Genomic DNA, 72,089 nt, shown 5'->3' with positions numbered 1-72,089 from the left:
ACGACCTTAGAGATTGTTTCATTTAAATCTGGATTTGTAAAGTACTTGGCAAACATGATAAGAATGCAGGTTTGTCTCTTCTAGTGTGCCAGTATCTATGGTGCTGAAAAATAAAATAAGGGTGGAGGGGTGTACGTGTCTCCCAGAATTAGCTCCACTCAGAGCCACAGTGCAGAGACACTACCCTGAGCCCTGAGCACACACCCGGTGAACGCCCTGCCATGAACGCTGCCCACAGTGTTAGCGTGACTGCAGTCAGAGTTCAGAAGTTGAGCAGCTGTGGCAGCGCTTTAATGAGAGCGTGAGTCAGTGCTGCAGGAGGACAGAGGCTGGGCGCAGGACAACCTCACCACTCCACAGCCATTAATCCAGCTGTGGAGATCATACATGACATGCGGCTCCTTCACCAGATCCACATCTGACCACATAATGATCGTTCAACATGTATTATGAAACAGCTAAATGAGCTGTTTGTTCTGGCCTTTCATGGGGGAAACAAACTGTAGTGAAGACACAAAGAGACTCCTCACAGCTCATGTGATTACAAATTATTATGCAAATTGTATTTAAGTGTCATAAAGATAACATTTTTTTGTTTTTCAATTAAACTCATAGATGGTATTGTGTCTCAGGGCTCTTTGGATCACTGAAATCAGTCTCAGACACCTGTGATAATTAGTTTGCCAGGTGAGCCCAATTAAAGCAAAAACTACTGAAGAAGGATGTTCCACATTATTAAGCAGACCAACATTTTCAAGCAATATGGGAAAGAAAAAGGATCTCTCTGCTGCTGAAAAGTGTGAAATAGTTGAATGCCTTGGACAAGGTATGAAAACCTTGGATATTTCATGAAAACTTAAGCGTGATCATCGTACTGTTACGAGATTTGTGGCTGATTCAGAGCACACACGGGTTTGTGCAGATAAAGGCACAATGGGGAAGGTTTCTGCCAGACAAATACATCCGCTTAAGAGAGCAACTGCTAAAATGCCATAACAAAGCAGCAAACAGGTATTTGAAGCTGCTGGTGCCTCTGGAGTCCCGCGAACATCAAGGTGTTGGATCCTCCAGAGGCTTGCAGTTATGCATAAAGCTTCTATTCGGCCACCCCTAAACAATGCTCACAAGCAGAAACGGCTGCACTGGGCCCAGAAATACATGAAGACTCATTTTCAAACAGTCTTGTTCACTGATGAGTGCCGTGCAACCCTGGATGGTCCAGATGGATGGAGTAGTGGATGGTTGGTGGATGGCCACCATGTCCCAACAAGGCCGAGATGTCAGCAAGGAGGTGGCAGAGTCATGTTTTGGGCCGGAATCATGGGGAGAGAGTTAGTCGGCCCCTTTAGGGTCCCTGAAGGTGTGAAAATGACCTCTGAAAAGGGTGGAGTTTCTGACTGACCACTTTATTCCATGGTACAAAAAGAAGAAGCATGCTTTCTGTAACAAAATCATCTTCATGCATGACAATGCACCATCTCATGCTGCAAGGAATACCTCTGCATCACTGGCTGCTATGGGCATAAAAGGAGAGATACTCATGGTGTGGCCCCCATCCTCCCCTGACCTCAACCCTATTGAGAACCTTTGGAGCATCCTCAAGCAAAATATCTATGAGGGTGGGAGGCAGTTCACATCCAAACAGCAGCTCTGGGAGGCTATTCTGACATCCTGCAAAGAAATTCAAGCAGAAACTCTCAAAAAACTCACAAGTTCAATGGATGCAAGGGGTCCTATGTTAAAATGTAACTTGACCTGTTAAGATGTTTTTGATTGAAATAGCTTTTGATTTCAGTAAATATGACCTCCTAATGCTACAAATTCAACAAATGACCATTTTCAGTTCTTTACAATCTATAAAATGTTTTGAAACACTGTTGTGCGTAATAATTTGGAACAGTGCATTTTAAGTTTTTTATTTTTGAAATAAATACTGTTATTATTGGGAGGTTTGTTCAATAACATTCCACTTATACTCTAACGGTTAATGACTTTAAAATTATGCTGACTGTAATTTGCATCGACTATTTAGAAAAATTTAGAAATTTAGAAAAATATCATTTGCATAATAATTTGGAACACGGTGTATATCTGGCATTAACACAACCACTTTTTAGACAAGACTGCCCTGCTGTAAAAAAACGACTAAGCAGCTTTTTAAGTCCCGTTGTTTGATTGTTGAGCAACTTCTAGTGGCCGTGTGAGACAGTGTCAGTTTAATATTTCCGAAATAATATGTTTACATTTAAGAGACAAAGCCCTCTAGTGGCCAGAGTAATAATGGCGGCAGCAAAGGAGGACGTCAGGTGATATTCCGACAAAAGTCTGTGTAGGGGGAAGGTCGGGGTGGATGGATAAGTCAGTAAAACACTGGACTTTAAAACAAGAGACAGCTGTTTGTTTCCTGTTTCAAACTGAAAGTCAGTGTTATTTCTTTAAACCATGACCAAGACTGTTCTGTGACCTGAAACGCAACCAAATTCTTCTAACCTCAACAAAGTACTCGTGTTAACCCAAACCATGATCTTTCTCCAAACCTAACCAAGTAGTCTTTGTTCCTAAACCAAACCCAAACCTTTATCAAGCATAGCAGCGTTGTCAAAGTGATTGGTAACAGTTTATCTGTAACTTATTTTCTGCCGCGCTAATTCAGAGAATGCTCCAGTGACGTTTAGATTAGAAGGACTTACAGACATATATCATCAGTGGTATTTTACGGCTGGAGGCATTAAAAAAACAACACATTCTTGGTGTTTGGAAGCGTTAGCTGTGACCGTCACACATCTCTGCAATCTGTTTAGAGAGAAACTATTTCAACTATTTTCAACAGATAAAACCAGGCACTGTTTCTATCTGATATATATCAGGACATATCTGATCCACAGGTCCACCTCAGTGAAGTGCATAAGTGTTGGATGAACATCAAATAGTTTTAGCTCTGCCAACAAGGTCTCATGCTATGTTTAGTCCTGTTTGCTGTTCAGCAGAATAGCTCACAAACTACTTGATGGATTCAGTTTTAGTGAAATATAAGTAAAGTGCAGACCACAGCCAAAGGCCATGTTTTCCATTTTGGAATAAAATTCTCATTAACTGCTGCACAGTGATTATCTGTCAATATGTCTGTTTCTCTTTTAACAGTAACAGATTTGTGAAGCCTCGGAGCAGAGAGTTAAGTAGAAAAAGGGACTAGTGGGCACCAGAAACTTAAGTCCTTTCACCTCCATTTTATTGGGGCGGATGTAGAAACTTGGTCAAAGAAGACCAAAACTCTTTGCCCGAATGGAGACCGACTAAAGTAAGTGACCCCACAGCACATCACCACTGAAATACACACACTTACACACGTACACACACTCAAAAAAAGAAAAAGAAAAAGAAGAGAAAAGGTCAAAATACTTTGAGGGGAAATATTTTCTTAATAAAAAAAAGTTTCTTAATAATCTCAAGGGACTGAAGTTTCTTGTGAAAGAAACTGAACTGTGCAGCTTTAAAAAACATTTCCATGCTGCATTAGGTTGGGTTTGCATTCATTTCGACAAAGGGCACACTATTAACATTTCCTTATTGAGTTTACATATTTAATAGATGTCCCTATGGTTGGCCTGGGAAAGGTTGTGCAAAATAAGCATGAATATTTCTCCAGTCACATTAATTTGGTTGTTTTCATATGACCAATATTGTTGGATAATAAATGCTTATTGTAATGGAAGTAGATTTTATTTTGATTTGTGTTAAACCTGTAGAACGGCTGTCATACCTCAACCTCAGTCATGTTTAGTCGAACCAGGCGATTTTATTCATCAAATTCCTCAAATAGCCATGCAGCACAGCAATCCTCTGAAAAGCATGAGAGTAATTTACAACTGACCTTTTCCTCGGATGACCGCAAATCTTTGAAACTGTTCAATTCTTCATGATATAAGCTGATGTGTCAGAACACAGAAATATGCCGCAGCAGCAAATATCTGTCATAATGAAATGGGTTTCAAAAGTCAATTGGTAATTTTACATATGTAAATTACACACTACATTCATATATTGTAGCCAGAGTTATAATGTATGGTCACTGCTGCTCCTGTAGCAGAAGAGATCCTTTTTATTCAACAGTGACATTTACATTAATACAGAATGTTCAGACTGACGTCAGTCCTTTTCTCAAAAGTAACAAGCTGCTGTTCTGTCCCTCTGAGGCTCCTGTAACTAAGTGCAGTCAGTGGCTTCCATAGAAAAATTATAAACAGAAAACTCAATTTGACAGATTAATTTTGATGGAATGGAAATCATTTGTTTTGAAGGAGCAGGTTACTAGAATGGTTGCATCACATTTGCATTTTTGGCTTTGTTTAATTACATCATTCTTTGAGAATGTGTTCTTTATTTTCCTTTTTTTTATGAAGAAATTAAAAGAGAAAACAATGGAACAAAATATTATGTGGTACATGCCAATAAGACACAGCTCATGGACACCCAACTGCTGCAGTGCGCAATAAAAATCCTCCTCCTTCTCAGTTTTAGCTCAGTGTAAGTAACACATCTGTGGGATCTCATAATCTCTGATGTACATTGCAAATAAACTTCCCATAATGTGCCTCTAAATCACAGAAAAAAGATGCACCTTATAACTCATGAACCTGCCTGAGAATCACCAGGGGTTTAAGTTTGCTTCTGTTTTGTTTGTTTTGTTTTGCCAGGGCTGTCTGCACACACATGAGCAGACTCACAACTTATCAAAAATGTATCAAAACTATAACAAAATACAGCTACACACACACACGTGATGAAGCAGTCTCAGCCTCCACCACCGGCCAGGTGCAGACACGTGCACACACACGCAGCCAAAGAACACATCAATATTAGATCGACCGGCCATCACATACAAACATAGAAACACACACACACACACACACACAGGAGCCCTAAGGTGATAGAACTGAATGGACACTAAGTCTAACACCATTAATATAACAGTTATCAATATCATCTCCTGGGGCAAATACTAGGTTTCTGTGTGTGTGTGTGTGTGTGTGTGTGTGTGTGTGTGTGTGTGTGTGTGTGTGTGTGTGTGTGTGTGAGAGAGAGAGAGAGAGAGCAATGAGGTCGGGATCACACCAATCAAGCCTTTAATGATCCAGTGTGGTAATTAATACTCTAACTGCTAACAGCTAACTGCCCAGCAGGAACACACACACACACACACACACACACACACACACACACACACACACACACACACACACACACACACACACACACACACACTGTTAACTACTGTATTACAGTAGTGGCTGGAGACAAAAACCTGTGATAATGCAAAATAAGATGAAAAGAAAATAACAGCACAGGTGCATGAAGATAAGCACATTTGTACAAAGTATATTTACTTAACTGCTGTAATCAAACTAATAGTTAAACATTTTTTCATTGTGCTTATTGGACATCCATAGATGGATGTCAATCTCATGTCCTGAGCTGGAACTTGGAAGTGAGAGAAACAGCTGACCTGGCTCTGTCCAAAGGGAAAAAATCACCAAGTGTAACAGTGACTAATAATAAGGATACAGGTTCACATTAAAGTCAGGGTTTCCTCAGGCAGAAAAGAAAAACAACAACAACAAAAAGATAAAACAGCTTATTGTGTTTCCATAATGATGCTGTGTTAATGATCCAATTAATCAAATTTACTTCCACTGTTTTTCCAGAAAAGAGCATCACAGGCGTTTATTTTATTTGTGAATACTGCATTCAGAAACCATCACTAATTTAATGGTCAGGGCAGTTTGTCTGTGAGGCAAAGCCCAGGGCAAAACAAAAAACAAAACAAAACAGAGCTTGTTGCACGACTGTAACACTGCAGTTCAAGGTGGCATCATGAGTAAATCAAACTGAAACTGTAAAAAGAAGTGGGGGCGATAAGAGGTTTGAGACGGACGAGGACATGTCCCCCAGTCTGAGCAGCTCCAGCTGTGATGTGGATCTGTCTGAGGCAACACCCTCTAAAACCACGGTGTGCCAGGTTTAAAGAACTCCACCAGGTCTCTGCCACCCATTCATCTTTGCTCTAATAAAATTAGAGGACTGGTGCCGTGTGTCTGTCAGGAACACTCTGCCTGTGACTGTTTATCTTCAAGTGAGAGAGAGACAGAGAGAGGTTAATTGGACCATAATTTACTGCCAGTGAAGTAGATGTGGAGGAAAAGCAGTGGTGAGGAAGAGGAGACAGGCACGAGGTAAGTGATGGGGTGAAGGTGGAAGGTTCAGCTTCTTGATGTAAAGAAAACATCCATGAATGAATTTAGATGAAGATGAGGAACACTATGTGTACAAAGGCCACGTTCTCCGAATTTCTTTTCAGAAAGCTCCTTGTTTGTGGACAGTTTAAGTAAACACATCCAAAGTGAAAAAAGGAAGTGGTTTGTCAGAGCATTCATGAAAGACATATGTGGAGTAGGTACAGACAGAGGGAAGGAGGGACAGGAGAAAGACAGGGTGTGGCTTCAGGGGCTTGAGTAATGCGATGTAGCATCAACCCCTGAGTCTCCTGGGTCGAGGAGTGAGAGATTAGCTGTCGAGTCAAACACAGAACTCCTCTGCCCCCCCGCCCACCACCACTCCAACCCCGCTCCACCACCATCTGAACCTTCCTTCATCCTGACTCCATCTGTCAGACGCCACAGAGACATGTCCAGCAGCCTAACAGCAGGATGTCCACATACACCTGCATCCACACACACATACACCTGCATCTAAACAAACACACTAACATGTACAGCTGTATCTGTGAGGACTTTGTGACCCTAAACCTCCTCACACCACGATCCTTTATTCAAACAAAGAGACCACATTTGTTTGATACGGCCGCAAATAGTTGTTCCCCATTAATTATCAGGTGTCTCTACTAAACAATGTCTTCAATCATAGTTCTGGTCAACAGTTTAACAGCTGCTCACAATCAGAAAGCACTATATATTAAACTGCTGGTAACCATAGCAATGGACCTGGTGTTTCAGTCTCCACTGGCAACTAACTGACTGGTGAAAATAAGCACGGCTTCAAGTGTCTATAAACTCACTTTAAAACACAGTGAAGGATTTATATACAACCCGTCTTTGTTCTTTGTGGACGTGGTGTGAGAGACAGAATGGACTCCCAGGTGTGTTTTTAAATGAACACTCCACTTTATGCTTTAAGATATGCGTTGTAAATGACTGGATAAGAGAATAAGAGATCCAGTGGATCCAAGCGATGTTTCCCCACAGGAACAGTAAAGTATCTCACATACTGTATCACCCTGCCTATTATTTCATGATATTTTTGTTGATATACAGGAGTAACTAAGAGTCTAATAATCATCAGGGATCAGGGCTGATGAAGAACACTGATTAAGCTGTTAACAGGAACTATGTCCGAGGTTTCCTAATATATGTTTTCAACTGACACCTGCAAACCAACCAGCCTGCATGTTTGTGTATAGATTGTGTTTTCATCACACTGTGGGGACTCACCTCATCTCTCTAAATACAAAAACAAATGAGGTCCTCACAGGGTTTATCACAGGTTTTGGAGGTTAGACTTCGTATTTTAGCCCAGTGACATGATGTGTATCAAAGTTTTTGGTGTTTTAACAGAGACTTTTTGAAGCAGCAGTGGCCACAGGTGGTACTGCGGCTGAAGGCACTTCAACTTGGCTGCTTCAATCTAACACACAAACACACACACACACATCCTAAATTAAAACAAGGTCACGACCCTTCCCATCCCTCAAGCCAAGGTCAAGGCTCAATCATTTTCAACTCAACACACCAATTTCGTTTTTCTCCCTCACAGGAGACTTTCATTTCTCTTCTATACCTCCTCCTTTATTTCTCTCCGAGCCCTCCTTTTCTATTACCTCTTGTTCACAACACCCACACCCCAGCCCCCTTCTATGACACGCATGTTGAAAACAGACATCACAGCCTGATTTTCTATATCACCTATTTTTTTACCTCAGGCGAGCATCTGAATGATCAGGGTGTTCTCCTGTCAGGGAATCAACACTAATGAGCCATTGTTGGTTTACAGTAGTTTTGATTTCACTGAGAGTGGATTCACCTGCACACAGGAACACACATATACACACACACACACACACACACACACAGAGACCCGGAGCACAGCAGCGTACAGCATGTCGGGCTGTCAGTCAGAAGCCAATAATGATGAGAGTGCTTTGAGAATATGATTTGATGAAATTGCTGAGCAAATAGTCTGTGGCCCAGCCATTACTGGGTCTTCTTCTGCATATCTGCTGCTGTGTGCAATATCTGATGATGGATGCTGAGAGCTGAGGTTTGAGCTAAAGCCACATTTCAGAGGAACACGGGAGCAGGGTATTGTTTTTATTAAAGTGGTGAGTTCCCTGTCACCTGAGTTTTTAATCCCTGTAACTGATCAGGATCCCACCACACATCACAGCATCTGTCCATGGTCTTTATCCTGTAGAAGACCTGAAAGAATTCGACCTTGGACGTCTGCATTTCAGCTACACTGAGAAATAGCTGCTTTAGTACAAAACTTCACTGTTCAGACAAAAAGAAGGAATCAGGATACAGATCATGTTTGATTTGATGTTTGCCTTCATTACTTGGCCCCTACACACACACAGCTTTGTTGTACAAAGTGGGTCGGTAGCCATTGGCTGATCAAATCATGTGACAAATGCACAGTTGAACAAAGAGCAGAGAGATTGGCGCTAAAAGCAAACAGAGAGGTGTTATGACTTCATTTAGATTCTGAAAACCATATCTGGAAAGATAAACACAGATGCAAACACAAATCCATACAGACACACACACCCTCGCCCAATCAGATCTGTTCCTCTCAGCTAGACCGTGGTTAAAACTGCACGTTTGTTTGAGGCGAGGAAGACAAAGAATTGAAATAAAACCTTGCCCAAGGGCATCACTGCATTAAAACATGTATATATATATATATATATATATATATATATATATATATATATATATATATATATACATATACACACACACACACACACACACACAGAGTGAGACACATATAGCAGGGAAGGGGCTCTGCCACAATGTACAATCCATACTGCAGCTGTGGCCTGAGGCGAGGCCGTTAAGGAGACAAATGGAGGGAAATAGAGTCTCAACAGCCACTGCTCTGCCTTCACTCTTACACTCACACTCTTAATCACACACACACACACACACACACACACACACACACACACACACACACACACAGCTGTCTTCCACACATTAGCTGGCTCCAGTGGTCCCATGTGTTAGCCTCACCTCCGCTCTCCCCACAGCGTCCAGCAGCCTTTGCTCGACCTGCAGAGCCATCACAATCCGGTTCACGAGAAGCGCCACAAATTAACCAGTCGACTCTTAACCTTTCCAGTGCAGGAAATACATCACAGCCACCCCCACCTCCTCTGCTCCTCGTCCCTCCTGTAGCCCCCTTTCAAACTGGCTACTGGGCTTGAATGCTGATAACAGCACAGCAAAACTATGCAAGAAGATGTGTTTGTGTGGTTGTGCTGCACACAGGACATGCAAAGAAAACCAAATATAAAATAATTTTATTCTCTGAGCCTAAAGACATAAAAAAACAACACACCTTCCTATTGTGTCAGTCACTGTGAGAGACGGGGACTGTAGAACCACATTAATCCACAGTCCTTGTTTTATGAGTTTTCAGCAGCCTTGAGTTACACAAATCACATGGATCTCTTCTTTTTAGTAGTTGTCTAACTCAGACTGCTGAAGCCTTTCAGGAGCTCCGTAATACATTTTCAAACAGAGCAGGAATTGAGGGTTTTGACCTCCATCTTTAACAGTAAGAGAACGGTTTAAATGTGGAGAGCAGTTTAAATGTATATATGTCCAGATTTATATTCACATACACTTGAAAAAAATCTGAATGCATGCTATAAGTGCAGCACTTAAAGCACGAGGAAATATACTGATGCTATTTACATTTTTCTCCACCACAATCCACACTCACACACAGCCTGGTCTCCATCATCATTTCAAGCCTTTAGTGCTATCTTTTTATTCTCCTCCTCCATCCTCTACTCTTCATATTCTTTGCACATTGTTTCCCTTCTCCGCAGAGTGCAGCTAAAGGGGGACACAGAGAGACACAGAAGGTGTGAGGGGTTTGGGGGTGGCAGAGATGTTTCTATAATTCTTCTTCATGCATTTGGGATCCCTTCTAGGCATGTGTATGATGGGGGGATTGAAAGCAAATTAGGCTCTTTTTAGGCTCCATCAGGCACAAGCCTGTGTACTCCAAGGTCACATCTAATTTGATACGGAAGTGGTTTTAAATATTCATCCATGACCCCAGGTGCTCCCCTATGTACAGGCAGCAAGTGTGCGAGGCAGCGGCTTGTTAGCTGCTGTCACTGAAAACACAGTGTTCCCAACACTCGCTCCAGGCAGGGAAGAGGAGGAATAAACGTAACGTTTGACTTGAATTGCGTTGGGGAAAAATCCCTGCTGCATCCGAACAGGTGACATTTCTCATCCCACTGAACATTTTTTTTATTCCACCAAAGTAGTCATTTGCATGTAAATTTGGAGAGTTGCTTCACAGCCAATTAAAAACTCGCCCAGGGAGTGTGTTCTTTTATTAATAGTTTCACTGTGGGCAGGAGGGTTTTACAAGTTCTAGCGGGCACTTAGCACATGCATAAACATCAGCCAACATTGATCTTAAAACTGAAAGTATCTCACTATAAATCCTGATTCAATATTCAAATTGATTCCTCATTACGTGGAGCATTTTCTATCTGTCTGCCTGTCTTTGCTGGTGGAAAATGTGGTTTTGGCTCTGCAGGAGCAGATTGTGTGTTAACAGCTTTTGTTCTTGTACAGATTCATAAGCACAATCATTTTACATTTTTTGGGATTAAAGAAGTCATTCTGTCTTTTGTCTGGGTTTGATTTTTGTCCCCCATTAGTGGCAATGTTGGTTAGTTGTGTCTGACCAAAAAGAACAAGATGTCTCAGAAACTACAAAAAAGATTTTCATGCTTTCAGTTTGCTTTGAGATTTTGACGTTCATGCTTTCATATGGGCTGGAGCACATTATTACCAAGTCAAATGTAGTTTATTTCCAAATAATGTCTCAGTGGGTTTAACAACAACAGAAGCAGACCAGCTGAGGGTCTCTAAGAAGTCAGGGAAAAATGCACTTATCCATTTCAACGTGGTGGGAAAGACACAAGAAACCAGGACAGAAACTTCAAACAGAGATTCCCTATCCTCAAATCACTGAGGGCGACAGTGTAACTGTGAGAGGAACATAACTAGGCAGATTCTATAGTACACTGTAACAGTTAGTACAAACACGAAATACAACAAAACAATTCTCAATCCACTACAAGTTCAGTACATTCTCCAAATGAGCTCATTTCTTAAAGGTGAGGAGAGTTTATGCAGATCAAAAAGTTTTGATGCTCATTTTTGGATGAAACTACATTTTCACTTCCACCTAATCAGACAACCTTTTATCACAAACACACTTTCTGTGGCTTCAGCTGGCTGAGGTACGCTGAACATGACAAAGCAGTCTTCATGTATGTTGAGTTTTAATCTACTGCAGATTGAGAAGTCAATCAAAACACAGCTTCCACTGTGATTAAAGCAGAGTCAGTAACATCATAATGGCTTCGACCAATGCTGGAGCACAATCCAGCCATGTAAGATTTTGCAGAGAATGTCAGAATGTAAAATGTTGGATTCCTTCTTTTCAGTTAGTTATTTCCACGTGAACTGTAGGAAAAGTCTCTGAACAGAAAGGCTATAAGTAAAGTGCAAGAACCTGAAAGCTATATTTGAGTAAATGTCAGGAATCCTGCAGTCAAAGAGGCGTCTCGAGAGATGGGACAGTGAGAGCAGGGACCCGTAAAGAAACACTTGCATGAGCTCGGTGGCAAACAAACGCACATGTCAATAAACTCATTCACACATTTACACACACATACAGCACTCAGCGTGGTTGCGTGACAGCCCCAGAAGGGAGTTTTGACAGATCTCTTTGATATGTGTTGGTGAGACCACACAAATATTTAACAGCTACAGCTAAATCACCAGCAGCCACCGCTGCTTTATATTAAATGTATTATTCAAAATGAGAAGCATAAATATGCACACATACATGCATACATACATACATACAGCAGCACACAGCACACACATGTGAGCATACATTTACACATACATTTCAAAGAGTTTGCACTGATGCATATCTTCATCATGTGCTGTGTTATCTTCTTATGCATTTGACAACAGAACTAAGGTTGATTTGTTAGCTTCATAAAGCTATCACACACACACACACACACACACACACACACACACACACACACACACACACACACACACAAAGCATGTTCTAGTTTTTGAACCTCCATGTCAGCCATAATTATCACTTATAGTGGAATTTATTCACCCATCAGTAACAGAATGCAAATAGCACAATGGGCTGTATGTAGTTTACATAAAGGAAACATGAGGAGGGAGCGACATGTAGACTGACTGATATGAGACAATAACTTTGCATTTTCAGATAACCAGAGAGCTTTATAGGCAATCGATCATCAGCCACACAGGCTGCAAGGGAAGTGAATGCGAGAATATGCAGAACAGATTCTTGTGCAACTGCACCTTCAGCAGTTTCACGCTGTGGCACAAAGGCAGGATTTTCATAAAGCAGGATGAACCTGTGTCCACACATAAAAGTCTAAGCTCACCGAGACAAAAACTACTGAATTGTTAAATTGTCAAAACTGAAGTCAAACGTTCTGCTGAATCATGAAAGTTTTATTAACTAAAACACATGATGGACAACTGACATAGATGGTTAGTACAAGTAAATCTCTAGTGCATGCTGCCAACTAAGGCATTGAGGTAGGTCGGTGCCTTGCTCAAGGGCACCACAGTCGTTGTGCTTGGTCAAGAGATCGAACCGTCGACCATCTGATCTCAGGCCACGACCACCCCCAAACTTATGAGAGTAGTTGAGTTTATGTCTAAATAATTTAGATCTGTACGTGACTTCACATTCAGGTTCATGTGATTTATTTACCAACTGAACTCCTGGAACTGACAACACAGTCACGTGATATTTTATAACATCACACAATAAACTGGCACTGAGTATTTTCACTCAGGGACGTTCTGTTGTTTCACAACACTGCAGCTCTTTTTAACAATGAACCGAGCTGAAAACACTGCAGTTAGTCCTGCTCCCACACACACACACACACACACACACACATACACACACACACACACACACACACACACACACACACACACACACACACATACACACACAGGCACAGAGTTACACAGCTGCAGCACAAAGCAGAGCACAACAATGACAGACACAACATTTTCCATCATGGTAAAAACATCCCTCTTCACATTCTTTAAATTAGTTTTCTTACGTTACATAACATGCATCCGTTCGTATGTTTAATGAACAAAGCACCATCTTCATGTATTTCCTTTTGTATTTTAATTTCTTCTCATTTTCAAGGTAAAAGGTGCTCTTGAGCTGTTCCTACCTACAGTATGTCTCTGCATTCTTCTCCAACATATCCTGATATATCTGTGCATTTTAGCTCAAACAGCACATGAATACTTTTCCAAGAGAGGTGGAAATACTTTCAGATGGGATGTACACACTTATTACCCACTCTAAAGGGGAACCTCTTCTCAGCCTGTGGGCAAAGAGGAGAGAGAGCGCAATGAAGAAATTAAAAGGCTTATTTATTTTTCTAGTCATTGTGCTTTTTCCCATACATTCAGCACAGGGACAAGGCTGGCCTTTCTTCTGACAATCCTTGCAAACTGTCCTCAAACTGCTCACGACATTAAACACTGAAGTTTGTCTCGAACTCTCCAGAGAATGTTTTTCAACAAAGACACGTAATGTGCTGTGAAGCAGAGAGAGTTTGAATGCCTCTGCTTTTCTTTTGTTCTCTCTCTGCATCCTATAGGTTCCTATAGGTTCTACTACACTTCTCTGAGCTCCTCATCCTTTGTGCTCTTCAGAAAAATGTCCTACAGTGTCCCCTAGCGGTGCTTTGGAGAAATACGCCCCCATTCAAGCTGTGAACCAGTTTCTTTGTTCCAGCTGTTGCACTGAAATGAAGCTTTCTGTTCAGCACAGGATGAGAAATCCAAACTGTTTCCAGCATAACAAGGACAACAGAAGCAACAGAGGGAGAAACATCTGAGGGAGGAAGGGATTCACATCGTTCTCTTCCCTCCTACAGGTACCTGCATTATTCCAAATGTCTCTGCATGAAACACAAGCATCATGAACAAAGACATACCAGTCCACACAAAACCTCCATCTGTCATCTATTCAGTGTTTTTCTCTCTCCACGTCCCAGGTTTTAATTCAGTTTCTATAATAAAAAAACACACACACACACCTCCCTGAAGCTCCAGATCCCCGAACGAAACTGTGCAGAAGATGAAAAACACCCAAACAATCAGATTCTGATGTGAAATCATTAGACGTGTTTGTTTAAGAGTTGATTCACTGGGAGTTGGCAATTTTACAGTCAGTGAGCATGCAAATAGGCAGGTTGTGTTTCTGTGATGGGACAGAGAGACAGGAGGGGGGGGGTCTCTGTTGGTATGTATTAACACTGACACACACACACACACACACACACGCACACACACATATGCATGAACACACACAGCAGTACAACTGGCACATCCTCTTGATAGGTCAACGATCCAGAACCAAATCACACAAACACACACACGCACACCTTGGGGCTCCTCACGTCTCACAATCACTTTCAAATTGTTTATTCTCGCAATCTATCCATGTTAATGACTCTGCAGTGCAACATACTGATTATTTCACCAGCACTGAGATGAGAAGAGGCAGCATGTGTGTGTGTGTGTGTGTGTGTGTGTCGGTGTGTGTCTTTGTCAAGACAAAACTGAGAGTCAGATCCTGAGAGTGACAACATTTTGGGAAAGAGAGGACGTTTTTGAAGAGTGATGATGACATGAAAATCACCAAAAATACTGTCCCTATGTCGACACATGGAGTGAACCACAAGACTTGATGTCAGTGGATCTTTAGTTTCTTTGTGTTGTTATATGTCAGTAGCATTTTGAGATTTCCTTTCTTCTTGAGCAGAACCCAGATGTTCCAGCTTTACTTTGGCTCTTTATAAGAACATTTCAAGATCTGACTTCAAAATCTAGATACTAAAGTGGCAAATTAGCATTAATGAGGTTTGGAGAAAGCATCTTCGTTTCAGTACCTGCAAATTTCAGTTTGTGCACACACACGTGAACATGTGAGATTTCTATGAGAGTCACTCTGGTGCCGTTAACATCCTGTGGAGGTGTGGATGCAGAGCAATGTGATGTATGTATTGCATCTGTATGGTCCATTTAGTCACGTTTACATGGATATTGGGCGGAATAAAGAAGAATGTGAAGGTTGACACTCATTATACATGTCATCCTGACACACACACACACACACACACACACACACACACACACACACACACACACACACACACACACACACACACACACAGAGGCAGGATCAACACTGTCAGGGAATCTCTGTCCCTGGAGACAAACCAGGATCCACCTGCCTAACAGATGCTGTCTTTCTTCCTCCCTCTGCTCTTTTCATTTCTCTGCTCCCGATTCTCTCCTCCACCACTCTAGTGGCCTTTTCCATACCCTCTGATGTTTCCTCATTGAATCAAACCCCATCTTATCCAGCTCTGCAGAATCCACTGGGGATACACACACCAACACCAAGCAGTAAAACTTGGTTCCCTTCGTGGGCCTATGACAGAAAACTCAACTAACAGCCCTCCAGGGTCCATGTCTTGGTGGAGGGAGGGGACCACAGTTGCTGCAGCTTTATGACCAAAACAAGCAAAGATAATTTGTGAGTCAACACATTCAACTTTGCATCTGTGCATTTGTGAACACTGGAGCCTCAAGGCAGAGATAAGAAAGCTGTGAATCCTGCTGCAGAGCAGTCAGCTGGGAGAAGGTGGAGGAGTTTAATATCTGCCTGTGTGCGCACATTCAGGCAGAGCAGGCAACATAACTTTATCTCATATTATTCCTAAGATTTGATATAAGACAGAATAATAAATCCCACAGGGTCACGGTTACACAGGTGCAATTTCAGCACCAAGTATCAGTGTTACCAACTGTTTGTGGGCTGCAAATGGCTGCTTTGATTATTGATTCTGAGTATTGATTATTCACTCGGGTCTATGGGAAGCAGTGTCAGTCTGTCAGATTCAGAATGAATCATATTGACTTCAGTGATTCCCCTACATTTCCTTTAGTCTTTCACCTCCAGAGCCATGTTTCTTTGGTTCTTATTGAATAATTTATTGAACTTTAAATTCAGTATTTAAATTTAAGCATGATGAACTTTCTATGTTTAGCATCTGTGTGAGTCTACGTGTCTGTCTGTATGTGTGTGTTTAGTGCTCATCCTTGTGTCTCCGCAGGCCTTTGTCTCTGTTGCAGTGATTCATCCCTGTCAGCTGACTGAGCTCAGTGCTTATTGTACCAGCAACTTATGTAATATGAGCTCTTTAAAGCATCAGTATTGTTTTTTTATTTCCCAAGTGGATGTCTTTATCTATACAACACACACACACACACACTGTACCACTTGTCTGCCTGGGGTCAGATAAAGCAATGTATGAAAGACAAATTTTATTCCTGATACAATAATAACAAACATTAATAGACGCTGGTCATGCAGCTTTTAATTTAATCAGAAGCAGAATGAAACGTGAGTCTCCCTTAGAGCCGACCATTGATTTTCTCAGAGAGTATAATAATAAAGATATCATAGTTGTTTGTAGGACCTTTGGGATACTTCATTTGGGTGTCACCGCACTTTTGTATGCATTGTATGTCTGTATTTCAAATGTGACTGACAGATTTATTATAGTAATCCTGTTTTGTTTGCTTCAGGAATAAATAAACACCATAAACATCAGTAAATCATTAAAAAGTGATGGAAAAAAGTTATTAAACTTCACAATTAAGTAAAAATGGCTGAAAGTGTAGAAAGCTGTAGAATATGATGTTATTATGGAACGGGGGTTATTTTGCCCAAACCAATCAGTGGTGAGTAACATATCTATGCATTAAAACATGTGTAGAAGCTGCCGTCACTGTTGCTTGGAGCAGTTGATTGAAAAAAACGTGCTGATTTCAGATACGTCTGTAACAGATTGGTCGTTCATACTCATTACCATCTTTGTTGTCTTAAGTCTGATTTATAGTCTGTGAGCAGGTTTCATTGGTTACAGCTTACAGTGCCGCTTTAGATCTTTCAGCAGTGGATATGCATGGGTTGTATATGATCATGCTGTAGTTATGTTCACCATAGAAACTGTGTTTACACGATTCCATTTACTTTCATCCTCATTAATGTTCTCTTCACTCCCAAAAGCACAGTTCAGCATCGTATCACTGTCTCCACTGTTGCCCTGATGTGTATTTATATTTCTGAGGTGATGCATGTCTGCTGCTGTGAAACCTACATGTAGCCTACGCATACAGTCGCCATAGGCACAGCAACTCCTCAGTGCATTAGTATAAATCCAGCTTCGATCCTGTCTACACAGCTCTGATTGGCCTCAGTTGGATAAAACACAACACAATACTTATCTGAGTCACTGGTGAGATCTGAGATGTGGAGCACATCTTCAGAGCCAGTGTCAGAATCACTGATCTGGAATCAGTAAAGTATCACATACATTCTTTTTTGAGAGAAATGAGTGAAAGAGAAAACCCATGGAGTAAAAGAAAGAGGCTGGTGAAACAGGAGGTAGCTTTGGGGGCAGTGGGGGTTGGGGGTTTGGGGGTGGGGGGGCTTCAGCTCTCCATTGGATCCATATAACTCCTGAACAAAGAAAGCGACCCCTGCCACCTTGATTCCATTTCCCCTTGTTTAATAAAATCAGGGATGACCCCAGCTAGTCCGTTGTTAATGGTTATCATCTCCACTCCTCCTTCTCCATCCCTCCATCCCCACTCCAAGGCTCAGCACACACGACCCCCCCGCCACCATCCTCATATACAGCAGCCCAGAGGGACCGGCCCTGATATTTACACAAAGACAAGAAGACGCTGCTCGCCTGCTGCGCCAGCTGCGCTCTCAGGAAAAAAAAAGTGCATCAGTGGCGAGACTTTAAAGACGGATGAAAGGTTACTGCACTCCCATATTTAGAGCAGGTTATGGGACACAGAGGAAGGCTTAGGGAAAATGACTGTCTCCCTGCACAACATCCTCTGTCTTAGATTTGAGCAAATCACCCCCGAGTGTGCAATATTCAGGCTTTACTGAAAACAAAATGATGTCCTCTTTTCAGAAGGACTTTGATCAAAGGATAACAACACAAAAGATAAAAGCTTGAGTGTGTGATGGTTTAACCAAAATCAGTCTGAGCTGTTTCAGTACAGATTCAGCGCCTCATAAACTTAGAGTCGACCTTTAAAATAGATTTAAATCTGTTTGATCCTATTAATCTGAGCACTGTAAATGATGAAAACAGATGTACCGATGTTAAAAGTAAAAAGTAACTCAAACAATTCAACGTTAAACACTAATTTAAATATAACATTCATTAATTCTGAGCCACTGATACTGTAGATGACTTGGTAAGTTGCCATGTTGTGAGACCCATACATGTTCTTTATAAAGAAGTAAAAAGAATAATTTGTGCTGCAACGCCTCCAGCGTTGGTTCAGGTCTGGCCTCAAAAGAAAGTGGCCAAGTGAAACTCTTTTGTTTGTTTTATTGTAAATAATCAAATAAACTAAAAACAAAACAGATTTTAAAACACTGTCACACCATCTGCTGGACACTCTCACAACTGAAAGAAAACCATCCAGGCCGACTACGAAGAAAAATAAATATCTTTCGAGATACCTCAGAAAAGCTCCATCAGCTTTTCTACACCTCCTAGTGGGGATCCTGTCAACCTGTTGAGCCGGGGATCGAACCCTGCGATTGGTGGATGACCTGCTCTGCCTGCTGATCAACTTTATGCAGTGTAATAATTTTTCTGTCTGTGTAGGCGAAGAAACAACAACATCCAAAATTTTTAATTTCACCAAACATGCATTATAATCTCAGATCTTAACCATCCCTAAATGCTGAAATTGAAGCAGCTGGTTCTACAGTTTCAGCCTGTTTAATAAAGCCTACATGGCAATGTTGGATCCTTTTTCGTTTCTCTCCTCTCAGAGTGGTTAAAGACCTCTGAGACTCTCAAGCTCTTTCTCTCATTTCAGCAGCTCAGTAGATGTGCTATGTTCAGCAGACAAACCAATTCTGTGGACACGAGGAGACTAATCGGTTTCCCTAGTTCAGGCTGAAACCTGCAGAGCCGAGGGCAGCTCGATCCTCGCAAAACAATCTGTTCAGATTAAAGATGGGAGCATTGTGTGTGACACAGTCTCTTTCTTGGAGACAAGTTATTCTCGACGCTGAAGCGTTCATAATGAGGCATATGTTGTGCATGCGTTCAGACAAACACACAATTTTTCTACATTTACAGACTGGACAGGCAGGTTGGCAGGTGCATCGGCTTCTTGTGGAGAACACACAGCACTGATTGGCTGACTCAGCACAACCCTCTGACAGATATATGGGTATCTGTCAGCCAGCCATTATGTACGTACAAACAAAGAGACACACAAATGTAGGAAGACAAACGCGTGTACGGCAAAAACAGTGCTTGCTCCTACAAGGAATAAAGTCACATTTTTTGCGTATAGAACGATGATGCACATACACAGAGTGTAAATGTATAGAAGCACATACACACACGCATGCACACACAGGCAGTGAAGGAGCACTCATTCCTCAAAGCTCTATCAAAGGTCAGGAAGGAGTAATGAAGTAAAAAGTTCAAGGAGAAAGACATCGAGAGGCAGAAAATAGGCAGCGAGAGAGATGTATTGTTATGTGAAGAGCTGAGAGAGAAGCTTGTTACCAGAGATGGACAGATACGCTGGAAAAAAGCAGGAAAGAGTCAGAGGTGCAGGGGATGAGATGTGAAGGATTTCAAGGGTAAATGACAGGAGAAGGGGGGAAACAGAAGAACAAAGAGGAGGACAAAGACAAGATATCTGAGGACAGATGGAGAGTATGAGCCCATCAAGGTCAGCTGACGTGATATAACACGTCAGAAAGGAATTGTCTCTCTTCTGTCCTTCAATCATCTGTCCATCCCTCCATCCTTCCTGGCACCGCCATGCTTTAATACCATGGTTTTGGCACTCACACACATATTTGGGGCGTGATGAGAGCCATTCATTAAGGGGCGAGAGCTTTCGTATGCAGCGACGCTACCTTGCCATCACCTCAGCGGCATCCCAATTACCTCTGGTCTAATTGATGTTAGATTTATTAAAGTTAATGAGCCAACTGGCCATCTGTTGAGCAGCCGAGGCAGCACAGGGGACGATCGGCAGCGAGGGCAGAAGACGCACGACAAAAAAGCCTGCAAGGGCAGTTCCTGCTCACATGGGAGGGGGAAAAAAAAAGGTGAGAGGAGAGACAAAGAGATTCACTGCTAACTCCTCTCCTCCTCTCCCTCCCTCTTTTCCTCCCTCCCTGCAATCAAAGACAAGCTCTCACATCACTCTGTGTTTTTTCCATTCTCCCATACGTCTTGCATCCTTTTTATGGCGTTCATATTTCAACTATATGGCTCTATATATGGCGGGTATATATATGGCATATGATTAACGGCCCTCAACCGGCTCTGTATATCCAATAAATCATAAATATATATATATATATTACAGACTTATATACTTCTTGGAGCAGGAGATGAAATTTTAATTTGAGATAGCGGTTCTGCTGCTGGCCAGTGTATTTTATTTTTTCTCTCAGGCCCAGTGGCGGACTGTTGGGGCTCCTCTTAACTCCCTTTGTTGTGGCTTCATCCTCTAGTGGCTTTTCAAAGGCTTCAGAGGCTCTGGAGGGCACAAATCAAACCGTATGTGTGTGTGTGTCTATATATTTCTTTGTAAGTGTATATTTGTCACATGCATGTGTTTCAATAAACTGAGCCTTCGCTCTAGGAGTAAGAAGTTTTGTGTATGTATTTCTGTGTGCCTGCAGGAGCTGCTACACTATCTAGATACTGTTATTAATCCCTGTCAGGTGCAAGGATATGAACATCTGTATGACAAGTGTGTGTTGCTACCGATTATCCACTTTGTCACATTTATCTTCCAGCCAAATATTGCTACCTCTTCACCTACCTGCTCTCTGTCCAACACCATCCCACCAGCCCAACTCAAAAAAAAAAAAAAAGAAAACATCTGGACTGAGAACTGGCTGTAGTTATAAATTATTGCCTACAGCACATGGATCCAATCTTCTGCAACTCCCAAGGTCAAAAATGTGAAGGATTTGGAGTAGTAATGTAAAATTTGGTGTGACAACTCAAGCTATTTTATCATTTCAAGCTCCCTGCTGTGTAATTATAACTACAGCAGACTGTATTTGGCTCCACAGTGAGTTTGGACTCTGTGAATTTACTAAATAAATTCCCAAAGGGAAAATGTGACGTGATAATGACCACACTCACAAAGGACAGGCGTTTGTGCACATATAGAACTGATACCAGAGTCAAATTCCTCGTTGGTGTGCACAAACTTTTGTTTCTGATTCTGAAAAAACATATTCTGATATTGATTATCAGCTCTACAGGTCTGACAATCAATCAATCAGCAATTTTTCTTCCATCAGCTCTTCCTCTGCTCTACTTCCTGTAGGGTTGGAAATAAAATGGCCATGTTGTTATTGTGGCTGTATTTTCAGCCTTGAATGTTGTGCATAAAGTAACAAAACAAAAATATTTCTAATACGTCTAGGGTTTATTACTTTGAGTTTATTATTACAAAAAAAAAAAAAAAAAAAAAAACGAAAAAAAACTATGATTCTGCATTCATAAAGTCATCCATAATGGGAAGTGGACTGTGCCAAGTGAGCCAATAGTGAGATGTCAGGCTATAATGAATGACTGTGCTATTCTACATCCAAGTAGCTGATGAATGAAACATGAAGGAAGCACCCACTGCCAATCAGCTAGTTCATGCATAACTTCCCTGCTGTATTTAAGAGAACACCAGGCACCATTTGGAAAATGTCTTGACAGAACTGACTGTTGAGGGAATGAGTCAGATCAGATTAAACAGAGGAAGTTTCACTTTGTACATTTCTATAATCCTGCTCTGCTGGAGCATGAACTGCTCTACACGAGAGGCTTGGAGTCAGTCATGAGACAAACTCTGAAACTGTGTCCACTTATTGTCCAGTTAATGACCAACCTGACCAGCTTACAAACTGCCAGCATGTGTGGCAGGTCGTTGTGGCTGGCTGCTGCCAGCACGATTCATTTACCTCTTAGTTCTCAAGCTCACCAACTAGCTGTGCAAACAATCGCTATCTCACCTATCTTTCTCTATCAAGTTTAAATCACCTCTTAATCCAAGAGTATGTGTGGTGTATAAGTTAAAACAGAATCTATTTGAGCCTGTTTTATTTTTATTTAGGTAGATCAAGAGCATGGATCACTGTGTTTCTCTTCTGTTGTCACAAAACACTGTGGATAGATTGTGGTTCCACTGTGCGTTCACATGCTGCTCATGTGTGTTGACACGTGTGTTCACTGGAGCTGAGATGTGTTGCAGTGTGCTACACCTCTGAACTGATACTGTAGTGAGCAGCAGTACTGTGGGTGGGTGATTATCTGCCCTGAGGCCATTTGTACAAAGAGGCGCCCATGTGACAGCCAGCTCCACAGCAAAAACATGGGGATATACTATAACTGTAATATCCATCTGTACCAGTTCACAACTGGGTCCTAAAACTGCAAAACATGTGAAAAATGTGTGTCACTCGTTTGCATCTTTTTTATTAAACAAAATTTTATTTTGAAATTCAATTTATTTCAGATCAAAATTGGGTTTTGACACAGAGCCACGAGACGGGGGCTGGCTAAAATACCTGACCAGAACAATGTTGCACTTTAGTAGTGCATGTCAGTGAACCAGAAACTTTTAGAGCCCTGGGGGCCAGGGAGTCTGGGTTTTGGGCCCTGGGGCAGTTGCCCGTTTTGCCCATTTTACCCAGATGGTAATTCAGCCCTGGGAGGAAGCTGCATGCTTGTTAGTATTCATTTATTATTGGTTTTAATTCTTTCAGGGGATTTGTTTATAAAAAAAATAATTCATGAGCATTTAATTCTGTAGTAGTTGCTTCAAGGAATAATCCAACAAAACATATGTTTCAAGTATCACACACCCCCTGAAGGCTGGGAAGGTTTAATTGTTCCTTCATGGAGGACAGTAGCTTTAATGAGCCTGGATTCAGTTAAAATAACTGTAACAGAGAATGAAGCTGTATATTTAGCCATATTTGGAAAAAATAAGAGCAGTGAGGGGCAAGTTATTGAGTTTATGTTATTACAAAGGATTTTTCAGATCCAGGCACAAGCAAAAATAATCATGATCCTTTATGGAAAAATGACAGCAATGGACATTTGATCAAACACTAAAAACAAGCTGAAAAGAGCTATGTTTTCTTTTATTTTCCTCACATTCAGCCTGTTATGGAATGTAAACTCCGGTCTGCATTAAAGTCAGACGAGCTACACACAGTTTTGTAACTTTCACTTGACAACAAGAGCAAAGGATATGATAAATGTGTTTTGTAGTTTAAGCTGAGGGACTTGTAATAATCATGTTTGAAAACAAAGCCAGTACAACTTCACTCCAGTTCACCCCATACAGTGAGGGGAAACAGAAAAATGCTCCAGCCCACTGAGTCACCCAGACGCCAGCCTTTATTGCTCACAGAGCTGAGGGGTCATTGCTTTACGGAGGGCGACATGGGGATGCTGTCTGCTCCAGCTGAGCCAAATGATAACCATGTGAGCACATGCAAGTCATTCCATTCTTCTGAGACAAGCCAAAGTGACTCCCCACTGTAGTCCCAGCTGTAAATTGTGGTCAAAGGTATAAAGACTGAGGGAGTTATTTCTCTGAGATCCTCCCTTAATGTGGGACAAAGCCATAGAGGATGCCACAGGGACGAGATTTCAGTCTCATCACCTCTGAACTTGTTTCGGTATCAAAATGGAAAAATGAAGATAAAGTGAGTTGCGAAGGTGAAGGTGGATAGAGAAAATGAACTCCAAAGACAGAAAGAAGGAAAATTAAAAAGACTGAGGGAAGTGACAGGGGATGTTGCAGATTAAAGAGGTGGAGGAGAGAAGAAGAGAAGGGAGGAGGCCGATCAAATTTTATGGTTGAGTTATCCCTTTCACAGCCCCTTGAAATATCCAAACAATTTACAATCATCCAAAGCATTAACCTTTCACAAGCCAGAGGGACTCATTGTCCATGATGCCGCAATGAGACATTTTGCATGCCTGATGAAACAACACAGGGAAATAACTCATTCAGCAGGCAACACAAAGAAATGAGAGGAGGAGAAGGAGTAGGAAAGGGAGACAAAAGAAAGGAGAGGTAGATTATCAGAGGAGGAGAAGGAGAAGGAGCTGGAGTGTGTTCGAGGGAGGACAAGGAGTGATGTGTTGGAAAACCTATTGTTAGGGAAGGCAGATTGGCTCGTGTATCAGGGTGAGAGATGGCAGGGAGGCTTCATGGCTTCATGGTGGCTTCGCTGCCCTCCACAGTACTTATTTAATGTTTTTTTTTTCAGGTAAAGAGGAAGAGGAGGGAGGAAAAGGAGAGTTACAGTGAAAGAGGGGAGAGGCTGAGAGGAGAGGGGAAGCGTTAAGAGCACAAGAAGCAGGCTTGATTCCCATCTCGTGGCGAGGAGCTAATGTCCATGCTATTTACTGCATGACAGCCTCCCATATCTCCATCAATCCCCTACACAAGCTGGAAAACAGAAAGGGGGGCTGAAGGGCCAGGAGGGGCAGAGTGTGTGTGTTGGTGTATGTAAGTGAGGAAAAAGGAAAGGAGGAAGGAAATGAAGGTGGAAAGGTGGGAAAGCAAACAAAGAAGTAGGAGAAAGAGAGAAAGATAGAACATTGGAAAAAGAAGAAAAGAGTTTCCAACCTGAAATAGTTCAAAAGTACCCAGGGCCCCCCTCTGGATACATGCAATAATTAATAAAGAAAAAAAAAAGACCAAAATTGACCCGAGGACAGGGAGACACTATCCAAAACTGATCCCAGGATAATTAGATCTGATCCAAAATGCAAATTTTTCCGAACAGACACAAACATAGAGAGAGAACAGCAACGACGTGATGCTCCACCTTAATGAGCAACCATGGTCAAAAGAACAGCCATTTTTCAATCATTCCAGCGGGAAGGTGGATGAGGTGCAAGACAGACATAAAAAGACCAAAACTGCCCAATCAGAGACAGGTTCACATCCAGAATCATATCTGTGGTTTAGGCAACAAAAGCTCTTTTGTTAAGGTTTGAGAAAGATGGTGGTTTAGGTTAAATGTAAATGAACTTGTTGAGTCTGAAGTCTGAACTTTTTCTTATTAAACCAGAGCAAAATCTTCCTCTTATTCTATAGATGTTCAAGTGGAAACAAATTCCTATAAGACAGGGTTGTTCCAGGAAATATCCACAATTTAATCAGTAGAAAAAGAAAGAGAAAAGAAAAATGAACCACATGTTTTGTTAATTCCTCTAATATGGAAACTAGAGAGAAATTTAACAGATTAGGAGGAGCTAATGCACTTGCAGAGGCAGCGAAGAGGAGGAAATTAAAGTTTCTGAACTCTAATCTGTTAGAGCTAACAGCCAACTTATTAGACTTGAGTTACGCTAATTATTAGACCAGATACAATTACAGTCGCGGAGACAAATTGAGATAAGGACGAGGGGGAAATGGATTGATAACCGAGAGAGAGAAAGAGACAGAGACCAAGAGAGAGGCAAAGAAAGAGCATGAGGGCGGGAGATAAAGAGACAGAGAAGCTGCATACAAATGACCCCTTTTAGCTAATTAGCAGCTCTGCTAAGAGCCCTGTGAGGATTGGCCCTTATATGCTGCTGCTGCTGCTGCTCCTGCTGCTGCACATTGGTCCTATAGGTGGTGAGATCGAGCCTGTGGCCACAGGGGCTCATAAGCAATGCGTGTCATCGGCGAGCACCATCACTCATAGAACAAAGGAGGCACACAGGTCAAAGGCAGTGATACACTGCTGCACACTGCTGCTGCTCCTCTTCTCTTCCTCCTCTTTTTCCTGTCCTTCACTTCCTCTCCCATTAACCCCTTCCTCCTCATCCCATCTTCTTCATCTCCTCTTTCCCTCCTCCTCCAACCTCTTCCCATCTTCTTCATAGCCGTCCTGCTCCTTTGTGTGTGAGTCAATTAGCTGGCCCTTTAGTTTTGATTTATAGACCACGGACCTCCTATGGCCTAATGGATCGCTGTGAATTAATATGCAATGCTTATGTGTGTGTGTGTGTGTGTGTGTGTGTGTGTGTGTGTGTATGTGTGTGAGAGAGAGAGAGAGATAAATTAAAGAGCAGGAGACACAATAGAGGTCACAGAGGTACCACTTTCTATACTGACAGTGTTTAAATTGGCGCTGCTGCAGCTCCAGATTTTCATCCCTCGCTTGAAAGAAATGATCAATTTGTAATCTCGACATAATGGATTATGAACAATAATAGAGTGACTGGTGTGCTCTTTTAGATGAAGTCTCTCAATATCATCCGCCATGTGGAAATAATTAGGCAGTTCATAAAGACTCGAGACCAGCGATTGTTATTGTGTGAACAAAAGGCGTTATTGGATGTCAGAGTGACTCATTCAGAGGCGATACATCGGGTCGAATTTTTCTTCCCTTTGTTGACCGAGAACAACACGGAGATTAGAGACACATCCTGCCCCAGGGGCTGCAGAGAGGAGAGGTCAGGATAGGTGCAAGTATACATCACCATCATCACCCTCATCACCATCACCATCATCATCATCTGACTTTTGTCACACACACACACACTCTGACCAGAGGCTATTTACGCCAAACCAAAGTCAAGAGACCTAGTGTTGGTGGTTTATAGTTCACAGGGTCATGAACTCTGTGGTCCACATCAGGATATGTCTGACAGAGGGCCTGTTGGCGCCCTGCTACACACACACAAACACACACACACCAGCAGTGTATCATCGCTGTCAGGTGAAAACCTTTCATCTCCACATTGTCAACTTTTCAGGAACTAACTAAGAAAAACAACCATGTTTTTTTTTTTCCTTTCAGCACATAACAGGGATGTGAGAGGGTCTCTTCACAGCTCAGGGGGAAATCTTTGACGAATTGCACCATCAGATTAGTAATTTCTGCCCTCAAAGAAAATCATTCCTCCAAATTATGAACCTGACCTCTAAATACTTTTATTCCTTTTGCTAAATTTTATCATTTCAACACTCTAATTTGCTCCCTTCAGTTCCACAAGAGAATCAATTAAGATAACCCTGTCTACTAAACATTACATTCATATATGACTGATCTGCCATAGCAAAAATATTTTGAATTATTAACTACAATGCCAATGGTTGTGTTTTCTTATCTGTATAATGAGGAAATATTTTGAATGCACTTATCTATCTATCTAAGTCATTTTTCGTATGGTTTTTCGGCTCATAACAAATTGAAAAAAACATGATCGCTGTTTCTCTCGCTATGCTGAGGCAACTCAAAGAACTTGGTTAAGTCAGGGAAAGATCATCATGTTGGTTAATCTGACACAGCCTCTCACTGCAGCCCCTCATGATGGGTTGAATATAAAGTGTCATCAGTTTAATTGAAAACTAAAAGTAATGTTGTGTATCAGAACTTTTCTACTAGAGGAATCATCTTGTGATCCCTTGGTTGAAAACCACTGGACATAAACCTAAACTGACACGGTGCTCAGGGCACAAAAGCAGGAGACAGGAGTTACATAATGTGGACAAGTCATCGGTGCACCAGACACAACATGCTGTCAGTTTAAAGAGCTGCCTAAGTGCAGATCTGTAGAGCGGTGTATTATGATGAGCTAACACACATCATGCTGATGCTTGGGCTTACACAGACAAAAAAAAGAGGGAGAGTATTTTGATACACATTATACAGAACCAGTGTGAGATGGCCTTTAAAAGTTTAAAAGTACAGGGCACACTGGTAGCTAAGGAATGTAAAGCACCAACCATGAACTGCAGTGTCCCCAGTTCAGGTCCATCATGAGACATTTGTTCCCGGATCTCTTACCTGTCATTTCCTGTTCTCTCTCTGTACAGTCTAAAAAGCCATAATAAATGACCTGAAAAGAATAATGAAAAGGAAATTCAAAGGCACTCATTTTAAAGGATGAAATTAAAAGATATTTACTGATTACAGAGTTTAGTAATTTGAGAGTACCATTTCTACTTTGGCCTCCCATGGGCCCACCACCCATCGGAGGTGCCGTAGGACTTCGGTGGATTGTGGACTGGGCCCCCCGTGACCTGGGCCCGGACCCAGATAAGTGGTAGATGATGACATGACATGACATGACATTTCTACTTTGAGTGTGTAAAAAACTAAGTTAAATACCTTGCTTCTCAAAAAATGTTCTGACATTTACAAAAGCTCCAGTGTCAAAGAAAGTTTTCAAACAAATGAGTGAACAAAAAAAAAGAAAAAAATTAATGTGAAATGATTCCTCATTTCCAAACTGATCACTGTGAATCACAGAAGCTCTGCCAAGAATTCAGAGAGCTTTTAATGAGCAGTAAGACCATTAAACCTGCTGAGCGCATACTGAATGAAATTATATCAAACTTAAAATCAAGTTAAAAGATGAATCAATGCTCACATGGGATTTACAAGGTATACATGTAATGGCAACCGCCCAGCAGCAGTAGATGTATAACTGCCCTGGAGGGCCACTGATAATACTCAATCTAACCGACCTCATTAGGGGACCGTGTTTTTTACCTTCTCCATCTCACCCGAGATCTCCGCAGCCCGTCACTGCTTTCATCAGAGGTGATGAAAAAGCACTCGTCTAATCATTTCTTTTTTCTGGCTGCAGAGTGTGTGTGTGTGTGTGTGTGTGTGTGTGTGTACGCAAGCAGAGATTATTAAGGGTTTAATGGCTAACGAAGCCTGACAGGTGCTCCTCTCGCTGAGATTAAGGACCAGTGGGTTAATGACGGTGTGGGTGAGATTGTCATAACTCACAATAAGGCCATTAAAGTAATATTACTGAGAAAGACTTCAGCTGATATGGGCTCAACTCTCCAACAAGGTGGCATTGAGCGGGGGGCTTCTGCCATTTCTCAAAGAGTTTTTTTTTCTTCTCTCGCCTGCAGCTCAGAGAAAATGGGCTTCGACTCAAGAAGAATCTCAGGGTGAAACAAGTAATGAAACAAGATTTTGCTGCTGCATTCAGCCGTAAAACATTGGTGTAAGGACGCAGGAAAACTGTCAATGATTTATTGACAAATATTTGGAAAATGTACTGCTGACTGGCTTTGAAATGTGACTTAAATTTACCACATACTTAAGGGCATTGTGATGTAGTAATTACAAATAAACATAAGGAAAAGAGCAGCTTTTTTTTTGCTTTTTACTTCTTTTCTTTTCCTTCTTCCAGGACAAAGAAAAGCACCTTCCTCCACTCAGAGAAACAAGAATCAGCAGGTGAAGTTGCAGGACTACAATGAAGACGAGAGGCTCTGACAGCCTCCTCTGAAGTTCACTACTCCCCTCTAGTGATCAGCATGCGCCACTGCAGCATTTAGGAGCCACAAGAACAAAGGAAGGAGAGATGAACAATAGAGTTGAAAGCAGCAGCAACAGCAACAAGCCGAGACTTAACGCAAACAGGGTGAACAGTCCAACAGTTCTGTTGCATTTTTTTCCTGTGGATAGCTTTTATGAGCATAAATGAGATTTATAATAATATAGGCAGGATTTTATGTTTTATTTTCCAAAGCTGAGGTCACTAACCCAGACCACAATCTTCTCCTCAACTTCTTCTCCTAAACCTAACCAAGCAGTTTTTCTAACTAAACATAGCTAAACTGTGACCCTTCCATAAGCTCAACTGCATTTTTATTGTAACCATAACAACGAATGTCCAGTACGCCTGCATGTTGTTATACAAACCTATGCACAAAGGGATGGAAATGAATGAATGTTACTGTTCAGTTGGTAGCCACACAGCTGTGAGTAAGTCAGTGTTTCTTTAACCACTCACAGTCCCTGTATCATTTTCTAATTTTCTAAATGAGAAGAAAGTGTAATATTTGTATATATATATATATATATATATATATATATATATATATATATATATTTTTTTTTTTTTTTTTTATCGCAATATTATATAATTCACTTATATTTACCAACACAATGACTGTATTATGTTTTTAAAATATGAAGATTACAGTGGGACATGACAGGTTGTACACAACTTTGAGAAATCACCATATCCATGTCTAGTAAAGCTCATTACATACCAATTAGCATAATCACACACTCAAAGTCCACACACAGCACAGCATGTTAACAACAGCACTTTATCATCTAAAGATGTTCACATACCCATGTTCATGCAGATATGAAAACCATTCTGCCTTTTATGAAAAACAAACCAGCAGAAGTCATTTTGTTGTGTTCATGTTGAGCTGTGTACAGGTGCAGCCAATTTTATATGAACTGCCAAAACTCATGACTGCAATGTGTTATTGGAAATGCATGTGGATCACATGTTCACCTGCCAGCTCTGTCTGAAAATGGTCAGTCTCAGGGGTCTTGATGGCTATGTATTGTGCTAAAAACTGACAGTAAAACTACATGTCCAAGGCGAAAAGTTAACAGGTGAACTATCTTGATAACCTCTATCGAAGAACAAGGGTGGGGCCAGAGAGGTGGCCATGGGCGGCACAGGCCCCCGTAGGAATCTCACTGGGACCCCTGTTGCCCATGTCCCAGAATCTGAAGGAGATGGATAGTTGGCTTTTTAATATTAAAACCTCCGTATGAAGTGACCGACTGACTACAACAAGAAATGTTAACAAACAACAACTAAGAGACATAAAGTCGCCACAAAGAAATGCAGAACAATGACATAGAGACACAAAATGGTTGCACCCCAGTGACCGAATGGTTTGACACCTGTCCCGGAGGACACCTGTTGGAGGTTGCACCCCACCCCCACCATAGCTCTTGTCCATCTCTGCAGTGACTGTCCAAATAAAGACAAAATGCCAGAAAAATCTAAAGACTCTTTAACACACAAAGTAAATACAAATGACGCCCTGTCAGTCTGGGGGATTTGGTCCCATGTAGGATGGGTGGGGGATCTTTTACATGTCTGTCTACATGTGTCCAGGAGTCCATTGTCTCATTATCTGTCCACGGTGGTTTGTGATTTGGAGTAACCCCCCCCCCTTTTTTTAAATTTCTAAACCCACCCCTGCCTGACAGGTTATGGCTACATAAACCAATACAGTGCAACATATTACTTCACCTCTGACTCTTCACATGACTCTCCCATCTCAAGTTCTAACCCAGCCTGACAGGCGTTGCAGAGACAGAGACACTGTAGATTTTTTAGAACCTCAGATCCCTAAAAAGGTGATCCTGTGCTGTGAATCTGTGTCACTGCATACCTGCAGGGGTCAGAGCTGCCACTCTATCCACCCTATCCACCTGTACCCTTACACCATTCACCTGCTGTCACCAGTATCCTCCAGAACCACACCCAGTCCTCCGCCTGCCTGAGGAAAAGCACTCATCAGATTTCCAATCCCCCACCACAGGCTTTCACCTTCATGGACATCATCGCTACATTTAGACAGCATTACCACTGCGATTACATTGGCTCACCTGGAAACACCTGAGTCAGAGGCACAGAAGCCTCCTGCATCAATTTTTTTATTTATTTATTTTTGCATTTTCAAGTGTTTTGTCAGCTTTTTTAGGTTAGTTTCGCTCTTGGAGGACACTGGCTGTTGAAGTGGTATACAGCTGCATTACACTGGATATAAAGAAATATTAATACAGGTGCGAGTAAGATTTGTATTTTATGAGCCTTAATATCTCTGCTACGTGTAAACACTTCACTTGGTTGGCTTGGCTTCCTTTTCTCCTACAGATCTCCCATTAACAGATATCTTTATTGTTTCTCCCAGCTGTGTGTGTTATCATTAAGACTCATTGTCAGTAATGTAATTTTCACAGTAATTTCGCAGGGATGTGGGCTGGATGTAATAGTACAGCATGCATGTGAAGATTGCCACGTTGACTTTGCATCCTGTGTGTGTCTATGTGTGTGTGCGAATGAGAGATAGAAGCTCTCGGCTGATGAAAGAAGAAATGCTATAATTTATCTTCTTCTTTTATTACAGATTAAAATGGGCTGCTTCACATTCGTCAAATTGATGATGGTCTTGTTCAACTTGCTTATCTTTGTGAGTATGTTTTCGCTTTGATTGCATGCTCATATACGTTGGGCAGGTGGGGGAGTGTGTGTGTGTGTGTGTGTGTGTGTGTGTGTGTGTGTGTGTGTGTGTGTGTGTGTGTGTGTGTGTGTTGGGCGGGCATTTGCTCTGTGAAATCTTTACATGAAAAGTAGTGTGTGATGTTAAAAGCAAAAAACTATCTCAGTACGATGCACAGAAAATCATTTCATCCCACCCTTCAATGCAAATAGAGGCGTTACATAAACATTTCAGATCACTGAGCTAGAAGACCTAACTGATGCTCCTTTCTCCTCTGCTTTCACCCCAGTGTGGCAATTTTCATCTCATTAACTTCAAAGGCTCTAATTTCACCACCTACATCTTTGTCTTAATGTCGATAACTAATGTGGTTTGTGAAATGGAGAGAAACTTTGGCAAGGGTAAGCTGAACTCGCCTTCCGAGTCAGGTCCACCTGGTCTCCCACTGTCACAGATGAAGCTCTCGGCACAAGTCATCGTTTTCCTCACATTTCCCATTTCTGCCTGAGTGCAGCTGCTTGATAAATCTGGTGCGGCAGCTCTAAAAGTCACAGCGGCGCACTGATTATGATGTCCCTTTGAAATGTTAGCCAGCAGAGCAGAATGATGAAATGATTCTCTTCAGCTCATAAAGACGAGGCTTTAATGATACCAAATACTTAGGTCATTTCAAGTTCGGTGCTGCAACTTCATCATCTCCTCCACATCAGAGGAGACATTTCCAGTTGAGATCTGCATTTAAAGAATTTATCTTTTGACGAATTGACCCCCGTTGTCTATGGGGTGAGAGAAAAATGCATTTAACTACAAATCAATGTTCTTCTGTGAATCTGGGTCAAATTCTAAAACTTGTGCATTAATAATGTTGCAGTTTCTCTTTGCTAAAAAGCAATCACATGTGCAGTCATGTCTTCTAACTGTGAGGCTATGGAGCAGGAAACAGCACAGTCATCAGTGAACTTTAGTGTTCAGTGGTCCAAATTCATTAACAGGTTTCCTGTTGTTGCATCAGGTTTTTTCCCCAACAATTTGTGTTTTTCCGAACCTGAACCTGAACCTAAGCTTAGCCTAAAAGATTTTTTTCAGGTCTATCCGATACAACAGTGTTTTAGGAATTGAAAAATATTCTAACACAGGCTTTCACATCTTTGTAACACCTAAGGAAATTAGATAGCTTGAGAGTGAAGTTCAAACCCTGCTCACTGCCCAGTTCTGACATCAGAAAGGTGCCAGGGGTTTCGGAAGCCGCTTAACCATCCAACAAGGAATTCTGATGGTGTAACCCGGCTCCTCAGCCCTCAACCACAGTTGACAGGGCTGTTGGGAAAAACTACTTGACAGAAAAACAGAACGGAGGATGGTCTTGACATGGCTCATTCAATATTTCATTTACTTTTGTCAAGAGTTCAGTGTGTCACAAACTAGCTCCAGGATACACAAATGAGACTGAATTTAATATCGTGACTGAAACTCATTTTTCAAACTGGCATCTCATGCTAGCCTAATTTTCCTGATGACACCCAGGTCCAGGCTCTCTCTCTCTCTCTCTCTCTCTCTCTCTCTCTCTCTCTCTCTCTCTCTCACATACACACCTGTATACAGGGTTGTTACAACTCCAACAAAGACTTGCAGTGTACACAGAGTCAGTGTCTGATTGAAGTAATGACAAACAAATCAAAAAACAATGTCTGGGAGTACCTGAAAAAGTTTTGGGAAATATGTTCATTTGAAACATGCAGTGGTATTATTAGAAGAGAAATGAATTTAAAGGGGTAATCAAGATCAACATAGAGGGCCACTGGGACCCGTAGTTATCAGTACGATCAAGAGAAAAAAAAATATCTGAAAACAAACCTTAACTAAACAAAACCATAGCTTGTGGCTTTAGCGCTAAGTGTACAATTCTCCTCTGCCATGAGACTTTGACTTGACGTTGCCCTGGAACCGCTCTAAATGCATTGGAAATTAGAAGTGTCTCCATGTATGCTCTGTGTGCAGATCCATGGTCGAGTGTTGGGACTTAATCAGATTGTCTGCTCACAGTAATATGACCCATGAAGATGGGTTTTATACTCAACTGACGTCTTTCTCATTCCAGGCCTTTCAAAGGGAACCAATTCCATTTCAATTGGGGTGGGACGGGCCCGTTCTCTTTTCTGCTCCCTCGATATCTTTCTATCTCTTCTCTCCGTTCACCTCCCCCTCTCTGGAGGCTGTGGCCTCCCATTCTGCAGCCTGTTATTCATTCCCTCTCATCTGACCCTAATAGGCTATATTTCCCATCTCCATAGATAGTACGCTGCTTCTTCTGCCCCCCCCCCTCCCTCCCCTTTAAAAACCTGATTTACTTCCAGTCCTTTTTCCATGTGGGTGTTCAACTGACAGAGCATCTACCTGCATATGGCACACCATCAAAGGAATTAGCCATCTTCAAGAAAAAAAAAAGACAGCATGCCAGCTATAATTATACCTGGTGAGGGATGATGGTGGCAGACATGGAGTTACGGGGGGAATATGCTTGTCGTATCACATTTAGCTAGGGGTGCAATGATGGCACTGAACAGGTTCAAGAGACAAGAAGAGAAACCCCAGAGTGAAAGGAAGGCAGAGGCAGAAAGAGCAAGGGAGAGGGTAAAAATAGATAGGAAGAGGAGGAAAGAGACAAAGAAATGAAGGGAGAGATGATTCCCATGTGGGAGACGTCAGACACTGACAGGAGGTGCAGAGTGTCAGGGCCTGATGGAGAGTAAAGGGGGCCCTGTGACTGCAGCAACTCTGATGGAGCCTGACAGACAATATCAGGTTTCAAACGTGGTTTCTGCAGAGAAGGAGGAAAGAAGAAGAAATCACTCAGTGTGAGAGGCGCAGGGTGAAATACACAGAGGGGAGGAAGGCAGAAACAAAGGTTGGATAAAAAGAGGAAGAGAAGGTCAGAGTTGGAGACGTGAGGAGGGAGAGGGAGGCAGAGAAGGTAAAGAGATAATGAAAGCGAGATCAGGTTGTTTCCAGTCGGTAACCAGAAACGTGACACAGTTCTGAGTTTGTTTGTTATGAGCAGGTTTTACCAGTTTTACTCACATATCAGTGAATGTAATTCAGCATCCCTTTATGAAATGACTGCCTGCTCACTTTTTTATTGTACATGGTCAGAGGCCAATAAAAGACGAGATAAAGCAAGTTCAATTACCATAAATAATCATTTTTAATATATTAATATTATAATAATAAAAACATTTTAAGCTGTTTTTATCGGCTCCTGAAGTTGTTGCAAAGTAGAGGTGATTATTAATGAATTTAGAATAGTGCAGTGAAAGTCTGCCCTGCCACAGCCACTGGACATAGTGTGAAATAGAAAATAACTGCCAATTAGATCCAATTCAGATATATTTAGACAATGTGAGGTGGTACTGAATAAAGAACTACTGTATCCGTCTCTCAGACACTCAATCCTAACATTTACACCCAAATGCTAACAAGGCTTGTTTCCTATTGCATCCTGGGGTAAGACTAAAAGCAGGGGCACATATTTCAACTGACTGGCGTGATTTACTTCAACTGATCAGAATGAGCTGCACCAATTCCATTATAGTCTGGGTAAGTTGGTGCTGACTGGGGGGGACACTCAGTTTATCTCAGCCTGGGTAGACTATGCGCATTAATGCCAATTTTAAATAGGTCCTCTCTGAATAATATTAGAAACTGAATTTCGGACAGACTGGTGATCATATGATGTTCAGTTCCATGGGGGGGTCATGAAGCCTGACTGCTGACCGACCGATTAACAGTGCAACTGTTGGACAACCTGAGGGTTTCCAAATTTCATTTGGCTGTCTTGAATTTGAGCAGATCCAGAATTCATGGAATATCATGATTCACAAGGATGTGACTCTATTAGTCAGTGTACCAGTGGAAATACTGGTCACATGCAGGTAGTCTAGTACTTGTTGTCATTGGGATTCCTACTTAAACTTACCAAATTTAGTCGCAAGTGGACAGTAAGGTTCTGTCTTCTTCACTGTCCATGCTATAATCCTTTAGCCTACGTCTGTACACTCCAAGATGACCACTAAATGGATTTCTGTCCATTATACCTGTGTGACATGAGTTTGGAGATAAAGGTGCTCATAGAAATGGGCAGTCATTTCATTCAGACAGGTAAAAAGAGGCCAAGTTGTTGCTTGGCTCTGCTACATAATGGGAAGCCTGAGGCAGCACCTTTCTCAGTCTCACAAAAGAAATCCTCTTCTCTGAATGAAGGATATTGAAGTGTCATGGTGTCACTAAGAGGTAATAGTAAGAGAGAGTTAGTGATGTAAGATGGCCCCTCATTTCAAAAACCTATTACCTGAGGAGCTGTTGACCCCGTCTGAGTGACTTCAAGGCAAACAAATGATTGACATTTTATCGCCATTGTTAAGTGTGGATTACATTCTCTGGAAAGCTAAGTTGTCAGTGTCTCACTTCCAGACATGACAGGTATTTGCGTGCATTTTGCACCAATCTGTGCTGATTGCGTTTTCTCGGGATCTTCTTGCAGCTGGGGGGCCTGACCCTACTGGCGATGGGGATCTGGGTGAGCGTGGATGGGGGCTCCTTCCTGCAACTGTTGGGGCCGTTTTCGACCCAAGCCATGCAGTTTGTCAACGTGGGCTTTTTCTGCATTGCCATTGGGGTCTTGCTGGTGTTGCTGGGACTCCTGGGCTGCTGCGGGGCCCACAAGGAGAGCAAGTGTCTGCTGCTCACGGTAGGTGTATCAGACCTACTTTACATTATTTCCATATTTCTGCTGGATGTTTAAGTATTTTAATGATTTTTCAAGGTGTCACCCAGTAAGACTCAAGACTAAAAAATGTATGACACGTAAAAACTGAATAGCAAGAAGGAAAGTCAGTAATGAGATGCTTCAGTCGTTTAAATGGTAAACGGGCTGCACTTATATCGCACTTTTCAAGTGTAATCGACCACTCAAAGAGCTTTACACGACATACCATTCACACTCACACTCACTGACACTCTCACACACTGATGGTGCAACCATCAGGGGCAATTTGGGGTTCACCATGTGGACTGGAGGAGCCAGGGAACGACCTTTGTCTGCAGTGATACTCATGTATTGTGTATCATTGCCCTTAAACCGAGTCAGACCACTGACACTATTATGTAAAACATCACAAATGATTCCTCATGGGTTCATGAGATGCTTTCACACCCAGTTGCTCCACATTCAGCGTCTCACCCATCCTTGCATTTACACCCGGCTCATCAACAGCCCAGTTAATATCCACATCCGCCCCTCCTGCCTCATCCATATCAGCACAGTGAACATTATAATGCTCGTTAACAATAGGTCTAACTACCTCTTAGTCCACTGCAGTGAGTCTAATGAGGAGCACAGGCAGTGTATTTCCCCCTGCAGAGCCCCTATCATGTCCACATCCCCCATTGAGTTGAATGATGATGGTGCAGCAGATCCTGCGATGGACAGCGCAGGATGCGGCGCACATCAGATTCACATGAGAAACATCTGTAATGGACTGAACAAAAAATAAAATAGATGAGTTGATTTCAACAGATTGTGGTTTATCCTATTCTATCTTAACTTGTGTCACGTGTTACTTAAATCCTAGGGCTGAAACTACTGATATTTTTGTTGGATTAATGATTATTTTTCCCATTATTTTATTATTTTAAAGATTTTTTAAATTATTTTTAAACCAGTGGATTAGTGGGAATAGTTTAGTCTGTTAGAATATCAGAAAACTGAAAAATCCCAGTGTTCATTTACTAAAGCCTAAGGAGATATCTTCATATTCCCTATTTTGTCCAACAAAGAGTTCAAGAACTAGTAATATTCAACTTACAATGGTTTGAAACAGAGGAAATTAGCAAATATTTACATGTCAAAATTATTTTAAAAGCTGTAGCCATTATTTTACAAATGCTGAGGTAATGAGACCAAATCCTCAAAGTCCCTCTGACAAATTTTACCAAACAACAAAATTAAAAAGTCACATTTTTTTTCTTCTTAAAAAAAAAAAAAAGATTTTATTTACTGTTGTTCAGTTATAGTGCAGGTGAGTTTTACTACCACACATGAAAGTGTAAATGACAGAATAATACTATATGATTGTAGAATGTGGAATGGCATCCGCCATTCATCATTTTATAGACAAATCAAATAATTAAAATAAATTTTAGTTGTAGCTCTAATGTCATCATATCTGAGAAGTGGTGACCAAAAGTAAGAAAGCTGCAATACATTTTTTTGAAAAGATCTCTGCAAAAAAAAAAAAAGGGTTATTAAAAGCTCTGTGTCTCCTCCTCTTTCCTCCATGCAGTTTTTCTCCATCATCCTCATCATATTCATTGCTGAGGTGGCAGCAGGAGTCGTGGCTCTGGCCTACTCTTCATTTGTAAGTTCCCCACTTCACCCCTTCCTCTTTTTGTCATTCATGGCCTCACTCCCTTTCCTTTGTCTCTTAATTCTTCTCGTCCCTCTCTGTTGTTATCTTTCACCCTCTCACCTCCTCGTCCCACTCTCTGGATTTTATCTGCATGTAAATTCTCCATCATAGCTTCGGCCATCATTGAATTACGGGCTTTATGTCCGCCTCACTACATTCACCTACTTAATGACTCCAGGATAGCCCGGGGCTGTGCGTGCTGTCTCTCACTTTGAGCAATTTATTACTCTGGAATATTGAAGCTAAAGCATTTTATATGCAAAACAGTCTATTTACATATGTGTCCCCCTCTCTCACATACACACGTGCGCACACACACGCTCCATTTCCATTTAGTGCCTCGTATAATAATTACAAGGATTTCAAATGAGCTACGTAAAAAGGAGGTTAGCGGAGACTGGGATCTTAATAAAGAAAACAGAAAGTGGAGTTTTTTATCCCATCAGATGATATATCTGAGGCCCCAGGACTGAGAGAGGTAATCTAACACGCATCCATCTGCAGGGAGGAGAGTGGACTGCTCTGCTTGGGAATTTTCATTTGTTTGTGCTTCTGTTTTTGGTTAAATCAGTTTGAGCTGCAACTGCGCTGCAAAAAGTATCAGAGAAAAGCACCTGCAGCGGTCGCCTGTTCAAACGCCTAAAACCATCTATGTTTACGTTTTGCTGATAAGTGACATCTTGTGGCCATGTGAAGCTTGACTGCTGTTGGATGTGGCAGGACATTGTCGTAGCTTCTTAATGTCAACACACACTTCTTGATAGACATCGGTTGCAGCTTTAAGTGCGTCAGCTCACCAGGACAAGTAATGTTCCTTTCTCCCAGTGCTGGTGCACGTCAACTCCCCATTTACTTCACAAAAGACTACTGTGCCCTGACTGCTTCTACTGTCTGCACAATGCATCTGACGTACAATAGGCATCAATGGCGCATCTATGTGGCCGGTGTGTTTTAAGCTTAAAGGTGAAGCTCTGCTGATTTTGTCAACAAATGTTGGCAAGTCGAGTTCTCGTCTTTTTTGACCAAGTGACATTATTGTAACAAAACGCATGTGCTACATTGCAAACAGTACGATCAGTGTCAAACAGCATTTGTGCAACAGACCTTGCAGTTGAATCTAAATTTATTTCACTCTTGAAGACAAACCAAATTATTTCCTCCAACATCTAACTGCAGCACAAGCAGCAGACTTCAATGTGGTTCATGATGGATTTGTTACAGTCATTGTAAGTTAAATGGTTTTAACTGCTCCTTAATTCTTCATTCACGCTTTAAGAAAATAAGGTATTTAAAAATCACAAATGATGACAGAACAATTCTTTTCCAGTGTGCAGGCGTGCCTCTAACTTCTCCCACTGTCTCTCTGTTATCCTGTGAATTCTAGTCATGTCCAGTCCCAAGTGAGCTCGCTCTCACACAAAGAAGCTGTGAGAGCAAGTGTGTGTGTGTGTGTGTGTCCTTGAACACAGAGCTCGGTAGTGCTGCTCCTGCTCCTGCTGCTCAGGCAGTTTTGTTGAAATAAATCTGCCCCATCTCTCGGCTGTCATTTAAACAAGCCGTGCTAACCAAGGCGAGCGGTGTAAACGGCATCTGGCGAGAGGCAAATCAACAACAGAGAGCATGCCAGTCCGTGAGGGAGAGAGGGAGGTGTGAGCTGTTGTCTAAAGCTCAATGGAATGCAAGAGATAACTCACAGATTTGTCTTCCGTAAGGAGATCACAGATATAACGTGAAAGTCAATTTAAGAGGCTGTTTGTTAGCTTTAGCATCATCTGTTCATCACAAACACAAAGGACATCGTCAGTTCCATCACGGATATGAGTGTGTGAGAGCAGCTGTCCATCTCCTGCTTTTGATAAGACACAGTAAACACAATAGCGTCAGAATAATGAATATGGGCAATATACATCTAATATGCATATATATAGCTGCCTGTGTCAATAAGTAAGAGACAGAGGCATAGACAATGAAAGGAGGTGATAAATAAAGTGTCGATCTATTCTGTTCTACTTATCTGCAGCATAAATCTGCCTTTCAGCCGCTAGACCTCCGCAGCTCATCTAACCGAAGAGCCAATAACCTTCAGGTGGTCGGAATAACTGAGATTTAATAAGCAATTCCAGCAGGCATTATGAGAGGCCGTCAGTGGTCATGGTTGTTCTTTCTCCCCCAAGTGATTCGGAAATGACCAGGGTGGAGATTTATTACTGGGGCTGATACCAGCTTCACAGTGGATTAATGAAATAGATGTGATGTGGCATTTAATGAATCACACCAACGTCCATGTACAGTAAAGAAATGTCCGCTCAAAACGTAATCCAATACAGATTACTGTTTGCTTTAATTTCTCATCAATACCATTAGCTGGAGTGAGTCATGTAACTGATCGACTCCTTTTACTTCTGCTTTAAAGTTTCACTAATCAATATCTTTATATTATCATGGGAAAAAAAATACTATGGGCCGTGTATAGGATTCCACTCACAGCGACAAACCCAAAGATAATTATCCCAAACTGCAGTCTCCCTCAGCTCTTTGAAGCTTTTTAGCATCTTTCAGCTCATTGTTTTTGGTTTAATTCTTTGGTTCTTTACTGTTTTGGTTCAGTCTCAGTGTTTCTAGCAGCAGCAGGCAGATATTTTCATCAAACAAGCTCTACCCACTGCGAACTACCTACCCAGGACCAAACAGCAGCTGTGGAGCAGAGCAGATGTGATTAGCCACTAGCTTGTGAACACAGAGGACAAATCAGCAGTTAAAGAGCCAGATGTTCTTAAGAAATGTTAATAATGGACTTAAATTCATCAGGCTGAGACAAACACAACTCCAACTGAGTGTTGAAAATCAACGTTCAGCTGATCACTGAAAAAAAACTTTGACACTGCTGTCCTGAAGATATTTCCACGATCCTCCAAAACTCTTCTGACAGTGTGGATGAAATAATTCTCCATCAGCTGCTCAGAATAACAGATTTCAAACCCAAGCTGCAGGTCTCATACGAACAAAGATGGCATCAACAAATGACCAATCTCCTTTGTATAATGCGAATGAAACTTAAAAACATACATTTACTTTACTGCCTTAGATCTGCAATAACTGATTATTTGGCCACTTGGGGACATTTTTTAAAAGTCTGTTTGTGGATTTTTGACTTTGACAGTTTAAAGAAACATCAGAGAGGGGTCAGACACACAAGAAAGGTCCTGGGGGCGTATCATGGACATTGCAGTTTTGTGGTAACCGTTAGTCTAACAGTATTAACATAATACTGACACAAACATCTTTTAAGTTGATTTAGCAAACTTGACAATGAATATAAGTACAAGATTCACTCTCACTTTGTTTTTTCAGTCTTTTATGAGGTATTTTTCAACTGATGCTGAACTCTGTAACTTGAATGCAATAATAAAACATGAGGAGCACAAACTGGAACTTTGTTGATGGTAGATGAAGCAGAAATGTGCATGTTTTTAAAATATTTGTTGCAGTTCATCGCATTTTTTAAAAAACCTTATGTTCCCACTTAGTCGTTGCGTTTCCCTTCCTCATGACAAAGGTTTTCAGTTATTGCTTTTCCTCTTAAGAACAATAACCAATTAGCAGTCGACGACTTACTACAGTAAAAGATATCGATTATTATTTGAAAAACAGCAATACAGTGTAAAGCAACAAGAGATCAATAACACATGAAGCCGAAGACTTTTATCATGTGTGTAGAGGGTGTTCACTCTGCTGTATTGATAGATGTGTTATCGCCTCCTGCCTCACTGTGCTGTGTGTTACTACAGGCTTTGTCCTGCCTGTCCACCGTGTATGTGTAAGGACTCATATCAGTGTGTAAGCATGTGAGTGTGCATGTGTGTGTGTGTGTTTAACGGGATGTGGCGAGGTGCGAGGCAGAGTGACAGTGATGAATTAGCCCACTGGTAATAACCCTCTCTGATCTCAGCCTCTCTCTCAGCTTCTTGGGGGGCACTTTTAATTGTGGCATGTATCCCAGCATCCCCTCGGGCATCTTGTACGCCTGCCCCCTTCCATGTACACACATCCACAGACACACACAGACGGGGAAAAAAAAAAGACTTCCGCACACATAAACCCGATAGACACACAGCAGCACGCGGCCACGTGCACGTACAGTAAAGCACACACCCTCCTCCCTCATCAAATGGGTCTTTGTGTGACTGTACGCGACAGGATTATTTATCAAAATGGGAAAAACGGACAGAGGGAGGGGATGGGGAGTGGGGGGGGGGGACTAACCTGCGTGTTTGTGTAGGAATTTTTCCACAACAAAAGACTCCTCGGCCTGAAATCTAACCTGCCTTTTTTGCACTTTGGATAAACACGATTATCAGACAAAATGTGTCCTGACCAAAGCCATCAGGAGCATCAATATATATGTAAATGCACAACCCCTCCCATCATTTATGACCATAAAAAGGAGGAGAAGAAGGGAGAATAATGGCTCGGCCATTTTTTGATTTATTTTCATTTTTTTCCAGGTGCCAGGCCGCGGCTGTTTATTTCCCAGGTGCTTTGTGTGAGAGAAGATTTATTTAATTTCTGATGAATAGGTGACTCCCAGAGAATTACTTTTCCTGCCCGTGAAATCAGCTGCAGTGTTTTATTTTCAGGGGCTTCCATAAGCGGGCGTTTATGTATGCGTGTGAAACTGCTAGACTTTGACAGTAAAAGCTCTGCCATGCAGCAATGTGCTTTCATGCTCTTCTACCGGAGCATATCTGCATAATTATGTAGGCCTCTCATTTACAGAATGGACCAAGTGGACAATGTGAAGACTTGGGACTGTTGATAAATGTCATTTTACCTTTGCCAGAGCTAAGTTATGCATTTTAGAAAGGAAGGACATCTTAGAATTAGAACATCTTAGAAAATGTTTTTGAGAAGTGTGGACATTTTCTGAGGATAAAAATATTTGTTAAATGTGGACTGCATTGGACAGTGATGCATTTTAAACAAGTGACGACATTTTTGAAATTGGAAAATTGGGAAATTTTTTGATAATCAGGACATAACAACGAAAAGAGGACATTTTTGAGAGTTAGGGAAGTGAGGGCCATTATGAAAAGTGAGGGCATTTTTGAAAAATGGGGACTTTTTGTTCAGTTCTGACTTCTTTGAAGAGCAACGTGAGGATTAAGATTTGACTTCAGACGTTAAATGAGAATTAGGTTCAGGTCAAGGTTAGGGGCTCGGGAATGAATAATTTCAACGAGGCTCCTCACACATGTGCATGTATATGTGCGTTTCTTCCACAGGCTGAGGGCATTCTGAGAGCGTGGGCCACCCCTGCTCTGCAAAAAGACTACGGCAGTGATCCTGTGGTCACTAAGATCTGGAACACCACCATGACAGAGGTACAGTCCGTTTGAACTTCTGCACTTTGTCAAACTGTTTTCGTGTACTTGTAAAACACACTGGTTTTGCATTTCTTAGATCTTAAGGACAGACTGCACGTACGTATACTAAACATTACAGCTCATCATTTACCAAATGACATCCACAGGTTCTAAGCAGAGTTTTCACAGTTTTCAGGTCCTCTCCATTAAATCAACATGCTGTGTCTCAAAAGATGCTGTTTTACTTCATTTATGTGAAAGTTATGTGAAAGTATTATTGACATGCTGTGCTACAATTGGATGCAGGAACTATTGTCATGACTCATTCGTGGTCAACTGGATCACGAGCTCACACTACAAAACCTACTGCTTGTTACATTGACAGCAGACTTTTGGCAGTTAGTACACAAGAAATACATTTTACTATTTTGTGAGAAGATATAGGCTAATACAAGACACGCACCAAAATACATCTATAAACATTTGCCAGTGGAAAGATTCTAATTTTAAAACTTACTTACAAAGATGTTAAAGTGTTTGTTCACAGAATAAACTTTATTAACAGGACCTTGTTCTGCTGCATGAGCCACACTCATAAATCCACATGAACAAACTGCCAGTGGTTAAAGTTCAAAGCTAATTTTTTTTTACTTAAATCAAACAAAAGCCAAACAGAGGCTCAACTCTCCACTGCTCATAAAGTCTGCCTGCTTCTGTACCTAGGTTCACCTCAGCCAAGGTAAGTCTCTTCCCTGTCCTCACTCAGGGAAAAAGAAACTTGTACTCTCACTGGTGTGACGGGTTACCAACAGTTCAGTTCACAGCAACGAGGTGCATCAGAAACGGTGTCCTATTCTTCACTGTAAACAGTTTCCAATGGTTGATGAACTTCGGTGCAGAAAGCCTGTAAACATGAGAGTAAATGCTGCACTTGTTCTGTAAATGCAAAACAACACAACAGCTCCACTGACAACCTGAGCTCTGAACATCATGCAGCAGCAGAGCTCTTGGTGAACTTTAACTAATCTGAGTTTTCTTACAAGAATGCACAATAAACATGGGTCATCAGATTGGATAAAACTACATCGTTATCCACAAAACTACTGTGTTTTCATCCTTCTCCTAGCTGAAGTGCTGCGGTTTCACCAACTACACAGACTTTGTGGGCTCTAAGTTTGAAAAGGAGAATGGAGGCAGCCTCCCGCCCAGCTGCTGCTGGACAAACATGGCCCCCTGCAGCCAGGACGAGGCAGAGCGCAGTGCGGTGCAGGTGAGACGGAAAACATCACTCCAGTTTAACATAAGAAACAAGTACAGGCAGAAAAGGAGTGTCATTAGTAAACTCACTGACAGAAAAAGGTTGGACAAAATATTACACACAGCCGTGCTTCGAGATAAATGCTAAGATGCTCAAAACAACAATGCTTACGTGCACCAGGAGAACACTACAGGCCCGAATGCTTGAACCCTACAGTGAGGGAATCCAGTGGCTCTGTTATGCTGTTGTTCTGAGTGATAGCCTTCATCCTGTGATGAAACATGTCTATCCTGAAAGCTCTCTTTAGGATGATACTTTATGTTGGTTTGTAGCAAAAGCACTGAATCTGGTATTTGGTGTTTTCATTCGACGTCTGTCAACGTGTCTATCATGTCAGTACGAGAGCTGATATTTATATGGTGACTCTTTCCTCCTCAGGGTTGTTTTCAACACATCTTGAGCACCCTGAAAGAGCATGCTAACATTGTGGGAGGAATCGCAGCAGGAATTGGAGTCTTGGAGGTAAAATAATGTAAAAAGGAAAGGTATAATTTTCTACTGAAAATTTGAATGCACTTAAAGACTGTGGTTAAATGTGAATCAAAGAGCCTAAAAATTCAGCAGCTCAAACTGTAAGGCCATTAGGTTGTTGTTTTCATTGTTGTCACAAGGACAGGGTTAATAGTATCTTTATTATCCGAGATGCTAAACCCTAAACGTAACAGTAACTGTCCAAAAAGTATCAAATGCGTACAGATATACAGTATCTGTACACAATGGCAGTATATGAGATTTTTTTCCAGACTTTTGCCATTTTGCTCATCAATTAAGAACTTTGATTTATAATATGTGTGGAGAGTTAACTCTGTGGGAATGAGAACAGGTTCAAGTTTCCAAAATTTGCCCCATCTTGTTTCCCCAGATTGCTGCTATGATAGTGTCCATGTACCTGTACTGCCACCTGGACAACAGAGTCAGCTGAGACTCCTTCAGAGAAACATGACAGGACATAGACACAGATGGATCACATGTGATTCTGTTTTTCAATCATCGTCTTTTAACTCACATTCTCTCTTCTTTCAGGGAAAAGGTCTAGTTTCATGGTGAAGTTGTGTGTATGATGCAGAACACATTAATAAAGAATTCTGCTTTTTCTGTAGTAAAATGTTACAGATACTTCCTGCCTTAATATGAACAGCTACAAAGTGTAAATATTTCATATTTGTCAATAAAATATTTCAAAGTGCATTTAGGTGAATGTTCCTTACATTGTTTTTATGGATCTTTTTTTTCTTAATTAGTAAAGGAAAAATGAATATTTATAAAGTGAAGGGAGAATTACACTTTTTTCTTGGTTCATGGATTTATAACAGAGCAGTCACGGTCTTAGGCTACGGCTATATTTTTATGTTCCGCTTCTGCCAGAGTGATTAAGTGAGTAAGTTTCATCATTGCAGGGTGTTTGCCCGGCTCTGCGCGGGCGTCCGCTTACCCACCCATTTGTTGTGTCTGTGTCTACGCTCGCTACAAGGGCACCAACTGGGCTCAGTCTGTACCAAGCGGACAAGAAAGTCGTTTATGCTTCACCTGCAAAATGTCACTGAAAGAAATGCAAAATGACATCAAAGAGATGCCAAACAGCCACAAAGAATCACAAAACGACTACAGAGACACAAAGGGATCACAAAGAGGCACAAAACCACTACAAAACAACCATTAAGTCAGAAAAAAATGACCACAACAGCCTCGCAAACTGTTAGAAAGAGATTCAAAATGATGACAAAGATGTAAAAAAAATGTTTCCACAAGTCTGTGCCCAGGGCCCTGTTGTCTCACAACCTTTCCATGAGCGAGACGTCTTTATTTTCAATGGGTAAAAAAAAAAAAAAAAAAAAGGCTATACTGCCTTCTGTTATCTAAAAACAGGTATTTCAGGTTTCCTCTATATGTCAGGCCACAAATGTGAAATGAAGCAGCAGACCTCAATACATCTTTTGTCCTGTATGTTATTGAGTAATGTTCCATCTTCCGCCCTCGAGGATTACATGCATTGTGACACAGGGATGTGTAAATATTGACCAATAAAAGGTCCGACAATAGAAGGTGGGGCATTGTTCAGCCATGCAGCAGGTTATGCTTCCATCACAGATCCTCAACCAGCAACCAGAGGCTTTATTCACCTGGTTCGGTACAACAAGAGAGAAAATCAAGCTCATTTGATTTTGAAAGACCAACAAAAAGAGAGAGGGGGAAAAAAACAAAGAGGTTGATGCCAAAAGCACAACAACAACTGATTCATATTAGGATATGCCAATTAAACAAGCTCAGGTGTGCTGCATTTACTTAGTTTTACATAAACAGACCATTTGTCATTACTTTCCATCATGTAGTTGAATGTTCCTCAGTGTCAGTTTACAGCTTGGATCAGACCTGCACAACGTTCAGGAGGAATTCTGGACCACTCTTCCTACAGAGCTGCTCATTCCACAGTGTCTCTGCTGGGTTAAGGTCTGAGCTCCGACTCTGTCTGAAGTCAGTCCGTGGTAATTTATGTTTAGGGTCACTGTCCTGCGCCATCACTCGACATTGTCCAGTGAGATACCTTGAGAAACTTAGGAATTCATTTTCCCCTCGATGATGCTGTCCAGCTGTCCAGGTCCAGAGGCAGCAAAGCTCCCTCAACTATACTCTCCTCTTTTGGGATGATGTTTTCATGCAGTGCTCCCAGCTTGCAAGGTGAATTTTTGACTACAATGATTTGTAGGTGAGTGGTTAAAACAGGTTGTCAAAATAGATTGTATTTGTTCATCATTTTAATTTTACTTTCTTCTTACCACCATTATGTCATGACAGCAACAGCGAAGGAAGAGGAGCAAGAAGGCAAACCATGTTCGCTTTTCCAACCAATTATAAACCTGTGAGGCATTCAGAGTTAAATCTGTCATCATCTCAGTGCTGCTGAGCTCCATGTTTAACAATAACCCCCCCCGCTCCCCCCGCACCTCTCTCACACAAACACACAAAATCAATATTCCATCTACATCGCAGTCATCAGCCTCTGAGCTCAGCTCATCAGAATGCTCAATAGGTCAAAAATGACATTTAAAAGGCAGCAAACACACACACACACACGAACCAGTGACTTCTGACTGACAGGCACAAATGACCAGGTTTGGAGCTGGTGATGATGGACAAGTGTGTGTGTGCGTAGACAATCAAACAAATGCCACATGTAAAATGGACACACACATGCAGTAGCAACACACAATTACTATTGCTTTACATTCAGCCAATCATGAGTAAAACAGACCTGAACATCCATCTTAATTAGACCTGATGCAAACGTTTGGCTAATAGTGTCAACAGCTCACAGACACATGACATGGACACGAGTTTGGTGCCTGCTGAAGACACGCATAAAGGATGGATACTCACTCAGACCAGAATTCAAGCACCCTGAGCTGTTTTCAGTCAGACTGGACTACCTCTTTAAGTGAGCTGAAGCGATAATTGCAGTTAATAACAACTTAGCGGGATCCAATCACAGAGCTGACACCGAAACTGCATGTCTGATCTGCTGGAATTCAGATCAGACAATGTAGTAATGATACTGTGGCTTCTACTGACAAGACCTGAAGTCTCTCCCAGAACCAGATTTAATGTGTTATTATTATTTTCACACAATCTGTATCCCTGCTGCTTTTGCACAAACCGACTGAATGAGTAAAATCCATCAAGATAAAATCAGATAAGTGAAAACATGAGAGCAAAAACATCCTCAAATCTCAAGTTTTAACCTGGTAAATAAAAACCATATAACAGAGACACACGGGCTGCACCATGTTTGAATATTGATTATCAGGCCCCTGTATTGACATGAGTTGGGCTCGGGTTAAAGAAACACCACTGTTAACGCAAATCAAATTCAAACTGCATGCCGTTGTAATGGTCAGCATTCAATCACTTGAAACACTAGCCACTTAACTTGAAATTTGCTTTTCGCACTTGAATTCCAAGCCCAAAAGAACAACTGCTGGAACACCTCATGGGCAAAGACAATACAAACGGATTTGGGAGTTTCCAGATGCAACTGTAGATTGTTAAAAAAAAAAACGCTGACTTACTAAAAAGGCTGAGAGTAATATGAGCTGATATGATGTGACCTGTGATGGATCCCTGCAGAGTGTGACATAGGGAAACCTGAGGCTGCTTGGAAAGTGGGAAAATCAAATCTAAAAGTATTCAAAATGCAATCAAATGTTTCTTCTTTCCCAGTAACTGGACTTTAACAAGTACCTGATTACTTAAACTCAAACTTCTGCTTCTAATTTATTACATCACAGGTTATGAAAGTCAGAGCTCAAAGGACAGGAAGCCACATTTGTCCTTGGTCAACCGCAGCGGCTGCAGAAATCCACCAAGCTCTGAGGATTTGCATACATTTCCCTCGCTGTATGCGTTTCCTCTCACCGTTGCTTTGCCTGATGCTCCCCTGGGAAATCTGCAGGCAGCACAAGGCCACACAACTACAAAAATATCAGCTAAGAATAACAATAGCTCCAAGTTTATTCCATGAATAATATGCAGTAATAATAAATCTTTCTGATATGAATTATTTAAATAACATACAGTTCAGCCTCAAAAGAAAAAAACAGCAGTATGAAACATCAGTAAAAAATGTCTTTATTCATTTCCATGATAAAGGTTGTCATGTCCAACTGCAATTTAAACTTACAGCATGTCCACAGATCCTCATTGTCACTCATCCAAGGTACCTACCAGTATTTCCCAAATTATGTCAAAGCATTAAAAAAAAAAAATCTACTGTGTTTCTGAGGAGATTTAATTTTAAATCTCTCGATTCAACAGAGGAGAACACGTACCACGACAGAAACTAGAGTGAACTGAAAGACCAAAATGAAGAAGTAAATCGATTCTACTTCTTCACTGCTTTAAAACCAAACTGAAATTTCCAGGACACAAATATCCATTAATTCAGTCACGACATGGGCTGTAATACTGCTGAAGAAGCGGTAGTGTCTGACGGGATTATCTGACTGAAGACCGTAAATATGTGGATGTCTGAAGACACAAATACGCACAATTAAATCAAACCACTCTGCGAATACTGATCGAGCTGCGTTAGAACATGACCCAGGCATTCATTCATTCATTTAGTCGGTGCAGTGTGACGTCAGCTGGAAAGCACTTACAGACTGAGATGGAGCAGGTGGCGGACAAAGCGTTTCACTGCTCTTATAGGTGAAATAACCAGAACACTACGGAGACAGACACTGAAAGGGTTTATCTCTTCTGATTTGGGTAAAAACTTTAACCTCTCCTCTTTAGCATCTATGAGCAGGTTTAGCACTGTGTCAACAAGTATAACTTCTCATATGAAGCAACTTGTGTATGAACAGGTAACAGATATTTGATAACACAGTTGTAATCATTTGTCATGTCTATAAAGGGGTGAGACATGCGTTGTAAAACACTGTTAGGATTTGTTCATTTATATCAAGCACCAGTTACAGATGCTTCGTGGTGGGAGTTTAAACTACCGTCAAACATGTTAAACAGTTTCAAAAAAAAGAAATCTTCTTATATTTGCTGACAACTACATTTCATTTTTTGAAATGATTACAAGAAAAAGACGACTGACCATTCACCTCAGGATAAACCTCAGGAAAATGAGATGCTAAGTCTGAATAATGATTAAAACCTGCTTGTTATTTTGAAAGATATTTAAGTTGTGATCTTGATATAATGGACCTAATACCAAAGCAGCAACTATGATCACTCTGAGCTTCTGTATACTGATATTAGCAGGTTCATAGTGGCATCTTGGAATAATAATTTGGTTGTTGACAACCTGCAGGTGATAAAAGCGAAAAGACCTCCCAACATTTCTACCACAGATGACGGACATAAAAAAATAAGGCAAATATCAAAGCTAATACCTCCTCACATCGATAACTGTAAAGAAGACGAGTTAACACTGGTACCGCTTCCTGGTGGTTTACGTCATTAAATACATGAGGACCCTTTTCATATCCGTCTGTCTCTTCAGTGACGTGGTAACCCAGATGGTCTTTCTGCATTCTGCCTATATGAAGACTGCATAACCTGCCTAAAGTTTGTGTCTAATGTCATTGTGTAACGTTCAAGTGTTGGAACCTCCAGCTTCTGCAGTGGCTGACACCAAGAAAACAAGAAGATGCTGTTAAAACTGTGAATGTTTTCTAACGTCTCTCAGCCACCATTTGAGTCTCCCTAACGAAGCCAGATCCGAGGCAACTGACCCAAGCAGTCAATAGAAGTAAAAACCCACAGGGCTGTTATCAGCTCAACTCTTTCACTCAAACTCAATATCTAAGGCTGAAAAATATGCTGACCTTTAAAATTTTCATCAAAAAATATATAGGCATATATATACATTATCATTTCAGGGTTTTTTTGTAAACGTTAGGCTCTTAAAAAAAACGCTCTGATCTTGATAAAACTGGATTTTTTAAAAAAAAGCAAACAAACCACTAAACTCGTTTTGATTGATATATGTAAAATAAATAGGGATAAGTTAAAACATATGTACACGATGGGCAAAGCACTCGGTAGTTTAAAAACACAAACTAAAAGAAAAACTTGCAAATTCACTGGTGAGTGTGTGTTTGAGTCATCTGTACCGTTCTTGTCGAAACATTATAGGTTTAACTACAATCGAACAGACCGCGGCTCAACCCAAAGCAGTCAAAGGAACAGAAAAGAGACAGCTGTTGGCCGTCATATAATGTTTTAGTTGTTTCATATTTAACCAAAACCGGTTCAGCATTACCGTTCCTCCTCAAGCCTCCGGACAAGATTTAATAGTGCAGTTTGTAGTGTTAATCCCACTTTTGATTAAAAAAAAAAATTCTGGAAAAAGAAGGACTCCATTTCCCAGGTATCCTCTCATACACACGCTCAACATCTAGGAAAAGTCAGTTTTGCAGTTGTGCGTCCCAGGCTAGATTATTAGTGGTTCGGTGACTTGGTGGAGAAGTGTTAAGGCCTGGGACGGTTCAAGTGTGCGAGTGTGTGTCAGGGTAACATCAGGTCTACATCTGTTCCACCGGTGCACCCTCTTCTTTGGGTGGAGGCTCTAAGTGAATGGGAGTGACACTGGCCGGTCTCTTCACACTGGTCGTGAGACAAAGAGACGGACAGACAGGAGGACAGAGACAGATAGTGGACAGACAGTGGTAAAAAGATAAGAAAAGGATAGATAGCGACACATTTGTTGCTGCTGGGGATGGATTTTGTTTTGTACGTGGTTTTTGGCATCTGTACTTATCGGCCTCTGTATTCACTCTCCTCATAAGAAAAGCAAATACCAAGATTTGTCAAGAGCTGTTGCAAAAACAACAAAGAAGCTCAGGCAAAAGAGACAGTAAATATGTTCTACAGAGTTTCCAGCTGTTAGTTAAGTTGACAGAGTGGAAAAAAAACTGAATACTCCTCGCAGGTATTCATCACCAGATACTCATTACTCACACTTTGCCTCAGGTTGAGCGAAACCTGGAATAAGATTAAACAACTTATAATTACATATTTATGAAAAGTCAAACCCAACGCAGTCCATGTGCCAGCTCAAGCTTCATTCCTACTTTACAGGTTTGGATACGAGCTGAACCACATGCTTACAAGTGTGTTGTGCGCACCTTTCAACTTATACACTGCCCTGAATGTTTTTGTTCTGCTGTGGGAACTGTCAAAACAATTGTGGTGCACAACAGAACTGTGGTTGAACGCATCCACACCGACAGAGGACTGCAGTTGCCAAGTATCATGATACAAGCTCAGTGCTGCAAAGATAATTGCCTAAAAACAATGGATCACTGCAGCAGGGTGTTACATGTTACCATATTCCTGAACCCCAAAGGCTTTTAGGATACTCTTAGAAACACAAGAGGGGCACAAAGCCATCTGTGTGTGTCTACACCAGCATGATCTACTTAAAAGCAAACAGCAGAAAGTCACACCTTTGTGCTGATACTGCACTGGGTATCTGCAGAGCCAGACATGTTTGTAAAGTCAGCGTTGTCAAACTCTGAGCTGAGCATGGACATGGGCAGATGATGCAATTCACATAAAGCAGGCCTCCACATCTATACGAACGAAGTATAATTTCAGTTTTACTTACGAGTACGGAGAGATCGGCACGGCTACCACCAGGACGTGATTACGTTTTCTGAAGAGCCGCCACAGGCCTCTGTGGTATCCTCGTACATCCAAGTCCCAAACATGCAGGCACTGAACAGAAGACACAGAGAGGAAAGAATGCTCTGAATTATCCTGTTCCTTATGGCAAAATAGGGTTCATTTCATCAGCAAAAAAAATGTGGTTATGACAGAGAGATCGAGTATTTTTTGCTCTCTTTTTCTTTGAAATCACTTGTGTTTCCATTTCGAAATATTAATGTTTGGCAGTGAATTCTAAAACACAGCACATCAGCTCTTCATTTCAAATACAAGACCTTGCGAATCTAATGTATGCGTACCTTAGCAAGCTCGGTCCAGGTGGATGTGTCCGTCTCTGTTTCCATCTTGATGAACATGATGTAGCTCTTCCCCTCGGAGTCCGGCAGGAACGAGTCCTCACATGGGTTCTTAGTGTGGTCCAGCACCTCTGCTTCCCTGGAGTCATTCATTCACACACATATATACACACACACAGTTACATTAACCATACTCACAATTTTTGTAGTTTTTCCACAGTCATAAGAAATCCTCTAGTGCCAATAAAATCTTACTGACTTCAACAGGTTCTGGATTTCCACTTCATATGCATCTTTCTTCAAGCTGTGAGGAACAAGGACAAGAACACCAGACTGTCACTGTCACCAAACCAGTTTTCAGACACAATTCAAGAGCTCATAGTGTGAAAAACAGCACGTCTCCAGGTCCTGGGTGTACACACCTGTTAACATTCTTCAGCTGCACATTGGGAACAGTATTGAACTTGTGTTTCTTGAAATACACCTCCTATATGACAGAAAAGATGGGGGTCAGGGGTAGGGCAACAGGATCAGGCAAAGGAGCGATAAACAAACCAGAAATTTTACTACAACAGTAAAACACCACGTCAGTCACCTTAAAATTTAAGAAAAAACACATCACAGTGCATTTTGTTCATATTACAGGGCTGATAGAGACAGATCTGATGTCTTGTGTGACTTAAGACTGACATTACGATTATTATTGGTGAACTGTGAGGATTCTGATGTTAAATGGGATCGTACTGGGCCGTGGTTTTAACTAACGTCCGTTGAATTATCAGGACTTTAGAAAATTTTCCTTTAGTTCTTACATGGAAATATCCATTCATGTTCAGGCCGATAATGCCAAAGTGGTAGGAGCGGGACACATCAGGGATGATGCACTCTCTGCCCTTCCTCTGCTCCGGCATTCGCATCCACATATCCCAGTCCCACAGCTACAAGACACAAAAACATACACACACAGTTTACAACCTCACACACATTTAAAGAATCATGCAGAGCACGAAAAACATCCAGAGGCACTGCTTAGGAAACCTTAATGCAAAAATGGAAAACTCGAACACCTTCTCAGGTGTTGGCCATTTTGGCTCCAGTTCGTCCTTGTAGAGACTCTTCTTCAGCACCCAGCCCAGGCCGGGCATACTCTCCACTCTGTAGAGCAGGGCAGGGTCCTCCGCTGTGTGTTCATAGCCCTGTACAACAAAAACAACAGCTGTTCATGACAAAGTCACCTCATCACGTTCTATTGTTGAAGGCACACCAGGGACTCCTATTCAGACATCAGTTACGCAACTCTTACCAGCTAAAGACCCTCACACCCGCACCTCTACTCTAACACAACAATTTTTGTTGTAAACAGTGGACAGGGACAAATTACTGTCCATTAAACGAGAAGTACCACATGGCGGTGGTTTGCCTCCGCGCGGTTGGGTGCCTGTTTGTAGCAAATGTAGAGGTAGAGGTTATGGGTGTTTTGTAGTGATAATGGAAATGTTTGGGAAGGTTAGTGTTGGGTGTTCACAAGCAAAACTTACACAAGATCACAGTGGCCTTGACCTTTGACCTCTGACCTCCAATACATTGATTCCATCTTTGAAAAGCAGCAATAATATGTGCAAAGTTTGAAGAACATCTCTCAAAGCATTGTAGGGATAACACATTCTGAAGCACAACATTTGCATTAAGGTCACAGCGACCTTGACCTTTGACCTCCACAATCTAATCAGTTCATCCTTGAATCACAGTCAACACTTGTGCAAAGTTTGAAGACAATCCCTCAAAGGGTTCTTAAGATATAGCATTGCCAAGAAAACGTAAACACGGTCATAGTGATCTTTGACCTTTGACCTCCAAACTCCTTTCATATCTGCCTTAAGTCACAGTCAGCATTTGTGCAAAGTTTGACAGAAAGACCTCAAAGCGCTCTTGAGATATCGCATGCAGAAGAATCCGGGACGAACGGACAGACGGACAACCTGAAAACATAATGCGTCTGGCCCTGGCTATCGCCGGCACAGGATGAAGCAGTAAGCACTCACCTGGTCATTCCAGGCTGAGATACAGTACAGACTGTCATCCTCATCCAACAGGTGGATGGTCTGACTCAGAAAACTGCAAGAAAAACAGAAAAAGATCAGCAGCATTAGTACTGACAAAAACAGCTGCATTATTAGTAATAACAATATCACTGTCCAACAGAAAACTGACAGTGACAATAAACCCCAGAGAAATCAGGAAGGACTGTTTAACCTTTTTAATCTTTTTAACCTTTAACCTTTTTTGCTGGTGACATTTTTTAAAACCTAATCCAGAAAAAAATTGCACTTGCTTGCTGAATACGACAAACTGAAGATCTTACATCTTACAGAGCGTGTGTTATATTGTGCCTCCAACATATAACAATTTAATTATTATTACACTTTGAAAATTTAACTTTATAAGGACTCACACCTTTGAAATATTTCATTTATAGTTGTAAACATTACTCAAAAACAAGTCTCGTCTGTGACGATAGGAGGCCCCACTTTGGTTTTCACCCTATTTACCTGAGAGAGGCTTTAAAAGTGAGTGAGACGACGGCTTCTGAACTATCTGAAGTCAATGCTTCAAACAGACCAGTCAGCCCAGGAGGGGAGCTGGAGCTTTTTCAGCAGCAAAGACACGGTTCAAAGACAAATCTGTCCAACAAAAGTGCTCTGGGGCGTTTCCAGCAGTTTCTAGAACTGTGGATCTACTGCCACCTAGTGGTGATTTAGGCAGCTATGAGGGTTTATGAGTGCTGACAGTGTGGAGTACATTATAATTTCCCATGGCCACTGGTTAAACAGTCAGAACTTAAAGACATTAAATATACTTTCATTTATGACAAAGAAAAGCAGCAAATCCTCACATCTCAGAAGCCCGAACCCACAAATGTTTTGTACTGTTGCATGAAAAAAAGACTAAAATAGTTACAGATTAATCTTCTGCAAATCAACAAGTTATGAATCAGACGTGGTTGTGCATTCTGGAGAACTTACCTGAAGAAGTCAATGGAGATATCCAGGTCTTCTTCTAAGACGATGGCAAAATTGGCATCCTGATAAAAATCAAGAACAACACGTGCTGGGTCACTGCCGTCCTGAGATTTACTCTATGAAGCGCAACTCACAAGACAACTGACCTATAATACAATATAAAAGTAGGTCCAAAAAAAAGTCAAAAAGCTTTTGTTCTTAATGATGTGAAAAACTTTAAAACAATAAAACACCCCAGTTTCTTACAGCTTGCTTCAGAGTCTGAGTGCTTGATCAGGGTTCCTACAGATTTCTACAAGTTAAATTTAAGACTTTTTAAGACCCTCTCAAGATCACTTAGAACAGAATTTAATGCCCATTTCACGGACATACTGGGAAAAAAAAATATTTCTGGAATTTATGAAAATGTATTTATTTACATCAGCAGATTGAATATTAAATGTATACTACTCACAGAACTCTGTGTGTGTGTGTGTAAACTGTGTAAATACAGATCAAATCAGTCAAGAGTCAATTTCAGTCAAGAGTCAATTTCTCAGCTCTGCCCCCCCCCCCCCCCCCCCCCCCCCGTGGTGCGCCCCACTACTTGACAAGGACTGTACTGGAGGCACTCGCTGGTGCTGGGGGCTAACATTAGCTGATGGACCCGACGCAGAGGCAAGCATAGCAGAGATGGCAGGAGTTTGCTTTCTAACTTTTACCTGAGCTCTGTGTTTGGACGACAGCTCGTGTGACTCCAACGCCTTGATGCCTCCCATTGTCCCTAATTTAATCGTTTTCTTGCACAAGGTGCAGTGAGCCTCAAACACATTCCCTTCCACTGGCGTCAACCAAGATGAGAATGACCTTTTCTCTAACCACAAACATTTAAACTTGCACTTCCCCATACTGTTTACATTTCTACTTTCTTCTTGCAGTGTTGCCGCACCTGCGAGCTCATCAGGTGGGCTGCAGAGTTAGCCACACCTTGCTGCTAATTTCAACACACATTGTCAGGTTGGAACAGGTGGAAATGACGTTACTTTCTTTGCAGGTTGGAGATTTCCCACACATTTAAACACAATACAACGAGCGAGTTTATGACAACATAATTTAAGACCTATGACATCAAATTTAATACATTTTAAGACTTTTTTAAGGTATTAAATGTAGATTTGTAAATTCAATACTTTTAAGACTTTTTAAGACCCCGCAGGAACCCTGTTGATACCAAAGAGCTGAGGGTTTGAGTGTCACATCCTACAGCTCAACATGACATTCATGACCTACATAAAAGAGTAACTCTGTGCCATTTGTCTTGAAAAAGGGAACCAAAGTACTCACTGGGTGAAGGTTGAAGGTTGCAGTCAGACTTGCTTTGTAGTGCTGCGACAGGGAGCAGAGACAAACGGTTTATTTTCACTACAGAAAAAAAGAACAATTAAAAGCAAATCTGTCAGCGGCACCAGTCACTTTAATGCCCCGATGCTGAAATTCAAGGCTGTTTTATCTATGTGACAGTTCAGAGTGATGCACAAAGTGGAAACATAGAGTCAGAGGGAGGTGAATTTGGTGTTAACCCATCAATGAAGCTCTAACTGTTGTTCACCTGGGACACTCTGGCATTCTTGATGCTGATGGGTGTGTGTTGAACTCCTTTCAGTCCAAACAGCTCTACAACATCCATAGGCTCCTGAGTCAAAGACGCACAGGAAAAACAACATGCATGATGGGTGAAGCGGTTTGTCAAAATAATGCAGCAGGAGGGCTCTGCTGGCTTTTCCTAAGTCCAGGCTCGAGTGTGTTGACCAGGCTCCTCCAGCTCTGGACCTCCCTCCCAAGTATCTGAGGCTGCAGAATCAGTGACATCTTTTAAAGCACTTAAACTCACTAAAACACATCTTCTTAAAAAACTCTTTATTGCCAACATGTCTTCATGTCTCATTATCATTATTATTCATATTGTCACTTTTTAAATTATATTTTATTTTGTATTATTTTAATTGCCTGATTTTTTTTTTTTGCCTTAGTCCTGAAATATTTTGATCCAGATTCAACCATGTAAAGCACCAACTCTGAAAAGTGATACAGAAATAAAGTTTAGTATTATTATTATTATTATTATTATTATTATCATTATCATTATCATCATCAGGTGGTGTACTGATCAAAAGTTCAAGAGGAAATAAAAGTGGTACCTCATAATATCCATCAATGAAGACAGTGATCATCTGTGGGTTGACACCGTGAGCTGAAAGAAGTGACCTCAGCATTCTGAAAACGGACAACAACTGGCTGTGATGTTGTTTTAGTCATTTATTCTCTGGCTCTGTATCACAGCGTAACTGTGTGATTTGTTCTAATTTAACGAGGACAGACAGGTAAATTGTAATTTTCCTTTACATTAATATTACCAAATGTATTTCTAAGGAAAGGACCAGCAATAAGCTGCTTTGACAACGGCAGCTTATTGCAGCTCTCACTTTGTTTTATAAACTGAGGTTATTTTCTCTGCAATCAATTTCAAATGTCACATAGAGCAGCAAGTAATTTACTAACAGGAATATTTACGGTCTATGGGACTCATTTATCTTCATTTGTTTAAGATTAAAGTTCAGGTACTGAATGCAGTTTATCTATGAAAAACCAACAAATAAGTACAAATATTTTTATAGATGGCAAGTAAAAATCTATGGCGTAACCTTCACTCTACTTACTGTGTGGTAGGAGAAAAAGACTGCATTAATACGTAGCTGAAACAAATAAAAATCTTGACTTTTTGAAGCAATTTCAGTCTCCACTGATTTGTTTCCTTTCATAAACAAAGAACAAAAAAGGCGTGGCAATCCTTTTCATCACAGGTACATCATTAGTTTTCAGATCTTACCGATATAGATAGTTGGGTCTATTCCCTGCAATGACAGCCACGGGGACATTGAAGACATTATTGTTGGGAAGCTGAAAGGAGAAAGAAAAGAAAGTGAGTAAAAACTGAATGTGTCTACATGTACAGTAAACAGAGTTCTCCCCTTTACTCTGATGAAGATACTGCATCAGAGCATCTGTACTTACAGTGCAATGATGGGACAGAATCTGTACTTTCAGTGCATCTGTACTACAGAAAATGCTCTGCGTGAGCTTCAGTCAGAATAAAAGAATGCACTGCTATGGATAATGATCTTTCCTTTTGCCCTGCACCACTGAAGTAACACCTGAGCTTATCCTGAACTCTCTGCCATGCACATAAAAACATGTGAAAAGGCCAATTAGATACCAGAGAACACAGCCACAGAATCAACATTCTCCAGGACAAAGCTGGATTCTTAAATCTCCTGTTCCAATTATGGAAACAGCAAAAATTCCATTTCTGAGTTTAGATTCCAACATTACACTGAATTACATTACACTGCAAAATCATGTGACACAAAAATGGCAGTAATATTTTACTCATTACATTTTTCTTCATATTCAACATTATTTATAGATGAATCCGCAACTAATCTGATAATCACTTAACTGTCACTTCAAGCCCTAGGAATCTGAAAGAATGAAAATAGTTGATAGCTGCAGCCCTAATTATTTGTGTTGCAGTGATTTAAGTCAGATATGCACTGCAGTGAACACCTACATTTTTCTTTATTTTTAATGCAACAATTTGATTATTGACAATTTTGTTTTACCTTTATTGTCTACTTTAAGGTTATTGTTCAGCTATAAAATACTGTGCCAAATATTAACTACATAATACTGTGGGAAAAGGTATGTGAACAAACCAACATTTGGAGGGATCCTGGAGAAAAATGCTTTTTGATGTCATGTGATTACATAAAAAAATAAGTAAATCAATGCCTCCTTACAATCAGGCTTTTCTGTCTGTCCCTGCCACATCTTGCTCAATGAATCAAACAGTCTGAAAAACAATTCAACAGTGAAACAGGTCTTGTTATGCATCTTACAGGGTCAGGACTGAACTCTATGGGTGCTGGGTCCTTGCAGCTGCAGATGCTGCCGTATCCTTCCACTTTGCTGCAGAAGAGCTTCCTCCTCCTGTTCAGTTCAGTGTCTGCCCAGTGGCACTCTGCCTCTGCAGGATGGATAAGAACACTGAGTGAGTGGTTTAAAGCATGATACCCACCATTTTACATTTCTTTTAGCTTGGTTCAGTTTTGGCCATCAAGGGGCAGAGCAACATGATCAGTTAGACACAGGCACGTTAGAACTGTATCTTACCTTCAGAGGCCGTGAGCTGTACCTCAGTCTTCAGGAGCACAGGGTCTCCCCATGTGGACAGAGCCGGAGACTTAGAGTGCTTCTCTCCATAAACCTGACCTGGAGACACACACACGCACACGCACACACACACAGCCAGCAGGTCAATATGAATAATCTCATAAAGTAAGTTTAATGGTTTGATTAAATTAATAATGAATTCCAGCTTATTCCAGGCTTTCCCCCGTGGCTGAGCTCTTCTCTTTTTTTATTGATGACTATTTGTAAAAAAACAAAGGTGAAATACAGTCCAGGAAGGCCTGTTGTTTAAGACTTCTCAGATCCTAAAACACTACACATATCTAATCTGATTTTGTTTAAACAGAAGGATCTGTAATCAGAAATACCCCCTCTCAGTCTGTGTTTAAATCACCTGTGAATCACTGTTCACAGTGAGGTCTATGGAGCATCTTAACAAAAATGTTGCTGTTAAGTTTCTCACGTCATTGTTCAACACGTGAGGGACGGCAATCATAAATCGGAAATTAAATAGCAAGACACCACTGACTACTTGAAAGTGAAGTTAACTCGTCTACCTCCTTTCTTCACCACTAGAGTCCACATGTCCCTCCAGCTGAGGTTGAGGGACACCTGGCTGCCAAGACTCTTCAGCAGGTTCTTAGCAGCATCCTTAAGGTGGAACGTTCCCTCATCCTGCAGGATGAAAACACGGTTCTCCGCTCATTCATTCAGACTTTTGTCACCAGCCACACACACAATTCAATTCTATATAAATAAATTTGAAATGAACTGAATTGCCTGTGTGTATATAAACGTAACATGAAAACCTGACACCTCATTCATTCATTCATCAGTGGAACAGCAGCAGAGACTGACCTTTATGGTAAAGATGAGGACTCGACCCCGGGTCACCATGTTGAGGAAGAGGATCATAGCTTCATCCTCATGGGGAGAGTAGGTGTCAAATATCCTCTTGGCCATCACATGACCCTGAGACAGACACAGCAACAGACACTGATTGATTATTTGACCTATGACCCATTTTTAAAGAGAAAAAAAAAAGACGGTTTTTCCCACTGAGGAACAGATTTTTTAAAAAGGGAAAGTGGTTCTCAAGTGTTGGTAGTTCTTTTATTTTATTTCTTTTTTGTCTTGATTGTATGACACTATCATTACCTTAGCACCCGCTCCTATTATTATTATGATTATTCCTACTATTATAATGATTATTATTATTACTATTATTAACAGCCAATAGCCAATTAACCTAATGTGCATGTTTTTTTTGTGATTGTGGGAGAGAACCCACGCAGGCACAGGGAGAACATGCAAACTCCACACAGAAGAGCCCAGACCGGGGTTCGAACAGACATAATATCACAATCTGGAAATTCATCAGCCTATTCATACAGTGGAGGACAAGGTTAAAGAAGCATTAATTCTCTTTATTAATAAATCAGTGATAGTTTAAAATAAAAATGTGAAACTGAAATGCAAGAAAAGTCATTTGTTGAACTTTAATATGAAGAAAAAACAACAGAAGCTTACAGTTGCCTGGTTGAGAACTATCACATGAATGCCTCTGCCTTGCTCCCGCATATCGTCCTCCAAAACCTGCAGACAACCGGCAAAATAAACATCAGTTATACCCTTACTTAATAGTGTAACTACATGATTAAAGGAACAGTCTGACATTTTGGGCAGATCCTCTTGTTTGGTAATCAGAGAAGATGGATTTCCTGTACAGAGATAGGTCAGAGACATGTTTGGCCTAGCCTAGCTGGATCTTATTTTCATATGTTTTTTCCCATCAGTTCTATCAATAATAAAAACAATGCAGTCTCTACGTTAATTTTCAGAGATCTGGGAACACAGTGACATCACTAACACACATTATTTGCTGCAAAAAACACATACACACACACACCAAGTTACATCACATCATTTTCTACTAGTAGTTTGTACTTTGGTGTATAATTTGATGCAGGTACATGTAAAGGACAATGAAGAAGATCCAGGGCATCAGAGCGTGTAATCTGTGAAGAACATTCTGCAAATATTTTAGGTATTGATTTTACTGTTTGGTTTGCTTGGCTAGCCTATCTGGTTGTCCCACTGCTCATGTTTCTTACCTCAAATTTAATTAAAACAATGGTGCTGTGATCCCAGATCTCAGATATTAACTTGTTGAGTAAAAGGTTATTACTATTATGATAAAGACCAAAATTTGAATCAGTCAATCAACTGAACTCACAGTGGTTCCATCCACTGCCACGTAGACCTTGGAGCGGCTGGAATACACCTCAATGTCCAGGACCTTGCGTCCATTAGCCGGCCTGCGTGGTGTCTCCATGTTGGGGACTGCATCCTCTACAGAGCACAGGACCAAGATTATGTACCTCACAGTAAAGCCATGGGGGAAACATTTCCACAACAGTGTTTTTCAAAATCTACACAACACAGTTTTCAATTTATTTGAACTGCAAGTGTTTAAAAGAAATCAATGACCAGTCAGATTCTCAGGAGAAAAGACTTATGAACAGACCAAACACTGTGGGGTGAGATGTTAAGTATCTCGCGACAGGCCAATACACTACTGGCTGCCAATGTCTGCTGTCAAAGCTGTGTAACCCAAATTAAACATCTGGCTTTTTAACAAGGTTTAACTGTGAATTTAAAATAAAATGGATGGATTGATAAAAAATACACCATTTTCTGCAACACCTATCAAAGTATTTGACCATGTTTCTTACCATATTCTTGGACTACAGCATCTTCATTGGCTACTCTTCTTGTGTCTAAGATAAGTTTAATGTTGACTATAACAGTTATCAGCAGAAACAACACAGCACCAGCCTGTGATAAGAAAAGAAAACAGCATTCAGTTTAGAATCTGAGCTTATTTCATTTCAAATCAGGATGTTCTTAGTTATAGTTAACATGTGAGTTAAATAAAGGGACTAGTGGAATTTTAAAATGGGCATCTGCTACGAAAACCACTGTTACACACTGTGACTCACACTGTCTGTATGCTGCTCTGTGGAAAAGAAAAAGTTCGGGTAACTGCTGCCACAAGTAAGATGTGGTGTAAGAAGGTAACCTATCAATCCAGTGCTGTTTAAAGTGAGCTGTGAATACCTCTGAATGAGCACCTCAAGTGCAGCATCTGAGCAAACACTCAGCACAGCGGGGAACAGTCACCCTGCAATGCTCTCTACCAGAGGTGTGGACTCGAGTCACATGACTTGGACTCGAGTCAGACTCGAGTCATGAATTTGATGACTTTAGACTCGACTTGACAAAATGTAAAGAGACTTGCAACTCGACTTGGACTTTAACATCAATGACTTGTGACTTCACTTGGACTTGAGCCTTTTGACTCGACAAGACTTGCTACTTTCCTCAAAAACCCAAAGATTAAAAAGGATGTTATTAAGGAACGCTCTGTATCTTTCTTTGTATGTGTGCGTCTGTGTGTGTATGTGCTGTCGGCACAACATCCAATCAAATTAGATCAACATTGTTTTGATCCGACAGCATCCATCCAATCAAATTGCAGGACAACCAATGAAGACGGACTGTCAAACAGCGCGCTAGCTGGAAAAAATGATACCAAAGATAGTTTCGTTCGGGTATAAAAACTACGAGGTGGTCAATAAAAAACGAATTGCAGTATGCAAAACATGTGGCTCGAAGATTACAGATGGAGACGCAACAACTTCGAACTTCGTTCGACATCTTAAGTTGCACAAAGAAAGGTAAGTTCTGAATGAAAGCTTGCATTTATTGGCTAAGTAGCTAATTTTTCTTTGCTGTGTAGCTAAATCATTGCAAACACGGTAATTTGTTGCGTCTACTGTGAGTTCACTCCCTTATTCATACCTTTGTTAAGTATTTTTTTAACAGGGCTATGGTTGAGGTACTTATACATAACATTAGTCAAGGTATCACACAGTAGACGGCGGTTAGCAGCAACGCATATTTTAGCCACCTACAAAGAGGCAAACCTAATAAAATCAAGGTCACTTTAAATGTGCGCTATATTAAGAATATGTGTACCGTTTTAGCTTGCTGTCAGACGGATTTTTCCGACAGGAAAACAAAGTTATACTGCTCGTTGTTCTTACTCTCCAGCAGTCCATTGACGAAAAAACAAGTTAGCTTGCACACGTGAGTTGCTGGTCTACGTGCTGCAACGTAACACACTAAAATACAAAATATATTATCACACAATGTTAAGATTGATATTAATAATATGAGTAATTAAGAGTAGTTTCAATACAGTTCATGTGTGGCTATAAGGGATGTTCTGACATCTGTTTAATATGCTTTCCTCTTACATAATATATTATTGCTGTGTGGTTAAAAGGACTCGAAAGGACTTGAAACTCAAAGTGTAGGACTTTGGACTTGACTTGAGACTTGTCAATCTTGACTTTGGACTTGACTCGGGACTTGCCTGTCTTGACTTGGGACTTGACTCGGGACTTGAGGGCCAAGACTTGAGACTTACTTGGGACTTGCAAAACAATGACTTGGTCCCACCTCTGCTCTCTACTAAACCCGGTGTTTCAAACCCCCTTCAAACAGTCTTTCAATCCAATTATAATGATTTTTCTAGTCAGATTAAGGTTACGACGAGGAGAAACACATACTGACTGGGAAAAATTTGGAGACAATGCCAGAAAAAGTAAAGATGCTTGTCTTCGTGGCAGAAACCCAAGATGGTAAGGTCAGCCTGACTTACATGTACTAAACCAAAGGACGATCTATTACTTTTTAATAGGTCTGTACTTGTAGGATTAATCTGGCCATGATATCCAGCCTTCTTTTTATTTGGATAGGAATATTTTTCAATCTGGTTTGGCCAAAACTCTGATTTGCAATTAGTAAGTACAACTCATCTCTACTCAATTTTGTTTTCCATGCTTTCTTTAAGAGGGTAGCATGGAGGAAAGCAAATCAGTCAACAGGTCTCATTTAGATTAAGATTTAACTGAACATGATATATTATTTCTCATAAGAGAATCAGTTCCATTATTCCTATGTTCATTTAATGCATTTAGCATTGGATCTTTGTGATCATCATTCTGCAGTAAAGTTATGTGAAACACACAGGTCCCAAGTATTTCTCTTGTTGATGGAAACATAAATGAGCAGGGAACTTGGCCAGCAATGACTGGGGGTCTGGTCCATCTGAATGAGATTTAACTTGACTTGGCAAGCAACGTGACAATGTGACGCCTTCAATTCCTTTCAAAATGATTAACATTACTATTAGAAGTAGTAGCAGAAGAATTGTTATTATAACAAATAGCACACCCATGTTGACATGCTGGGGGAGGTTAATTAAGGCATGAAAACACAGTTACTCGTTTTTCACTGACCTGGCAGAACCGACGGATCGTCCTCTTATTGGTTAGTTTGTATTTCCAGGTGAGGTACAGGCTCCTTTGTTGCCGCGGGATGAAAGGCTTGGCTCGCGGGTTGGGGGTCCAGGTCTCCATCCCGGACACCGACAGCCGCCGAAACAGAGCTCAGACCCTCCGCCTGCCCTCCTCCACCTCCTGCGGCCGGGACATGCGCTGCTCCACAACACACCACCGAGGCAAAGCCGACTGTCACATCGTCACCTAAAAAACCCACAAACAAAACAACAGCTGCTAATCACCAAGTTTAGCTAACAACAGCTAACCAGCTCACTGTTTTAGTCCAGCGCAGTCGCCGCAGTTGCAGTTTCACGCACTCTTTTCTTCTCCGATACTAAACATTACTACTCACAGAGTCGTCGGCGATCCTCGCATTATCGTTTCAATTTCACAGCTCGCAGCAAAATCCAGTAAAGTGACCTACAACTGCTGCTACATGCCACACGTACGGCGTTTGTTCCTCTGGGGCGCACAGAGTTTCTGTCGCAGGGAAAATGACGTCACGAAGCGTGCTTCTTCTTCTTTTCTTCTTCTTCTATCTTTTCTGTAGCGTTAAGACTGTGACCATAGACTGGATAAGACACCTGACTTTTTTTTCTGCTTAACTTTATTTAATACATTGTGACGTCACGGGTGCTACGTCCATGTCTTATACAGTCTATGACTGTGACTCTCTTTTTTTCTCCTTAACTTTGTTTAATAAATTGTACATAAACACAATGACCAGAACATATGCCATGGGTACAATATTTCTAACAGTTCTGATAAAATTCAGTTCCTTTAGGATGTTAAAAGTCCTTGTTGCCTTTTGGTTCTCCATGTGTTCGAGAATGAGTCCAGATTTATTCAGTTCAACAGTGAATTGTTCAAAGGAGGGTTTGGATCCAGACCGATTTATCAATATGATATTTCCCAAGAATGATAAGAATCTGTATAGCCTGGTTCATATTTTTCTTTAGCTTATAATCAACAAAATATAACAACACATCAAATACATTAATAAGTACATTTGTATTTAATTTTTGGTTTATATATAATTGCATATTGGTCCAAAAATTAAGTGAATGTGTGCAATGGAAAAATAAATGAAATATAGTTTCCTTGTTTAGCTTGCAAAAATCACAAGTATAATCTATATCCAATTTAAATCTTTTTAAAACATCTTTGACAGGATAAATTCGATGTATAAGCTTAAAACATACTTCCTTTATTTTATTATTAATGCAATATTTGTTGAGAAATCCACAAGCTTTTTCCCAGTGTAAATCATCCATCATAGAACACCAAAAGAATTTTGCTGCGGAAGGTACATAAATGTTCAAAGAATTTCTTATAGCCTAAGTCTGTTACTACACTGTTTAGAATTAATGTCTACATCTTCAATAGAAATTTGAGTGGAGTATGTAACATTAATATCTATGATAATACAGGTTCTAAAACACTGACGGACACCAGAGGGAATAGCATCAAAAATAACAGCATATTCCTTTGGTGTAATTGGTATTCTGAATTTATCCAGAAACTCAGAGTATGATAGCAACAAACCGTTTCTATTTATAAGTTGACCGACCAGCAAAATTAAGACTGTGACTCTCATAACCGCCCACCGCATGATAAAGACGGTCATCATTATATTTTATGATGCACGACTGAACGTGAACTTTGGCCTTTTGACTGTGTTTTTGGTTTTTAGTGGCTTGATACGACAGAAGAGACCTCAGATTATCACATTCGGACGTATTTACTCCAGTGTGTCACATCAGCAGTCACTAGAATAACAGTAAAATATAAAAGAGATAATTTTGGTTTTAAATGGTAAATAGTTGAGAGTAACGGCAACATTTTTTTTTTTTTAAAGCATCCATTATTTCTGTAAATTCACAAAACCAACTGTCCCTTTGTTCAGAATTTTTAACTCAGTTTGGTGGCGGATGTGTAACGACTCCAAAATAAACAAATAAATAAAAATTAGCACTTAAACTTCACTTGGGATTTGTTGGTCTTGTGTCTGGGGTTGCTGGAAAAATCTAGAGGCAAGATTATTTGAGCTCTAGACCTGTTGAGTCATAGCTTCATGTACTTACTAATGATGGAAAATGAAAGTCCAAATCCAGTTCTCAGCATTACATAGTTTACAACAGCATAAAAGTTGAACATTGATGATTTTATGGTGCCACACCCAAAGCAGCAGCATACATTAAGAGCAGAAAACAGTGGCTTATAAAACTCCTGAGTCCAGCTGGATGACGAGGTTAGTTGCTGCTTTGTCATGTCGAATCTGTGATCAATACCATCAGTAATATGTTAAATATTATGGATCCAAAGTCTCTGATTTGATTTTGCCTTTTTTTTTTCTTCACCCTGTTCTTTTTTTACATTCTTTCTTCTTTTCCTTTTCCTTATTTTGTCCTTTTTATCTCTCTTTCTTCAGTTACCCCCTTATTCCATCTTATTCCCTTCTTTTCCTCCTTTCCTCCCTCATACACTTCTTTGTTTTCCATTTGCTGTTTCTTCTTTCCTTTGTGCTTTTCTGTTTCTGGAGCACCATTTCTTTGCTCCTTCTTTCTTTCCTTTAGTCAGTATTTATTTCCTGTTTTCTTTCATTATCCCCCTTTACAGTTTTCTTTTCCTCCTCTCCTGTCCTTCGCTCCTTTTATTCCTCTCTCTTCCTTTCTCATTTTGAAGCATTTTTCCTTCATTCACTTCTTCCTTCCTTATCATTCATTTATTGTTACTTAATCTGTTTCTTCCCTTCTTCCTACTGTAAGATGAGATTTGTTTTGTGAGGATTTGTTTTGTGATTTTTAATTTTTCTCAGGGTTATTGTTTGTCTTGGTTAATGTCGGAGTATTTGGCAGAGTGATAAGAAGATGTGTGATGTGCTTTTCACCCATGTTGCTTTTGGGTACATTAAAGTGGATCCAGACAAGACAGTGTCCCCATGCTTTAACTGCACCCACAGAAAAGCCTCCATTTAGTAAGAACAGATAGAAGTTTAGTTAAGGGAACGAAGCCCTTACACTACCTTGTAGCTCTTGTTTCTCTATTTCTCACTTAATCCCCTTTTGTTTCCCTCTTCTTCTCTCTATTACGTATGTGACTGAAATATTCCTCATTTCTATTCTCCATCAGTGCTGCTCAGAGTGAAACAACCATGGAGGCCAAACTGGAGACCCTGGAGTGTCACTTCAACTGGGATCTGGACACCAGCAGGTCCAAATTTTTCCGTCTCAGGGACAAGCTGGAGGACATTGGTACCAAGGAAGGATACAACTGGCTGGGTCACATTTACAACCTGCAGGGGTACATTCACTACCAGCTGGGGTCCACTGATGATGCCAGGAGTTTCTTCAGCAGGGCTGCCGAGGCCTTCCGCCAGATGAGAAACACTGTCTCAGATGAGGGTCCCTGGCTGATGGTGAACTACGGGAACCAGGCTTGGCTGCACTACCATCAGGGAGAAAAAGCAGAGAGTCAGGCTTATCTGTCAAAGGTCGATGCCCTGATGAATGAATACCCGTCTCCATCGCAGGACGAGCTCCATCCAGAGATCTATGCTGAAAAAGCCTGGACTCTGATGAAGTTCAGCAAAGACAAAAAGCTGCTGGCTGCAGATTACTTCCAGAGAGCTATCAGGATGCAGCCAGACATGGTGGAGTGGCAGACCAGCCATGTGTTTGCATTAGTAAATGCCTTTAAACGCCGCAACAAAAACCTGGGAGCTGACATCTTGGAGAAAATGAAAATCTCCAGGGAGCACGATCCAGAAAACCTATATCTTGCTGCTCTGTATCTCGAGGCATGTGCTATGAAAGGACAAAAAATTGAAGATGAAGCACGAGAGTTGGCCAGAGGGGTTTTGAAAAAGCCTGTTAGCAGCTACAGTGGTATCAAACCATTACTCAGACTGTACAGAATGTATGTATCTATGGATGAAGCTATTGATTTAGCGGAAGAGGCTCTGGAAAGACATCCAGATGAACGTTATCTGAAGAGGTGTACTGCAATCTGTTACAAAATGAGAGTCTTTTTACACAGGGACAGTCCTCTAGAGCACAGCATGGTCAACAGAGCGATCAGTCTCTGCAGGGAAGTAATTTCTCTTTACCCCGATTCTTCACTTAAAAGAAAAATATCTCTTGCAAACTTATATGGACAGTCAAATGACTGCCAAGCTGCAGCTGACCAGATATATGAGGAACTGCTAGAAAGTGATCTGGATCCCAAAGGGGCACAGATGCTTTACAACTACTATGCAAAACATTTACAGTTCGATCGAAAGGAGAGCCATAAGTCGATAGAATACCATATGAGGGCAGCAGCAATACCACAACAATCTTTCTATCGGGAGAACAGCATCAGTATTCTGGAGAGGATTAGAGAAAGAAACAGAAACCGAATGTGTGCAGAAATAGAGGAGTTTCTGGCGAACCTGTAACACTAAGAGCCTATAACGAAGTGGGAGTTGTAGTAAATTGTAAGATGGTTTTATACAGGGGCTAGTGCCCCTCCACTAAAGGACTGCACTTCAGTGAGATACAGTGCAGTTTCATCACCCACAGCTGGCACTATCATAATTTTTCTGTTTATGTCTTCCGTGTTCCTTCCATATTTATGGATAATGTCAAAACTATTTAATCTCTGTCACGCAGCGTGTTCACATGACATTCCTCAGATTCTTGGCAGCTGATTTCACTGTGCCTATTTCAAGTTCCTCATACATTTAATCAAATTCACACTTTTGATAATACACTTTTGTATTACAGTAGTCAAATGAGCTGAAACTTTAAAAAAAGCATCCATTATTTCTGTAAATTCACAAAACCAACTGTCCCTTTGTTCAGAATTTTTAACTCAGTTTGGTGGCGGATGTGTAACAACTCCAAAATAAACAAATAAATAAAAATTAGCACTTAAACTTCACTTGGGATTTGTTGGTCTTGTGTCAGGGGTTGCTGGAAAAATCTAGAGGCAAGATTATCTGAGCTCTAGACATCTAGAAAATGAAAATCGCCAAGGAGCACAATCCAGAAAACCTATATCTTGCTGCTCTGTATCTCGAGGTATGTGCTATGAAAGGACAAAAAATTGAAGATGAAGCACGAGAGTTGGCCAGAGGGGTTTTGAAAAAGCCTGTTAGCAGCTATAGTGGTATCAAACCATTACTCAGACTGTACAGGATGTATGTATCTATGGATGAAGCTATCTCTGTCACGCAGATTCAGATTCTTGGCAGCTGATTTCACTGTGCCTA

General features: G+C 41.0%; 2 protein-coding genes and 1 pseudogene across 2 annotated transcripts; 2 read left to right on the top strand and 1 right to left on the bottom strand.

The window, feature by feature from the left end:
* The first annotated feature begins 31,883 nt into the window (after window positions 1–31,883).
* LOC121183585 (tetraspanin-1) lies at window positions 31,884–46,870 on the top strand. Its single transcript, XM_041040729.1, has 8 exons — window positions 31,884–32,121; window positions 32,466–32,528; window positions 37,096–37,302; window positions 38,897–38,971; window positions 44,305–44,403; window positions 45,512–45,655; window positions 46,082–46,165; window positions 46,566–46,870. Exons 2-8 carry the CDS (start codon window positions 32,472–32,474, stop codon window positions 46,623–46,625), a joined length of 726 nt encoding a protein of 241 aa, XP_040896663.1. The 5' UTR covers window positions 31,884–32,121; window positions 32,466–32,471; the 3' UTR covers window positions 46,626–46,870.
* Window positions 46,871–50,310: 3,440 nt separating this feature from the next.
* Window positions 50,311–67,318, bottom strand: pomgnt1 (protein O-linked mannose N-acetylglucosaminyltransferase 1 (beta 1,2-)). Its single transcript, XM_041041244.1, has 22 exons — window positions 67,188–67,318; window positions 66,794–67,039; window positions 64,160–64,262; window positions 63,661–63,776; window positions 62,955–63,020; window positions 62,283–62,396; window positions 61,982–62,099; window positions 61,407–61,505; window positions 61,133–61,260; window positions 60,064–60,134; window positions 59,375–59,450; window positions 58,786–58,869; window positions 58,521–58,562; window positions 57,201–57,259; window positions 56,220–56,292; window positions 55,245–55,373; window positions 54,990–55,115; window positions 54,600–54,664; window positions 54,437–54,481; window positions 54,181–54,316; window positions 53,823–53,932; window positions 50,311–52,819 (listed from the first exon to the last, which is right to left on the bottom strand). The coding sequence occupies exons 2-22, from the start codon at window positions 66,911–66,913 to the stop codon at window positions 52,738–52,740; spliced, it is 1,962 nt and encodes a 653-aa protein (XP_040897178.1). The 5' UTR covers window positions 66,914–67,039; window positions 67,188–67,318; the 3' UTR covers window positions 50,311–52,737.
* A 1,684-nt stretch (window positions 67,319–69,002) lies between these two features.
* Window positions 69,003–71,273, top strand: LOC121183925 (annotated as a pseudogene).
* Window positions 71,274–72,089: the final 816 nt, after the last annotated feature.

The sequence above is a fragment of the Toxotes jaculatrix genome, chromosome 6 (assembly GCF_017976425.1).
Source record: "Toxotes jaculatrix isolate fToxJac2 chromosome 6, fToxJac2.pri, whole genome shotgun sequence".
Lineage (NCBI taxonomy): Eukaryota > Metazoa > Chordata > Actinopteri > Toxotidae > Toxotes > Toxotes jaculatrix.
Note: the sequence above shows the minus strand (reverse complement) of the source record. Positions and strands in the feature narration are given on the sequence as shown.

What these genes read in the sequence shown, in the direction of transcription:
- LOC121183585 (XM_041040729.1), top strand. Translation starts at nt 32,472, where the DNA reads ATGGGCTGCTTCACATTCGTCAAATTGATGATGGTCTTGTTCAACTTG. An exon ending in TGTTCAACTTGCTTATCTTT is followed by an intron (nt 32,529 to 37,095) that starts GTGAGTATGTTT and finishes ATCTTCTTGCAG; the next exon opens with CTGGGGGGCCTGACCCTACT. An exon ending in CTCTGGCCTACTCTTCATTT is followed by an intron (nt 38,972 to 44,304) that starts GTAAGTTCCCCA and finishes TTTCTTCCACAG; the next exon opens with GCTGAGGGCATTCTGAGAGC.
- pomgnt1 (XM_041041244.1), bottom strand. Translation starts at nt 66,913, where the DNA reads ATGGAGACCTGGACCCCCAACCCGCGAGCCAAGCCTTTCATCCCGCGG. An exon ending in CAGCTGAAGAATGTTAACAG is followed by an intron (nt 54,482 to 54,599) that starts GTGTGTACACCC and finishes TGTTCCTCACAG; the next exon opens with CTTGAAGAAAGATGCATATG. An exon ending in CCTGGACCGAGCTTGCTAAG is followed by an intron (nt 53,933 to 54,180) that starts GTACGCATACAT and finishes TCTTCTGTTCAG; the next exon opens with TGCCTGCATGTTTGGGACTT.